This window comes from Ursus arctos, unplaced genomic scaffold, assembly GCF_023065955.2.
Source record: "Ursus arctos isolate Adak ecotype North America unplaced genomic scaffold, UrsArc2.0 scaffold_22, whole genome shotgun sequence".
NCBI classification, from domain to species: domain Eukaryota; kingdom Metazoa; phylum Chordata; class Mammalia; order Carnivora; family Ursidae; genus Ursus; species Ursus arctos.
Genome location: NW_026622897.1, coordinates 58241244 through 58312568, shown reverse-complemented (window position 1 = coordinate 58312568; position 71325 = coordinate 58241244). Strand labels below are relative to the sequence as shown.

The 71325-nt window shown below is 41.5% G+C and overlaps 3 protein-coding genes across 13 annotated transcripts; all 3 read right to left on the bottom strand.

Moving 5' to 3' along the window:
- Positions 1–9619: 9619 nt before the first annotated feature.
- On the bottom strand, positions 9620–20024 carry TRIM22 (tripartite motif containing 22). 3 transcript variants are annotated; one of them, XM_026489590.4, is made up of 8 exons: positions 19864–20024; positions 17503–17974; positions 16840–16935; positions 15967–16197; positions 13382–13404; positions 12080–12180; positions 11744–11770; positions 9620–11484 (listed from the first exon to the last, which is right to left on the bottom strand). In XM_026489590.4, the coding sequence occupies exons 2-8, from the start codon at positions 17911–17913 to the stop codon at positions 10889–10891; spliced, it is 1485 nt and encodes a 494-aa protein (XP_026345375.1). In that variant the 5' UTR covers positions 17914–17974; positions 19864–20024; the 3' UTR covers positions 9620–10888. The 3 variants fall into 3 exon arrangements, with proteins under 3 accessions (XP_026345375.1, XP_026345376.1, XP_044236411.1); XM_026489591.4 differs by having other exon boundaries at positions 19933–20003; XM_044380476.3 differs by lacking the exon at positions 16840–16935 and having other exon boundaries at positions 19864–19983.
- A 6156-nt stretch (positions 20025–26180) lies between these two features.
- Positions 26181–36224, bottom strand: LOC113248236 (E3 ubiquitin-protein ligase TRIM34-like). Of its 4 annotated transcripts, XM_048217285.2 has the most exons (6): positions 35799–36224; positions 34826–34921; positions 33963–34193; positions 29200–29222; positions 27893–27993; positions 26181–26403 (listed from the first exon to the last, which is right to left on the bottom strand). In XM_048217285.2, exons 1-6 carry the CDS (start codon positions 36222–36224, stop codon positions 26390–26392), a joined length of 891 nt encoding a protein of 296 aa, XP_048073242.1. In that variant the 3' UTR covers positions 26181–26389. The 4 variants fall into 4 exon arrangements, with proteins under 4 accessions (XP_048073242.1, XP_048073241.1, XP_044236412.1 ...); XM_048217284.2 differs by lacking the exon at positions 26181–26403 and having other exon boundaries at positions 26444–28866; XM_044380477.3 differs by lacking the exon at positions 26181–26403 and having other exon boundaries at positions 26444–27993.
- TRIM34 (tripartite motif containing 34) lies at positions 36200–64364 on the bottom strand. Of its 6 annotated transcripts, none has more exons than XM_048217287.2 (9): positions 64106–64364; positions 60801–60899; positions 58285–58773; positions 57627–57722; positions 56790–57020; positions 50520–50542; positions 49195–49295; positions 48863–48889; positions 45662–48564 (listed from the first exon to the last, which is right to left on the bottom strand). In XM_048217287.2, the coding sequence occupies exons 3-9, from the start codon at positions 58702–58704 to the stop codon at positions 47999–48001; spliced, it is 1464 nt and encodes a 487-aa protein (XP_048073244.2). In that variant the 5' UTR covers positions 58705–58773; positions 60801–60899; positions 64106–64364; the 3' UTR covers positions 45662–47998. The 6 variants fall into 6 exon arrangements, with proteins under 6 accessions (XP_057172714.1, XP_048073244.2, XP_057172712.1 ...); XM_057316729.1 differs by lacking the exon at positions 49195–49295 and adding an exon at positions 49333–49410 and having other exon boundaries at positions 60598–60899; positions 64106–64363; XM_026489592.4 differs by having other exon boundaries at positions 60598–60899; positions 64106–64363.
- Positions 64365–71325: the final 6961 nt, after the last annotated feature.

Here is a 71325-nt window from a genome sequence, read left to right as displayed (position 1 = left end):
TCATTTTTTTTCAACAAAGATGTTCTGAAAGGTAACCAGAAATAATAAACTTTTAGAAAATGATAAATTGCATAAGGAATATAGTTAATAATATTATAATAACTTTGTATGATGACAAAGGGTAGCTACACTTACGGTGAGCATTTTGTAACGTACGTACTTGTTGAATCACAGTGTTATACACCTGAAACTAATATAATATTACAGAGCAACTGTACTCTGATTCAAATTTTTTAATACTCCAATTCGAATTTTTTAAATGCTAAATTAAACTTCGAAAAATTTAAAGTTCTTCTCAACCAGAGAGAAAATAGTCCAATATTCACCAAACATATATTTGACAAAGGACTTGTATCCAGAATCTACATAGAACTCCACAAACCAATAATAATTTTAAAAAATTTAATTTTAAAATGGACAAATGATGTGAACAGACATGTCATTGTAATTTTAAAATTGAGGAAGATTTGGGGTGCCTGGGTGGCGCAGTCGTTAAGCGTCTGCCTTCGGCTCAGGGCGTGATCCCGGCGTTATGGGATCGAGCCCCACATCAGGCTCCTCCACTGGGAGCTTGCTTCTTCCTCTCCCACTCCCCCTGCCTGTGTTTCCTCTCTCACTGACTGTCTCTCTCTGTCAAATAAATAAATAAAATCTTTTTTAAAAATTGAGGTAGAATTGAACAGATATGAAGTAAAGTTATGAATAGCCAATTTGCACTTGAAAAAAATGTTTGCCTTATGAGTTCAGGAATATGCACATTAAAATCATAATGAAATAGCACTAAAAATCACTAAAGTGCTTAAAATTACAATTACTTACAGATTCATACGTTGGCAAGGAGATGTTGTTGTTGGGTGTGTAAGATGGTATGACAATCTTGTAAGAAAATCTAGCACTTGTCTTAAAGTGAAATATGTATCTACACTGTAACAAAGAAATTCAACTTTTAGTTATATTCTCAAGAAGAATTAAGCCCAAGTCCACCACAAGAAGACTTGCATAAAAATGCTCATAATACCTTGATTCATAATATCCAAAAATTGAAGACACTTCAAATATGTCTCAACAGAATGGATAAGTAGATTGTATATATTCATACCATCTTACGAATGTTAATCAGCAGAAGAGAACAAACCACTGATACATAAAACACTATGAATACAGAGCACAAGTGTTAAGTTAGGTGAAAGAAAGGTTTTACAATGAAGTTTATACTGTAGGATTCCATTCGTAGGAAGATTCAAACTGACGACATTGAGATTCAACGTCAAGTAGCTGAGGAATCGGTTCTATCAAAATAACCATCCCATAGATAACTTACAATCACGTGGGGGAGAGGGGAGGGAGAGGGAAAAGGAAAAGAATCTGAAGGCACTGTAAAATAATCAAAAACAGTCAGAAATCAAAAGGGAGTATGCTTTTAGTAAAAAGGAAATAACGTTGGGTGAGTTTCCTGTTTTTGTGTCTTTTCAACTGAGAGATACAAGGTAACACAATTCAAATTTGTAGAAAAGCTCAATTTGTTGACTAGAAAAGTAATTTAAAAAAGAAAATGCAAGTGTACCACATATGCTGAAAAGTGGAGAGAAATAGCCACAAAAGAAAGAGTTTGAAAATTCTACGTGTAAATGCCTCCCACATGTCTAAAGCACATGTTTGAGGACGACTCCATACAGTCTAAATAACTACAGGACCTGAAGAGGTATTTTAGGTGCTACCTACACAGGAAGGAAGACGGAATTTGAGATCAGCCTAGTAAACTGCCTGAAAAAAATAAATTTAATCCAGAAAACTATAAAGGAATCCAGATTTTTTTTTTTTGCAACATACCATTCACAATTTCTGGAATACAGTACGCAATCTAAAATTATCAGACATAAAAGACAAATAGAAAAACCATGACCCATGCTCAAAAAAAAAAAAAAAGACAATCAATGGAGGGTAACGCTGAGATGAGCCAGATGTTTAAATTAGTGGACAGAGATTTTTTTTTTTTAATTTTACTTATTTATTGGAGAGAGAGAGAGAATGAGCATGAGTGCAGAGGGGGGCAGAGGGAGAAGCAGGCTCCCTGCTGAGCAGGGAGTCAGAAGTGCGGCTCCATCCCAGGACCCTGAGCCAAAGGCAGATACTTAACTGAATAAGCCACCCAAGCGCCCCAGTGGACAGATTTTAAAGCAGCTACTTTAACTATAGTCAGGAACACAAGGGTAAATATGTTTCTAGTGCTCAATACCCAAGAAACAAATAATCAAATAAAAAAATAGGCAGAAAATATGAACAGACACTTTTCCAATGTGGTCCATATATACAATGGAATATTACTCAGCCAACAGAAAGAACGATTACCCAACATTTGCAGCAACATGGATGGGACTGGAGGAGATTATGCTAAGTGAAATAAGTCAAGCAGAGAAAGACAATTATCATATGGTTTCACTCATTCATGGAACATAAGAAATAGGAAGATTGGTAGGAGAAGGAAGGGAAGAATGAAGGGGGGTAAACAGAAGGGGGAATGAACCACGAGAGACTCTGGACTCTGGGAAACAAACTGAGGGCTTCAGAGGGGAGAGGGGTGGGGGACTGGGATAAGCCAGTGATGGGTAGTAAGGAGGGCACGTATTGCATGGTGCACTGGGTGTTGTAGGCAAACAATGAATCATGGAACATTACATCAAAAACTAAGGATGTACTGTATGGTGACTAACATAACATAATAAAAAAAATTTTTTTTTAATTCCTAAGGCCCCAGAAATACAAATGGTGTAATTGCCACTCAAAATTCAGAGGTGGTGAGAAGGGCAAAGCCCTAGATCAGACACCTGGACGCTGAGAGTGTCTGGAGCTCAGATGACCTGGAAAGGGCTAGGCAATCAAGCGTGAGAGGAGCTGAAACAATAAGCCAAAGTGAAAGTAATGGTGAAGACTTTAATCATTTACTAGAATAGCATCAGGAAGAGGCTAGAACAGGAGAAAGAGCTGTCGACGTTCAGAAATAACAGAAGTAAAACCAGTGAATCACTGAAGCAGTTATCAGGAGAAGTTCACCGTGCACACATCGGAAAGACACTTGGTAAACCAGGAGCGCTCAAACCAGAACATGGAAGGAGGCGTGGGAATGTATACAGCAGCTCGTACAGGGGGAAAGCTTTGACTGTTTATTCTTCACAACGATTAGTTATAATTTTAGAATTTCTTATAAATTATAGGGAATTGGTCAGTGTTTCCCTGATACCAACCTTGGGAAACGGTTCAAGTTTTGCTTGTGATTTCCAAAAGCATGAGCAAGAAATGACCCAGATCAAGGTGGCCTTGCCAAATAAGCTAAACTCAACTTTTCATGACTAAACTGGTTTGGTCTGCTTGACAAAGGCTGAGTCTGTTATTGACTTTAACAGTGCCAACTTCCTCGTTCCATCTCCCCCTCTGGAAAAGAGCACAAGCCGAGGGTCAGAGCCATCAGAGCACACTGCCAAGGGAACCCTGAATGAAAGGCTCCTGCCACTTGATGAAGCCGGTGCCTGAGGGACCTCGAAGAGGGACTGGCTAGGAGAGGAAAAGTACTGAGTATTGAGCCAGAGTAAAGTGTCCTCCCAGTTTCCCAATAAGGAGACAGCCAAGTGAAGGCTTCTGGGCCAACAGTGCAGACGTGCACAGGAGCGTGGCGTGCCAGGGGGCCCGGGTCCTTGACCACAGCTTCCTTCTGAGATGGCCATACGTGGCTGCACCAAGTCTGGTGTGCAGGGGGTTTTTGCCCTGTGAGGCCTGCCCTGCGAAGTAAAGCTTCTTCCATTGCCAATGGAGGGAACTGAGAAATTACACATAGGATTTCAGCCTGAGCTAAAATCCTTCATTTCACTCTTGAAATTTTCAGGACCCAACCTAGAAACAGATTACCCCATCATGAACCCTAAGGGGTGAGACTTTGAGCGGTTCTGTCAGGACCTGAGTAATTAGTCTGAGGCATCAGTGCACCCAATAATGATTAAGATCGCTGAGTAGGAGGAGACCTGTCTGAAGAACTGAATGCAGCCATGAGTCTCCGCAGTTACCAAGCCAGAAAAAGATGCCCCATAGCCAGTAGGGTTTACTTTACAGAGCCAGGAAGCTTTCTCCCTGTTTCTGTAGGAATCCCTTCTCATCTAGTCCAAGGCATCAAGTCAAGCACAGCGAGGCTTTGGGCACGGCACAGCTGAAGGGGGGCTGAGGGGATGTCGGGATAGTCAGCGTTCACATACAAGAAGAATAATCCCAGGAGGCATGTGTGGTTCCCCCAGAAACAGGGTTTACGGTGTGAGGGCACCCCAAGCAGGACATCTACTCATCCGGCAGCAGGGTGAGAGAGCTCCTGCCCTGGGGTTCCCAGTCCAGACCGAATAATTCCGTTGAGAACTGAATGGTTTCAGAACAACCACAGACAGACAGTTTCAGTCTGGTTTGTGTGTGATACCAGCTTATCAGCCTCGTGGTGTGACGACATCTGTGTGGCAGTCCGTCTGAATCCACAAGTCCTCACAGCAGCTCTGAAAGACAGGACCCCGAGGTTTCAATTCAGGAAAAGGGCAAAGCTTTCAGGCCCAGTTTTGAAAGATCGGAAAGACCACTGATGTCTTTTCCCCTCCACCATGCCTTCCTAGGTACCAGTGCTTGGATTCTTTTTGTTGTTTTTCGTTATTCATTTTCCTGTGTTGTTGCTATCAACGCGTCCCTTTTAAAAAGGAACTTTACATTTTTTTAAATTCCTTGTTTTCATCCAAACCTTTTAGTCCAGAAGAATTGTATGCAAGAGGGACAAAAGCATTTATACAGGAAAACATTTTTGTCCAACTTAATCAGCAAGACCCATCATGTTGAAGGATTGGTTAGCACAAAAGTCTTAATCTCTCATCCCTTGATGTCATGTTAATCTTTTATCGCTTTGAATCTTTAGAAAGGGATTAAAAGGATTCAATGGCCCGTGTAGGGTCCTCCACAAATGCTGAGATGTCGAAACTGTAAAAGAAGGATACACAATTGAAGGAAGGGAGCAGAAAGCCTGACCAAACCTGAGGTGTAAGTGAGAAGTGTCCTTTTGGGGAATTGCTGCTTTGAGAACCCAGATTGTTCATCTGAGATGTGTAGTCTAGGCTGGGGTTGTCTTATCTTTTACCATCAGCTGCAAAATTCCACCCACTAACTGTCCATCAAAATGTGCAGTTTCCCCTGTGGCTTGAGTGTGGCATGAAGCACGAAGAGTCCACTATACGTCCCATGATTAGGTCCACTGATTTGTAGCTTGGGCTGCAAACCCAGGGTCATTATCAGAGGTCAAGTGCTCGGGTAACCCGAACAGAATACAAATGTGACATCACAGGGTCTGGATAGAGGGGCTTGAGTCAGTGGAATGCTTGGGATGGCCAGGACACATGCGTGACAAGAGGTTTGGTGTGAGGCAGGGTGTTCGCCTGCCAACAATACACTCCGCCCCTTGGCCGGGGTAGTCTGTCCCTGGGCAGTGACGTAGCGTCCGAGAGGTGGGATGGGACAGGCTTCGTACTCTTTCAGCATCTTCTTCTCACAGGGCAGCCTGCGTGTGTAGGCCTGATGTAAGACGGTGTCTAGATTTTCACAGGCCATCCTCACCTGAATTCAGGAGGGGATTGGTCACACACCTGTTTGCTCTGGGGTAGAGGGCACTTTAGTCTCCATGTTTAGTGGACAATCAGGGTCTGCTCATTGATTGTCCCCCTGGCCAAGCACGGGGTCCTCCCTGCTGAGCATCCACATGGATCACAAAATCTTAGTAGGAGCAGAAGGGATTTTTCTCCAAAGGCCCCATCTCCATGGGGAGGTGTGTTTTATACGCCAGCCTAAGGTTCTCTAGAGGCCCAATCAAACAGCCAGGCCCTTTGCTACAGCCCAAAACTCAGGGAGGTTTACAGTCCTCCACATGCCCCACAAAAACGTCCCTATCATGGGTTGGGTGCAGAAACTAGTAAAGGTGTGCTCAGATGACTCATCAATCCCAGTCATACATTGAGCACTGGGGTCATCACAATAGAAGGCTGCAGTGGCCCAGAGACACCTGCCCGTTGTCAGGCTTGGGCAAAGGCCTGGGTGGTGGTGATTCTCTCCTTGACAGAACTCAGTCAGGCTCCCCCATCTGGGCCCTGACTTTCAGGCTTCTGGTATCCTTCTCTGCGACGTCCAGGATCCTGCTGAGTTTTCTGGAAATTTCCACCCCTGGTCTGAACACCTTCAGCATCTTATCACCCTGGCCTGCCTTCAGCAAAAATTCTGTTGGTCTTTTTAGCAATATTTACCCTTTTGGTGATTTTCTTAGTAATGTTAGTCATTTTCCATCTACTAATGTCTGACCCTGCTCCTTGGCTATAGAACCCCAGTTTCTCCTATTGTATTCAGAGTTGAGCCAATGTCTCTTTCCCACTACAAAGCCCCATTGTAGTAGCCCCCCTGGAATAAAGTCCTCCTTTTCCTTACATCTTTAACGAGGGTCCTGAATAGTTTATTTTCTTAAATGGTGGTGGCGTCAGACCCCAAATCAGAGAGTATTATCTGTTTTTCCTTCATTTTGGTGTCAGGGATTAAGGGGTCACAGTAACCAGTGCGTGGATGTATAAAATACCTAAAAAAGTGCAATTCTCTTGAATCTTCCTATTGAACTCTAACCTTGGCAAAGAGCATCTGGTCCTTACTAGAGACAGAAGGGCAACCACTTAACTTCTAGTCTTGTTTATATCTGAAAGCAGAAACATCCGGGCAAAAGTGGCAGGGCCCTCCCACCACCCCCGGGGCCCAAAGGAAGGCGTGGTGCCTGGATGAGTCACAGGGGTGGCCCTCAGGTTTGGGACACAGGGAGGGACTGCAGAGCAGGTGGCACAGGCAGACTGGTTTGAGCTGAGCCCAAGCTTGCCCCAGGCTTTCCTGGCCGAGCCCGGAAGCACGTGGCTGCTGCTGGTGTTCTGTGGGGCAGCAGCTGCTGTCAGGGTCTCCAATGCCCTCTCACGGAGGGGGTCTTGCACTCAGGCGGCCACACTGTGCCGTTCTTGCTTCCTAACTGGGGCAACATCATCTACCTCCAAAGAGGATCTAATTAAGGCTCTAACATCTCTAGGGCTGCTGGGCGAATGGATTCCAAAGGGCTCCACGCTCTTTTTTTTTTTTCTTGAAGTGTCAACGTCTGCCTGCACTGCAGAGTGTCTGTTGGGACCAGAGGCCTGTGTAGAGTCACTCAGCTCCCAGAAGCCCACTGGCTGTTCCCACCTGGCAGAGGGCCCTGGGCAGTGGCTGGGGAACGGCTTCCCTAGCTTTCTTCAAAGCCGGCTGGGTAAAGAGACCCCACGGTGAGCCCCACATCCTGGCGTTCGTGCCTTTGTGCAATCCCTCCCCTTAGAGAGAGCACAGAATTTGTGAATTCCTTGTGGCCAATGGAATGTGGCAAAGGTGATGGGCTGTCACTGCGGTGGGTAGGTGACATTATCCAAGGCTGTCTCCCTAGAAGTGCTGTCTTTCTCCTGCCGGCCTGGAAGAAGTAAGAGCCACATTCTGAGCTTCCTATGGACAGGCCCACAGAACGAAGAACTTTGGACAGTCTAGAATCTGAGGGTCGCAGTCCTGCAAGTGCAAGGAACCGAAGTCTCCAAAAACCTAAGTTAGTTTAGATACAGACCCTTCCCTGCTCTCACCTGTATCTCAGGCCACATGGTATGTGTGTCCCAGCGAGATGCTAAAGGAGAGAACCCAGCAACACTGTGCCCAGACCCCCGACCCACAGAAACTGCGGCATAATTGTACCTTCTTTTAAGCCTAAAATTTAAGCCTCCCACTAAATTTGTGGCAGTTTGTTGCACAGCAGGAGAACATGAATACAATTTTATCTAGTATGTTAAGTTGAAGAGGCTATTATGATTATAGGAGATGATGAGAATGAAGTTATCGTTACAAGAATCGAATATTTACTTTAGAACTGGATAGAAAGAAATTTTAAAGACTGTGATTCTTCACTCAAATTATTCTATTTCTTGAAATAAAGCAAAGTCAATTATTTTATTTTATTTTATTTTATTTTTTTTTTATTTTAATAATGATTTTTTATTATATTATGTTAGTCACCATACAGTACATCCCCGGTTTTCGATGTAAGGCTCGATGATTCATTAGTTGTGTATAACACCCAGTGCACCATGCAATATGTGCCCTCCTTACTACCCATCACCGGTCTATCCCATTCCCCCACCCCCCTCCCCTCTGAGGCCCTCAGTTTGTTTCTCATAGTCCATAGTCTCTCATGTTTCATTCCCCCTTCTGATTACCCCCCCTTTCTTTATCCCTTTCTTCCCCTACTGATCATTCTAGTTCTTATGTTCCATAGATGAGAGAAATCATATGATAGTTGTCTTTCTCTGCTTGACGCAAAGTCAATTATTTTAGAATGAATGAATGTGCTTTCTGAAAATCATTTATTTCAATTCAGAAAAGAAATCAATAAAAAAACACGAATTGGCACGACTCTGGGGCAGTGCTTATGTGCTAGAAAATAGGAGGTTATCGCAAATATCCTAGTATTTAATTCCCACAACATCCCCATCAGGTAAGTTTTATTATTTTTATTTATTTGTACATGAGAAATTGAATCCCATAGAACTAAGTTAATTTGATGAGGGCCACAGAGGAGCTATATCATCATTATACAAAATTTGATCTGTTTTCAGAGGCCAGTCTTATAACCTCCAATGCCAGAGTTCATCGTCTACACTAAAGGGCGGGGATATTTTCTTCCTGTCATCTACAATAGCACCCTGGCCACAAGGAAGTTCGGCGTAGTACTGCGTATGGTCATGACCTACTTCCATCTCATTTAGCCTAGATGGATTACTAGAAAATTCTAACGGTTTATAAACTCCTCTTTTTTTTTCAGTTTATAAATTTTGTAATCTCCAGTTATAAATTTCTCCCTCTTAGGATATTTGTGAAGACTAACCAGAATAATGTTAATATATGTACATGTATTTATACAAATGATTATATATATATACCCATATGTACCCATATGTGTACATATATGTGTGTGTGCATATAGATAGACGTGTAAAGATATATACACTGATCCCACATCAGACATTTTCATTTTCACCCAGTGTGGCCAAGATACTCATCTTTCTCTAATGTCCTGCAAATCTTGATTCAAATTTTGCATAGTGGCATAGCCTGCCCTAATTTATAGTGCATGCCTCTCAAAGAACAATCTGTGTCTTCACTATCCTAGGTAGTTCTAGCCTTCATTTCATATTCTTTAAAGAAAAAGAAGAAGGAGGAGAAGGAGGAGATGGAGAAAGATGGGAGGAGGGGGAGGAGAAATAGAGAAGGGGAAGAAGGAGAAGAGGGAAACGAGGGAGAAGGATAGGAGAGAAGAAGGAGAAGAAGGGGGAGAAAAGTGCAGAAGGTGGTAAATGCAGTGACGTACTCAGGTGTTCCACCGTAAGGAAAAGGACCAAGCACCAGAAGGCTGTCTCTCGTACGCACAGCCAAGCCTAGACCTGACCATCTCAACAGGACACATCATGAAACCTCACAGTGTCTGCAGTGGGATTTGGGGATCTGAAAAACGAGACTTCCATGGAGTCAATTATTATTTTATTAAAGCAAAACCAAACCAAACAAAACAAAAAAATTGTCATCGATACAGCCTAGATTTTTTCAGCAATAACGAATATTTATTCTTACATAGAAGACGCTTAGGTAAGTGCTTCACATCTAATAAAATTTGGCTTCTCAGTGTGACCCTAGGAAATAGGCACAATGTTAAACATCAATTTTTTTTTTAGGAAAATGAGACCAAGAGGTGCTAAGTAACTTGTTCAAGTTTCCACAGCTCGTAAGTAAAGAGACAAGACTTGACCTCAGAAACTCGGAGCACCAAAAATCTACCCTTTGTAAATATTTTACTTATGCACTTCTGCTTTAACTCTGTCATACATAAAGGAGTGCCATTGACAAAGCAAAGCACTCGGAAGGATTCACTACCTAGTGACAGATTCCTATGCCCTGTTCTATGTCCTCTGCACTTGGATAGAATCGCTAACTTTTCCTTTGTTGGTTCCATTAAACAGCAGAGGGAATGAGGACAAGAGATGTCAGAAGAGGTACAGCACTGCTGCTCGTTCTACAGAAGGGATTAGATGTGCTCTCTTTGCAAATAAGCATTCTCTCCTAATACTAAGCAAAAACTAAAACGAAAAAAAAAAGCATTCTCCCCTAATGAAAACAAAATATTAGGAAGAAAACTCTCAAGCATTCACTGCATGGTAGGGTTGTGTAAAAGACTGTTGAGTTGACTTGTGTTTCCCCCAAATTCATATGTTACGGTCTTAACCCCCAATACTTCCGAATGTGACCTTTTGGAGATAGGGTCTTTACGGGGTGATTAAGTTAAAATGATGTAACTAGGGTGCGCCCTGCTCCAATCTGACTGGTGTCCTCAGAAAAAGGGAGATTTAGACACAGAGAAATGCACAGTGGGAAGATGATATGAATAGACACAGAGAGAAGACAGCCATCTACAAGGCATGGAATAGACCCTTCCCTCACAGCCCTCAGGAAAAAACAAACAAACAAAAAAACCCACAAAACAACCAAAAAACAACTCTGCTGACACCTTGGTCTTAGACTTCCAGCCTACAGAGCTGTGAGACAAGAAATTTCTGTTGTTTGAGTCACGCATTCTGTGCTGCTTTTTTACAGCAGTCCTAGCAGAGTATTCCAAAAACATTCTAAAATGAAAGAGAAAAGATGGAAGGCGTGTTCAGAACAGTGCAGATAAGCTCAAGTGTAGATGAGCCCCAGGGCAAGGGGCCCGACACAGAAGTGGGTTAGGGACTAAGAAGGTTCAGGAGCTCGGTGGGCACAGGGTGATGGGGCGCTGACAGTTCCAAAGATTGAAATACGGGTAAGTAGTCTGAGAAAACTGACAATTAGAAAACTTGTAGATGAGTGACCCATGGTTTGTGACATTGAAAAATGAGACCATACGTGCCTCACAGTCTAGGAAAATCCCAACACGACAGGGAGGAACAGGCATGAAAAGAGTCAAGACCTTGGAATCAGAGATGGAAGACTCCTCAAAGACCTTATACTCCGATTCATTCTGTAACCCAATAACCCAGTAGCCATACTGAGGTTTGTATCTGGAGTAAACATTTGGGTGATTTACATTTGGATCAAAAACAAACCCAGAGCCCCCTTTTCTCTTGAGGTTTCTTGCTTTACTGTACACCCCGAGGATCCAGGCAGTCTTCTCAGACACATCGACTTCCCAGTAATACTTCCCTGAGGAGAAATGTTGGCAGCCCAAGATATCAAAAGCAGAGAAATCACACAGAAATGTATTTTTAAGTGAGAGGTTGTGCACAGCTGTCACTTGTCTTTTGTCAGCAGAAATGGCAACACTCGAAATAGCATTGACTGGCTTCAGCATCACGTCCACTGTAGGAAAAATGACAGAGTCAGGTGATGAATACAGAGTAGGTGTGTCTTATGCCATTGTGAGGTGGACTATCAGGAATTGACTGGGAGGAACTTATGTTGATGTGTCAGAGATGAGTAGAACACTTTAAGAACTGTTGTATGCATGCGTGCTTGGGGAAGAACACATGAAGCTAAGGTCATGGGACCTGATAGTAACCACAACACCAAAAAAGGGATCAGAATATGGTGATTTGAAGAACCTGTAATTCCTTCTTACCCCAGTAGCGTTGGACCTCCGTCAGCTCTGAAACGAAAAAAGTTTCGATGATGTTGTTAGAAGCAGAGGAGTAAATGCTGATACGTATCTTCTCACTAGAATGGGGGGCACGGAGGGGAGCCCTGTGAGGCTATGAACTGGTGAATGAGATGATGAACCTTGACTGTGTCTACCTTGAGCATTCCCCCTTAGGTCTGATCACACCTTCAGCATAAGAGATCTCTCTCTCCTTGTCAGGCCTACATCTTCTCTTGTCTAGAAACAACATCCTCTCCACCATTTTGCCCTGATACGATAAGAATTCCACACCCACAACCTTCCCCTGATTCTCCTTACCTTTAAACACTTGCAGCATCCCACTCAGATCTGGAATTCGGAATGTACTCTTCAGTTTCTTGGAAACAATGTTTGGCTTCTTCAAGGTCCAGCTCTCACTCCTAGAGAAGACAAAATTGATCACCCCACACATCTGACCTTGTGTCTCTACGAGACCACTGTTTCCCTTATTTTCACTCCTCTGATGCACTTGAATTCTCTCCATCTCCACTGAAGATCCTGGGTGGGGGGGGAACCCTGATGCTGCAACCAGAAGAAACATGTTCATGTCTACCCTTCCATTTACCTTCTGCGTGATCTTCAGAAGGTCTTCATCTCAAAGAAGCTCATGTTCCTCTTTCTATACTCTACCTCTTAAAAATAATAAAACTAGATGAAATAATGGTGCCTTTAAAAGGTATTTGATCCGTCTAAAAAAAAAAAGTATTTGATATATGAAGAAGTCACAGCTATCTTAGTGGTTCCACCAGGGACAGGCCAGAGATGTGAGTTCCCAAGCAGGTGATTAGTAAAGAAGCTCCAGAGCCTGGATATTGAAGGATAGGTGATCAAGTATGGAGGTCCTGTATTAAAAGTCTAGAGGGTCTCCAAAGCCTGTTATCCCAGTACAGATATGTCCAAATAATAATATTTAAGGTTATGTTCTCTGGGGAAACATTACATTACAAATGTCTGGAAAAGGAGAATTTATGACAACCAAATTAATACCGGTCTGAATTTCATGTGTTTAGGAAGACCTTGATGCTGCCACGTGGGTAGGCACCTTTAGGCACAAGAAGACTATATTTTCTACAAGATGCTAAAGTGTGTAAGCAAGAAGAGATTAATTATTGGCACCAGGAAGAAAGCCACTATTCCCCAAGACTGGAGCTTTTTTTTTTTTTTTTTTTTTGAAGTCCAAATAAAACCACTAGAAAGGCCTTGTTTCTTCTAACATCAGGAAGAAAAATAAATGCAAAGAAGCTGTCCTTGTGGAAGATTTGGGGGCCTGGCGAATGGAAGATAGAATCTTCTCTGAAATTAGATAGACACCTAAGAAATATAGAAATGAACTGAGGTAGAGACTGAGGTTTGACTAAAATGCCCAAAATCATGCTCTTATTGGTCCTAGCTCTGTGACCTCCCGCCACCCAAATTCCATTGAAAACCTTCACCTGTGATCAAAAATTTGAAATGATGTAATTCCCAAATTCCCCAGCTCTGTGATTTTTTTTTTTTAATTCTGGTTGATCCCAAGATAACTCTCGTGGCTATAATTCTGTCTTCACATAAAAAAGGACCATACCTGGTCTCCATACATACCTTTTCATGACATTAATCATATCCTGGGGAGAAGAGAGAAAACATGAGTCAAGTATAAGATTGCCATATTTAGAAAATAAAAGTGACTGGTTAAAATTTAACTTTATATAAATAACAAATATGCCTTAGTTTAAGCATGCCTCTTGCAATATTTAGGATACCCTCTACTAAACAAAAAATCATTTATCTGAAATTAAAATTTAATTATGCATCCTGTATTTTGCCTGGCAACCCTCCAAGGAGTTATAAGCCCTCCTACCTTAAAAAGTTTTATCCACCTTAGACCCCCTAAAGCCCCTTGGTATGATGTGAATGTACAGATAATCAGAGTACGAAGGACAAAATGTAGAGGAAGACTGAGATGGACCATCCCAAGGACTCATGTGAGGGTGTTAGAAGGATGATTCCCAGTACTTGGAGATGGGATATATTTAAAAAGAAGATAAAAGATTTGACATTTGAAAAAAATGAATTTATGAGGAGACCTCTTTCATTCATTATGCTTTTATTTATTCCAGAGACAGATAAAGGTGAAACCCATATGTGCCAGACGTCATTCCAGGCTCTGGAGAGTCAAATACAAGTAATCAATAATAATCATTCTCAAAAAGTGTACTTTCTTTTGCTGCAGGTACAAGTAAACAAGAACTTCAATCAAGTATTTCTCTGGCTTCCCTCTATTCATTCTACATTCCTCCTGTACACTGCCTATAGGTAAGCTCCCCAATTTTTAAGCATGAAATAAGCCACAAGAACCAGAACATGGGGAAGTCGAAAATGTAATTATTTCCCAACTATTTACATTCCATTGTCCAAAATGATACCAATATCTACTCAGCCACTCTTTTAGAAACTATAATATCTTACTCTGAATTCCAATATTGTATTAAACCAGTCCAATCTATATCCTCAAAATCTTTGAGCCATCTTTTTTTTCCCAGCATAGCCATTATTTGCCTTATTTTTTTAACAGAAATGTACTAACATATTTGGTTTCCCTCTCTCCAGCCTAACCCCTTTTATACCAACAAAGACTTGCCCTCCAGTTGGCTTTACATCCTCAGATAAAGTTTTATTTTCTCTATTAGGCTTTTTTGTTGTTATTGCATATGACTAAAACTGGTTTAAATATAAAAGACAGAAGAATAAATTCAGGAGCAGGTGTCATAGCTAGGTTTCCAAATGAAAATCTTGTCATCAGAATCTGTGCTTCTCAAAATTTTATTTTCCACCAGCAATACTGGGCTTATTTTTAGACTCTGTATGGCATCAGCTTGAATCTCCAGGTTTAAATGGTGGTCCCTGATACGTTATCTGGTGAAAAAGAGAACTTCTTTCTAGTCATGATAGTAAAATTCTAAGGCGTAAAAATCATTGACCTTAATTGGGTCAGGTATATATCTTAAAATAATTACTGCATCATTGGTAAACATAGAGGAATCTGATATTCTGATTTACCTAGACTTGAGAGACATACACATCCCTGATGCTACTGACTTTATCAACTCTAACCAATGCCATGGACTGAGGGTAAGGATGGTTCCTTAATGGGTAATTCAAGAGGTTGTTACCACAAAAAAAAAAAAAAAAAAAAAAGTAATTCAGTTGAGGTTGGACATACAAGTCTCTCATACAGCCCATCCCTTCACTGACTGCCATCCCCTCACCCTTTTTACCAAATTATTTCCCCCCAAAAAGCCTCAGTATAATACAATGGTTACAATAATATTAAACATGGATGACTTATATCACATATAAATTATAATTTAAGATCAACTAAAGATCTAAATTTAAGATCTGAAAGTATAACACTATTAAAAGAAAACAAAGAGAACGATTTTCACAATATTGGATTTGGTAATAATTTCTTGGGTATGACCAAAAAAAGCACAGGGAACACAAGAAAAATAACTAAGTAGGACCACACCAAAGTTAAAAATTTCTGTGCCTCAAAGGACACCAGGAAGAGAGCGAAGAGACAATGCACAAAAAGAGATAAGATATTTGCAAATCGTATATCTGATAAGGTATTACTATAGAGAATATACGCCAAACTCCTACAACTCAACAGCAAAAAGCAAACAACCCAGTTGGAAAACCAGGAAAAGAATTTGAATAGATATTTCTCCAAAGAAGACATACAAATGTCCAGTAAAGCACATGAAAAGATGCTCAACATTATTGGCCTACACTCAGGAAATGGAAATCAAAACCACAGGTATTGCACAGTCTGGACTCAACAATAACAAGAAAATCAAATGTAAACAGAGATCTGTGTTATTTGACTAAACTTAGTGAAAAGATGCCTTGCAAATGCAAGATGACACATCCTGGGAATTTATGAAGAATATCTCTCCAAATTTTTTGCACTGCCTTTTATAAATTACTAACAATGGCGATTTCCTTTGCAGTTCCTACTTTGAACTATCCCTATGACCCTTGAAATGACAGCGAAAGCGTACTGAGGGGCCCGAGGCTTGAATATCACCATGAGGAAGAAAGTTCGGGGACTCAGCAGAGAAGGAAATTTTGTCTCTGTGCTTCCCCTGAATCTCATCATGTAGGAGCCCCAACCCAAGGCTTACCTGCGCCGTGTCTACTGACGACCCCCATATCTGATGCTCGACAGCTGAGATGAGCTCTCTCAAGCACTGCTTCTGCCGGGCCAGCTGGTCTCTGGCCACTACCAAGTTATCCAACACATTCACTTCATCCTCCTCCAGCTTTTGCAGCACCCTCTTCTCCTCGCTGTCCAGGATGGCTTTCATTTCATTAAACCCTTTCAGAATCCTTTGTCTCTCAGTCTGCATATGATTCTTTGGGAATGAGAAGAGAAAGAGGTAGTCAGTCTGTCTGTCCAAGGGCCTACATTGTCTGGGCCTGGGAGCCAAGACAAGAACTATCTTTCTTAGGGATTTCTCAAAGAGAGAGCAGGGAACAGGCAGTGAGCAATGACTGAGAAAGCCATTTCCCCACTATTTTCTCTTGAGTTTTTCCCAAAGGAATGAATGTCTACTTTAACAAGGCCTACCCTGAAACACAAAGTGACACCTGGATGAGGCTTGGATTACAGCCACCTGTCCCGGATAATCATGCCACACTGCAGAGGAAGCCCTTCCACCCACACCTCCTAAATAGGGAACACTGGGCTTTTCTCAATGTGTTTTCTGGAAGTATTAGTGCCTCAAACTTGATGATGGATATGGGACATGGGATTCTTGAGTCATTTTTACATTGCTTTCCTCTATGTTTTCACTTCCAAATATTTGATTTCACTTGTGATATGTTTACTCTCTGGCACCCACCCCAACAGGGAAGAAATGAAATGAGGACTAATTGAGAAGCCCCTGAACTCATTAATTCTGAGGTAACAAAGAGGAAGGGGCCTCCTTGTGACTGGACTGAGGTGCTGCCCAGTTTTCTGTCTCAGAATTCCCTCAGGAAATATCTCTTCCTGCCTTCCAGGAAGCTTTCTCCTCTCTGATGTCAGCTTCCCACTCCTCCATTTTCGGCTCCTCCTTCCTCAGCTTCTTCAGAGCTGCCTGGAGCTTTTCCTGTGAGAAAGAATCATTAGAGTCAAGCTATGAGCTTTCTTAGCACCTGGACAGAGGGAAGACATCAGACTCATCTGAGACGAGACTACGTTACAGAAATGAAACTGGTGATTAGAATCTAGGATGTAGGCAAAAATCTGAAGAGGTTACGGTACTCTGTATCCCTGGGTGATGCAAGCTACCATCTCTTATCGAGAGTAACCTGATTTTCTCTTTTCCTAGAGGAAGAATTGATCCTGCAGCAAGGAAGTTCCTTTCGTCTCATTGACACGCTCCCCACATCCAACCAACCATGTTCCCCATAAACCCTTCTGGTCAAAGGGACAACCAGAATTTGTCTTGGGAAACATTTCTCCACTCATCCAACTTCTCTTTGTAGCCCAGATTATTTCTGATCAAATGAAAGAATGCACAGAAATATCCTTTTAATCTCAGAAACTGAGCAAAGGGTATGGAAAGAGATCGCAGAGTTCAGTTCTATGATGACAAAGGGAAGAAAGTAGTTTAAAAAAGTGAAGGATCACTGGAGGTACCATTCTGCCCCTCTACCTTCAGCCTTGGGCCTACCTGACAATCCTTGATCACCTTCTCCATGAAGAATAGTTGATGACCGTGGTGCTCCACAGACTGGGCACAGCGCTGGCAAATGGCCTTCCCATCTTCCTTACAGAAGATCACGAGTTTTTCTCCATGGGGCTGACAGAGCTTTTTCTGCTGTGGGCTCATGTTCTCCCTGACTTTCTTCACTATGTTGGCCAGAGGCTGATTAGGTCGGAGATTCCAAAACTGGTATTTGCACTGGCACACTGGGCAATTGCTTTCCCCTCCTTTGTGGGTCCCTGACTCCTTGCTCTTTGCAGTGATGCAAGCTTGGCAGAAGCTGTGGCCGCAGTCCAGGCTCAGGGGCATCGTCAGAAGCTCCAGGCAGATGGGGCAGGTCACATCCTTCTGTATGTTCACCTGTGCTGGAAAATCCATTGCAGAGCTCCCCTGGCTTCTTCCTGTCCTGACAACTGAGGCTGTTCTTGCTCACAGCCTCCTGCAGGGCCGGGAATGTTGAAGGGACCATGACAAGAAAGGCAGAAATAGAAAAAATACTGATTATGTAGAGATTTAGAACAGGGCAAAACATTAATATACAATAAAGAAAATAAACCCTACAAGAGGAGTAAGTCAGTAGCAAAATGAGAAGGGCTCTTTGCAATAATTGCAAACACTTTACTCTCAGTTTATGTTGCATGACAAATTTCACCCCATTAGGCAAGCTTGCTAGTTTCTCTCCTTCTACTGGTAGGACAAATTGAAGGCCTTCCTACCAAGAACTTTGTGCAACCCATTAATTTTTCCTGTCTTTATTCCCCACCGCAAACACATTCTCCATGTTAGATACACTAAACCCACTGTGGTTCTTGGGCTTTTGCACTCCTCTCTTCCTGTGTGGAGTGATCCTACCCCTGATTTTTGCATGACTCACTTTTTAAAAACAATTTTATCAAGTCATGTCTATATCAAATGCATTCATGTTAAGAGTACCATACAATGATTCTAGTAAACTTAGGGAACTATGTAACTATCCACACAGTCCAATTTAGAACATTTCCATCACTTGAAAGCAAACTGACTGCTATTAGCAGTCACGCCCATTCTGAACCTGAGCCTCAGGCAACCATTAATCTTATGTTTTTATAGACTGGCCTTTTCTGGTCAATTTATAAAGGTGGATTATAACATATGATCCTTGGAGGCTGAGTTCTTTCACTTAGGATACTGCTACTGAGCTTCTTCTATCCTGCCTTTCTCTCCAGTTTCTTAATGTCGAAAGCACATCTTGAATTTAATCAAAAATATTTAAAAAATTTTAAAACCCACTTTCTCCCATCTATTGGACCCTGTACTAGCCCCCTGAGTAAACAATATACACCAGATATGAACTTTGTCTAGGTATAAGACACAGACCAGTGACTTCTGCAAAGTGAGAGGAAAGGAAAGTACACATCAAAATACGATGTAACATAGAGATCAGGTACAAGGTATTCAGGGGTGAGATTAAGGTGGAGTTTTTTCTGAGAAATTACCAACTCCTTTCCTTAGCTCTATGCAGGGAAAATGGAGTAGGGAGTTGAGCTAAAAAGCAATGCAAAGGTGTGTCTACGATGATGGAAGACAAGTTCTGAATCAGGAGTGGACACCAGAGTGTCGTGGGGTGCTGTTGAGGTGAGAGTAAGCCATGCACACTCTGGAGAGAACAAATTCCCCATGGCTAGCGCTCCAGAGAAACAAGTGGCCATGGGGGAGCTGCAGAGATGGACAGCAGTCTGATCATCTAGCCTCTCTCATCAGGCTGGCCAAAAGTCTAATGATTTATCAGGAAGATTCTGGCAGCTTCCCAGAAGTTATCAGGACAAGAAGAGTTAAGGATGAGTTTCAAGAGTGTCTTCTCACTGGCATAGCCCCTAAGATCTCTTTCCCTCCCACAAGTCCAGATAAAGACTTGTCTCTACTGGCTCTCTCCAGGAGCTTGGGCTTTTATGAAGAGGGAAAACAGAGCTCCATCTCACAGGCTTCACTGGAGGAAAAGAGGAAGAGATTCTCTGTTTCTGGGGGGAAAAAAAAAAGTTGTTCTGGCTCACCTTGGCAAGGTAGAAAAGTCAAAACTACAGAACAGAAAGAAGATGAGAGTAATTCAGCCTGGAGAAATAATGATCCCTCCAAGAAACACAAGGCTCTCGGTGTTCTTAAGTCTCCCGTTTTCAGTGGTCATGCCACCCCCAGACTAAATGCACCTACCTCCGTCCGGCAGAAAACATACAAGCTGGCTCCTTGATGAAATCAGAGCAGCTTCAGAACCACAAATTAAACCCATCCAAGCACATTCAATCTGTTCCTCCCAAACTTCCTGCCCTTTGCCTTCACAACTACCCCACAAACCTTTAGACTGAAGTGGAGAAGTCTTGACTCAGTGGAGATCAGATGCAGGTATGGACAAGATTAACTCACCAAGCCAGAAAACTGGACTTCACAAGGGAGGTTAAATACAGGAACTGGGTAGAAATGAAACCTAAAATCTGAGAAGAGGAAACGAAAGAAAGGAAGCAGAATGGAAACTTACAAAACAATAACAGTGGGAGGGCACCACATAGGAGTGCCAGGGAAGGGTATGTTCTGGGACCTGCACCAGCTGGGCACCCAATCACTGCATTCTTATTCCTACCTCGACTTACTCCCGCAGGACTATTTGAGTAAGAAAAAATGTGGAGTACAATGATACAGCCTGAATACTCAGCATTTCAATTCAATCCCATAATTATTTGTTGAGTTTATGCTATATTCAAGCCCCAGGCAAGCCACAAAGGATAAAATAATGATCTAGAAAGGCTTGGCACCTGAACTCTTGCAATGCAGACTGTGATAGGAAAGATAGTCAGTTATAAAGGTCTGTAAAAATGAGCAGACGTAGTGACTATCAGCAGGCATCACTGTGTATAGTAAAATTAAAATTTAAAAGTTTCTTCAGGGGCGCCTGGGTGGCTCAGTCGTTAAGCGTCTGCCTTCGGCTCAGGGCGTGATCCCAGCATTCTGAGATCGAGCCCCACATCAGGCTTCTCCACCAGGAGCCTGCTTCTTCTTCTCCCACTCCCCCTGCTTGTGTTCCCTCTCTCGCTGGCTGTCTCTCTCTCTGTCAGATAAATAAAATCTTTAAAAAAATAAAATAAAAATAAAATAATAAAATTAAAATTAAAAAAATAAAAGTTTCTTCAGTGTGAGCCTATGGAGAAAATGTTTCCAAAATGTCACTGAATCTTAGGAGTATACCAGCTAATTACCAGTTTCCATTTCTTATGCAGGCAGCTCAGAAAAGGAAGGCTTGCAGAAATTAACCAGAGTAGAACCAAATCAGTGCCTTGTTACCCAACAACTAGGACGCAGGTGAGAACACGGAGGTTAATACATGGGAGTATTCAAGCATAATCTTTTACTGAGTAACACACCTCCATAATTTTTCTACCTTTCCCCATTTCCTTGGGGAAAAATTTGTCCTTTTTAATCTCAATCAAAGGCAGGACTGAAACATCTTGTATTTCCTACATACACTTTTGTGCCATGTATCTATCTTGTTCTTGTTCTGATGACATGTTCTAGATGGGGCAACTGAATGATGGTGGATCCCTGACTGGCAGAATTGCAGAGCATGGCGAACTTCACACATGAACCAATGTGAGACCCTGCGGGGCGACTGAGAGCCCGATGTTTGGTGAATTAAAGCAGAGATGTTTTGGTATTGTTTGTAACCCACAGAAATGTAAGGTAATCATGGCCTTGAAACTCCTTTTGAATCATATCTACGAGGCAGGAATTGAAGAACATGCGTGCATAATCACTGAGCCGTGCCGAAGTAAGTTTTTCCTAACAACGAAAAAACTCGTGATGCTTTTCAAGCGCATATCATAATCATCTAAATTTTGTACAAGTTACATTCTGAGAGCTGGCATTTTTTATCACCTTTGTTATCATATAATACTGTCATTGAGTATCCGTCCTCATGCAGCTTTGCACCAAACAACGGTAAGTTTGATGAACTTTTCATAAAGGGAAGGGAACTTTTCTATGTTGTTCCTTCATGTCTCAGATCTATTACAAGGTGTTGCCCGTAGGGAATGATATTTGAATAGAAAGACAGTTATACAGCTCTAATATCGTTTTAATTGCATTGAACATGCTAATGGTAATCACGGTTCTGTCCCTGGTTGCTCTTGCAGTCAGCATACTTTCTGTGGTGCATGTGAATTCTGGTATGAACTTTGCTATCAGCTCCTCTGAAGAGTGTTAACCAACAATTCTTCGTGTCTTCTCTGTTTTGTTCCTAAGGTTTACTCAGCTACTCATCTCAATGCCTGTCGTTGAATCATTCTGTATCAGCGCTATCGAACCACATTAACTTCCTGTGGCCTGTGGTTTGTTTTTTTCAGACTGAAAACAGTTAAAATTCATGGGCCCAAAGTGGGAGATCTTTCATTTAGATTCCTCCGCAGCAGGAGATATAGGAAATGGAGGGGGACACAAAGCCCTAAGGAGGACTTTTTTATTCGCTGATGGGCCGAAGCACAGTAAGCTGGAATCTGGGTCACAGCAATGTGGTGAGCTCCAGAGACAGACTTTGGGTGGTAGGAGAAGGAGCAAGCTTCATTCAGGTTTCCAACCAAAAGCCCATGTTTCCTTGTACTGACAAGCTCTGATTTCTTCACTGATTTCTCCCACCTTAAATCTGATGTCTCAGAGGTGGCTCCTGGGACATCAGCCAGCGCCATCCTCCTCCCCTCCCACCCTCCCACCCTCCCACCCTCTCACCCTCTCTTGGGTCTCTGATTCCCTCCCACCTTTTCCGGATGAATTTTTTGTTATCTCTTCTCGGCCAAGCTCAGAAACATAGAGGACCTGTCCTCTATGTAAGTGTAATTTTCAAATTATAGATTGATCCAAGGTTTTACAGCCCAAAGCTGCCTTATCTCAGCCTACTTAGAAATGCATATGGGGTACTGGGGTTTGAGTTTGGGAAGGAAGGGAGTTCTTGGGGGCTAAAGAGAAGGGAACCTGATTTAAAAGTCAGCTTCTACACCCCATACCGCTAAACGTGTCTTTCTTCACATTCCAGAAGCTCTTGCCCTCATACAAACTTCTCACGTGAAGTCTGGAGGGAAAGTTTAGGTGTCTGGGGCCCAGGATGTGAGGTCAAATCAGAGATTCAAAAGACGTAAAAGGATGGATATGGGATTTGTAGGAGGCACGAGAAAGGAGGAAGCATTAGGAATTCATCTCCTTTTGTTCTCACAATCAACTCACCGGCCCTGCCCTGTTCACAACCCATAAATACACACACACCTGGAGCCCTGCACTCCCCTCCAATTGTCAGCAAGATTTACAGAACAAAAATAGACTCTCCCAAAGTCACATCTACTATATACCTCTGCCTCCAGCACCGCACACCACATCACCCCTCTCCTCCTTTCTGACCTGTGACAATGAAAAATGGGGCAACCGCCTTGAAAAAACATCTGGCGGTTTATTATGACATAAAATATGCATTAATCCTAAAACCCAGTGAGTCAATTTACAGTATTCACTCAAAAGGGATGATGAGTTTGGATCTTGAGAGAAGTGGACAGGGAGATCTCACCAAGGCCTGCATGAGCAACCACGGCAGAAAGAATTCTGGGAGAAAGGAGGGGAGAACCGGCTTTTCTTCATTCCTGAGGACTGCCAGAGTCATCAGCTCGCTGGGAAGAATGAGGCAAACCAGAAGAAACCAAAGTTTGGCCTAGGACATTGTTGAGAAATCACACAAAGTACTCTGGACTCTTTCCATATTGCCATGGAGCATAATTGAGCAAAGCCAGGCAAACAGAAGGAGATTTCCAATGAAATAGAATTACTGCAGAAACAGGGGAAGATATTAACTTTTCATTAGTTTATTCAGTTAAAGAGGCTATTATAATTATAAAATAAGACCGGGCAGCTATGAAGGTGATAAGAAAAAACTCTTACAATGCTAAAATATTTTACAATCAGATAAAATTCTTTAAAAAATCTGTAATTATTTAAGCAAGCTATTCTATTAGTTAAAACAAAGCAAAGGCAATAATTTTGAAAGTAAACTAATAACCCGTTTTTTAAATAATTTATTTCAAACTCTCAGGTAAAGGGAACCAGAAAAACAACAGACATCATTCTAAATCACTGCTCATGTGTTAGGAAATAGTAGCAATTATTTAAAATATTCTGTTATTTAATTTTCACCATAACTCATCAAGTAATTTTCATACATTTTTTTTTTTATAAATGAGAAAGCGTATCTCATAAAATTTAGTTTTGATAGGGGCCAGTATGTGGCAACACCAGAATTATAATAAAAGTCCATCTGTAATACAGGAAGTGAAATACCACGTGATCTCTTCTATGCAGGGTCTGCAACAGTTACACCAGGAAGTAGAAATTAGGATGGTGGTTGTCAGGGGCTGGGGGGAGGAGGAAATGGGGAGAGCCACACACACATACTCACCACACAATGGTAACCATGTAGACGTGATGCATATGTTATTAGCCTGATTGTGGTGATCATTTCACAACATATACAGCATTCAACCATCAAGAAGTAGAACCAGGAAGTAGAAATTAGAATGGTGGCTGTCAGGGGCTGGGGGGAGGAGGAAATGGGGAGAGCCACACACACATACTCACCACACAATGGTAACCATGTAGACGTGATCCATATGTTATTAGCCTGATTGTGGTGATCATTTCACAACATATACAGCATTCAACCATCAAGTTGTACACCTTTAATATTTACACCTTTTATATGTCAATGATATATCAAATGATATTTCAGTTAAAAACCTGAAAACATGATTCATTGCATATAACATCAAAAACTAATGATGTACTGTATGGTGACTAACACAACAAAATTTTAAAAATAAAAATAAATCCAAAAATAAAAACTGAAAACCAGTCTGCCTATGAGGGGTCTGTGTGTGTGTGTGTGTGTGTATCAAAAAGAAAACTGGAATTGCCTTGACAGTGGTGGCAAGGATCTGAAAAACGGGGGAAATTGAGGAAAGCGTATAACGTGTGTCTCTGTATTATTTCTTACAAATGTATGTGAAGTTACAGTTATCTTTATGTTTTAAATATGTTGACAATTTTGGAAATTCTTCTCTAGGGTAAAAGTTTTCCTTTGGTTTTGCATCCTTGGCTGGGCTTTGCTTCCAGGTGGCAGACAGGGCCCAGGCAGAAGCATGAGTATTCAGAAACCTGTTGGTTTTTCCAGAGGACTGGGCACGGGCTCAAGAGAGACGAGTGAAGAGAGGAGAGATTGCAGAACTGGGCAGGGGCCCCGTCATCAGGCCTCCTTTATGTAGGTAAAGGGAGCACTGGGAATTTCTCCATAGGGTCCCAGACACTGTATGTTTACAAGTACAAGAACCAAATGGATCAGCTTTCCTAGATGCCTCTGGCTTTAAGATCATGAAGTCTCCTCATTTCCCTTTCCCTCCTGAAGCAGGGCAGACAGAGCTGTTATCTGCTGTCCCTGACTACGGAAGTGACCCAGATGCTGGGTTATCAAAAGGAGCATGCCTCATATACTTTGGACACCTATAATTTCATGATTTTGCACACTTCCATTATTATGATCCTATCACGTTTTTTGCTACTTCTAGAAGACATTTTTATATTCCTCAAATTATTCACTGTAGCAACGGGGTAACAGGAAGGCAGAGGTCAAAAGGAAAATTTAGAAGATCAATTTCCTCCAGTTTCCCTGGATGAATGCTGAGATATAGGTGTGTGTGTGTGTGTGCGCGTGTGCGTACGTGTGCGCACAGACACACACAGATTCTAGAAATATTCACCTTGGAATCCTTTGTGTCATCAAAGGTTATCCAAAGATGAGGCAGATGGGGTTCTGGAGACAAACAGGCATGAGAGCAGATACTGTTTAACCTGACAGCCCACTTTTTTCCTCCTAGCTCAACACAGCTAAAGAAGAGTTGGGAATAATAATGCTAAAAGACACCGGGATCCCACCAAGCCCCAAATGAACATCCATTGCAGAGATAACTCCCCTCCAATCTCACTGAAGGAGGAGAGCAGGATTTTCTTCTTCCTTCCTGAGATCTTTCAAGTCACTGCAAAAGGAAAGTTGATCAGGCAAGCAAAACACGTACCTTCACCATTGTTAAGAAATCCCATGATTGTACCTCTCTTACTGTATCACTGTGAATAATAACTTTTTAAAGTCGGGGAAATAGCCCAAACCGAAATTCAATATCAATGAAATAGAATAACTGCAGAAAAATGAAATTACAAAAAGACTAGGCAGCTATACAAAAACATTTATTAGCTAAAATTAAAAGAAAATCATAATTCTTTAATCAAGTTATTTTATTTCTTAACACAAAACAAGGGTACTAATGTTGAAAGTAAGCTAACATGTAGTCTTAAAATCATTTATTTTAGTCAGAATGAGAGGCAGCCAAAAACAAATAGACACCTACTAGATCCCTTCTTACCTGCTAGGAAACATCCTGTTGGTTAATTTTCACAATTCTACATCAGGTACATTTCTTTTTGTCGTTTCTTTTTTCTATTTATTATTTATTTATTTATTTATTTATTTATTTATTTATTTATTTATTTTACAAATGAGAAAACTGAATCCCATAGAATTTCATGAGACACTGAGACAGCTTACATTTTTTAGGAGCAAGTATTTATTCACAATTAAGACACTCAGGGGCGCATGAGTGGCTCAGTTGGTTAAGCATCTGCCTTCAGCTCAGGTCATGATCTCAGGGTCCTGGGATCGAGCCCCATGTCGGGATCCCTGCTCAGTGGGGAGTCTGGTTCTCTCTCTCCCTCTGCCCATCCTCCTGCTCTTTCTCGCACATGCTCTCGCTCAAAGAAATAAATCTTTAAAAAAAAAATAAAAAGTAAATCAAAGCACTTAATGTTTATACTTAATGACATTTATTTTATCACAGTGATCCTAAGTACAGTGCAGTTTTTACACCAAGATGATTTTAAGAAAATAAACACAGCATTTAAATACATTATTCAAGGTTACACTGCATTGTGTGGAGAGACAGGACAAGAACCCAGACACTCTGGACACAAAACTATCACTCTTAATTATTATATTTTCTCCTGAATGAAGGGTGTTCAAATGGAGAGAAGAAAGACAGCAAAAAAAAGATGGTGAGAATGGTGCAGATAAGCTCGGGGGGTGCATCAGCTGCACCCGGCAAGAGGCACTACAAAGAAATGAGTAGGCTTGTAAGAAGGTTCAAGAACGTGGTGAGCACAGAGTATGGGATCATTACATTTCATAGGGTTGAAATATGGAAAAACTGCCTGAGAAAAGGAACATGAAGAGAATTTATAGATGAGAAACCCATGGTTTGTGACATGGAAAAATGAAACAGGGCCAGCCTCATGGTCTAGGAAAACTCCAACACAGTGGGGAGGGACAGGTAGGGCCAAGATTAATATGAAGGGATCGGAGAGGGACGACTCCTTAAAAACATTATATTCAACTTGATGTGGCACCTTTTAATGCAGTAGTCATATTTGGTTGAAACCTAGGTAAACATGTTGATTTCAATCATGTATAACATGAAATTTCATATTGGGTTCTGGGCATTTTCCATCATATACCTCCAGGATCTACCTCCCAGTAATTTTTCTCCAGTCCAATAACCAGGGAGCCCAGGACACCATAATTGCTATCATATGTATTATTTGGTGTCCAACAGCACACACATCTCATTTGTCTTCGATCTGTAGAAATAGGCAGCATAGGCTGTATTTTGGAGATGTTTTGGAGTCATCTGAGCTGCAGAAAAATTGGGGCTGGGTGAGAGATATGACATGGCTTTATTTATGACACTGTGAGAGGGATCTTAGGAATAAATGGGAACTGGGAAAAATTCTGTTCTGTTCTTGGGGAGATGTAGAACACTGCAGAAGCAGAGTATGTATGTATGTGTTGGAAGGGAAAAGATGGGTGTTGGAACATAAGACATACCAGGAACGAAAAAATGAAAGGTGATGAGAACAGGTGGCTTGATAATACTGATTTCTCCTCACCTCAGGAGCACTATATGCGTCAACTCTCAAATAATAAAAAATTATAATCAACACAAGCGAAGGAGGCAACCCTGAAATCTCTTTCCCCTGAAGATTAGGGGAAGGATTGGGGACTATGGCAAGGTAGTGAACTGGTGAAGGAGAGTGTGCTCCAGGCACCTGGCCATTCCCCACTAAATATGACCATATCATCAGCATGTGATGTCCTTTGTCTTCTCTCTCCATACCTAGAAATTGTGCCCTTTTCCCCATTACAAGTGCCCCTGCCATTACAAGACTCCCACAGCCACCCACTTGCTCTCGTACTCCGCACCTCTAAAAGTTTGTGTTATCACTTTCAGATCAGGAATTCGGGACACTCTCTTTTGTTCCTTGAGAAAAGTTTTTGGTTTCTTCAGATTCAAGTTCTTACTCCTAAGGATGACAAAAATTAAACCCCACACTTCTGAATTTTTGTCCTTCCAAAATGACTGACTTCCTATTCACCCCATTGAAGAGCTTGAACCCTCCTCCCCAGAGACCCTGAGAAAGAGGAGAACAGACTCTTGACCTTGGAACCAGAAGAAATGTGTTCATGTCCACCTTCCCAGTTACCCTCTGTGTGACCTTGGGAAAGTCTTGACCTCTCAGAGGCAGTTTCTTCCTTCCAAAAGTAAACCATGAACCTCTCCCTTTCTATCTCCTAGAAATTATATGAAATAATGGGTATAACAAAACAAAACTTCAGTATCTTAAAAAAAACTTAATGTGTGGAAAAGTCACTGCATGGATGTGGGTTCCCAGGGCAGATGATCAGAAAGTGAGGCTGCAGAACCTGGCTCCTGGATGTTTGGAACATATCAGGTGTGGGAATACTGTCTGGGGAGGACCAAGATCTTTAAACTCCGCTCCCCAGTAGGGAAGCCCTCAGAATAACATCTGAGCTTTCAGGTTCTCTAGGAAAATTTGCAAACACTCAGAATAGAAGACACGAACACCAAACTAATGATAGCCTTAATTTCATGTGTTAGGAAAAAGCTTGATGCTGTCACGTAGGTGTGCAAATTTAGACACAAGAATGCTACCTTTCCGTTCTGGCTTCTAAAATATGTGACCGAGATGGATCACTAGTGTGTACTAGGGCCAAAATACTCCACGAGATTCAAGTTTGTTTTTGAAATCTATACAGAGCCATATAGAAGGTCTCTTCTATTCCCAGGGCAGAAGTTTAAATATAAGGGAACTGTTTCCAATTCCAGGTGCTTGGCAGGTAAAGAAGACACGAACTTCCCATGATAAGCCAGGCACCTATGAAATATAAGTACCTGGGTTAGATACAGGCATGCAAGGTGAATAGAATTTATGAAGTCACAGGGGTCTGCCCCCCTTATACCCAATACTGCTACTAACCCAAACTGTGTGACTTCCCACCACCCACATTCCCTCCCATAGAACCTGGTCCATTCTCAATAGTTACAGAACACCCAAACCACGATTTGTGAACAGAAATTTAGCATCTAACTACACCCAAATTTTCCTGCCCTGAGAGATGTTTTATTCTAATTGATCACCACAGAACTCTAATGACTTTAAACCTCTTTTCATTGCACAGAAGGACCATCTCTGGTCCCCCACACATACCTTTCCATGATGTGATTCACATCCTAGGGAGAAAAGGGAAGACATGAGTCAAGAGGAATAGAACCTCCCTACTTACAAAGCTCCATCACATCCCCACCAACCCCGTAGTAGGAGTAAAGATGGTCCCAATGTGAGAACAAATAAGTAAAAATAAGACCCAGGGTAATCATTCCAGAAGACTCATGTGAGGTTGTCAGATGTCCTAAAAGGTAGAAACAGCTTTGAGCCTTGTAGCATTATAGCATGAAGTTTCTAGCTCTGGAAATGAGACATACTTACGAGGAAAACAAAAGTTCCATAATTTTTTCCTAAACGCATGAGATGGTTTGAATAAGGCAATGATTCTTTCAATTATTAAATAGAAACATAAAGGGATACACTATTATTTGTCAAACAGCAGGACAGGTTCTGGAGAATCAAAGATGAGTAAATAATCATAATATCTCTCAAAAAGTTTACATGTCTTTGCAGAGGAGTCAAGCAAATATATTAAGATAGGTGTTCTCCTCGTTTTACACGCTATCTACAGTTGATCTCGCACACTCTCTTAAATTCAACACACACATATGTGAACCTGATTTCCAACTCTTTTTTTTTACTCAGCTTTGTCTCTTAGATGCACATTAACATATTCAGTAGTAAAGAAGCCACAGGAACTAGTAGGTTAGGACGTCTAATATGTAACTTACCATTCATGAACCAAACCGTCTCCTCTCTTATACTCCACTGTTCACAATGTTATGAATATCCACTCAGTCACGGTCCTAAAACCACAATTTTTACCTGCACTTCAGGCTCTACTGAGCAACTTAATCTACATTCTTGTTTTTGTTTTTATTTTTTTAAGTTTTTATTTAAAATTCTGGTTAGTTAACATACAGAGTAATATTAGCTCAGTTTAGGCCACATTCTTAACAGTGTTTAGTCATCTGATTTTCTCTATCATCTTAGGTATTGTTTTGGTTGTTTGAACAAATATCTACCAATATATTTGGTTTCCTTTACCTCAGCCTAACTTCTTTGATGTCACCGAAAACTAAGCCAACAGGTGGGTCGAAAAGGGCAGGGGGAAAAAAAGGCTTTGCTCTCTGTATTAGGGCTTTCATGTTGTATATGACAAAAAACAAAATAAGATTAGGTAGAGGAAAGGATGTGGGGGGCAGTTATAACTTTAATCAAAGCTGAATTTTGAAGTTCAAACCCTATCATCAGGATCTGGTCTGTGTCCTCCAAATTCTGTTTATTCCCTCTATATTGACTTTACTCTCAGTTCATGAAAGAAACATGAATCTCCTGATATAAACCCCAGAAGAAAAGAAAACTTCTCTTCCCAGTGAAAAAAACAATAACAACAACAACAACAGCAACAACAACAACAACAAACAACCAGAAAGCAAAAACCAAGAAACTCTTATGCCTGCATGTCCTTGCTGTGCATTGCATCAGGTGCCCATATTAAAGCATCCCTGTTTTGGAGCTGGAAGGAGATGAAGCAATGTTGGAGGCAAGTTTCTATATCTTACTGGAATTAACTTAATATTAATCTGAAGTAAACCATGATAGGGTAAGATGCATACTGTAATCACTAGAACAACCACTGGGGGAAAACAAACTAAAAAAACAAAAAACAACAAAAAACCCCACAGAAGTAGTAAAACTTCATATTTTATACTAGAAATATTTGTTTAACTCAAACAAAGCTAGTTAAGGAGAAAGGACAATGAAAACTACAAGCAACATATGGGGAAAAAAACAGCAATATGATAAATGTAAATACAGCTATATCAACAGTAGCACTAAATGTTGCTGTCTTAACACCCCCATTAAAAGGTTATAATTGTTGGACTGGATAAAAAGCAAGATTCAACTATTGTTATCTACAAGAGACATATTTTGGATCCAAAGACACAAATATGGCAAAAGTAAAAAGATAGAAAAATATATACCATCCAAGCAACAATCATAAAATAGCTCATGTCTATATTAATGTTACACAAAATAGACTTTAAGACAATAAATATTATGAGATAATGAGAGGGAAATTTCAGAATGATAAAAGGTTCAGTACATCAAGAAGGGCTATAACAATTACAAATGTAAATGTACCCAACAGCAGAGCTTCAAAATACACAAAGAAAGATTGAAAGGATTAAAAAGAAAAATAGACAATTCAGTAGTTGTAGATTTTGATAGCTCACCCTAAATAATTGATAGAATAGCCTGTATGGAAACCATCAAAGATACAGAAGACATAGATGATACTATTAACCAACTTGACCTAACAGACATCTATAGATTATTTTATCTAATAAATGCAGAATACACATTCTTCTCAAATTCACATAGAAAAATTTTCTGGACATACAATATTTTAGTCCATAAAACAAGTATCAATACAATTCAATAGTGAAATAATAAAATATGTGTTTTCTGATTACAAAGAAATTATATTTGAAATCCACACCAGAAGAAAAAGTAAGAAATCAAGTATTGTTGAATTAAACTGCACACTTTCTAGGTATTTACCCAAAGAATACAAAGATACAATTCAAAGGGATACATGCACCCCAATATTTCCAGCAGCATTATCTATAATGGGCAAATTATGGAAACGGCACAAGTGTCCATTAACTGATGACTGATATTATATATATATATATACACACACACACACACACACACACACGTGTGTATCTATTATAATATATAATAAATTATGTATGTCTTTATATATATAAAGATGTGGCATATATATGTGTGTGAGGTATAGATAGATAGATAGGGATCTATACACCATGGACTATTACTCAGCCATAAAAAAGAATGAAATCTTGACATTTGCAACAACATGGATAGAGGTAGAGACTATTATGCTAAGTGAGATAAGTCAGTCAGAGAAAGACAAATACCATAGGATTTCACTCATATGTAGAAAATTTAAGAAACACAACAAATGAGCAAAGGGAAAAGAGAGAGAGAGAGAGAGACAAACCAAGAAACAGACACTTAACTACAGAGAACAAACTGATGGTTACCAAGGGGAGGTGGGTGGGGGAATGGGTTAAATAGATGATGGAGATTAAGGAGCGTACTTGCTGTGATGAGCACAGGGTGTTGTATGGAAGTGTTGAATCACCATATTGTACACCTGACACCGATATTACAGTGTATGTTAATACAATAAACAGATAGATGTTGATAGATGATAGATGATAGATAGATAGATAGATAGATAGATAGATAGATGATAGATAGATAGATAGCACACTTTCAAATATCCCAAGGGTTAACAAAAAAATTCACAAAGGAAATTAGAAAATAAGTAGAACTGAATGAAAATAACAACTAAACAATCAAAATATATGGAATGGTATGTTGGCTACTGGAACATAAATAAATAAATAATAAATAATATATGGAATATACCTAAATCATTGCATTTATATCATTAAATTCTATACCAGAAATGATGGTCTCAAATAAGTAATCAAAGTTTTCACTTTAAGACACTAGAAAAGGAATGGCAAACTAAACCCAGTACACACACACACACTCATGTTCATGCATGTATATACACACACACTTGTGTTCATGTGTGTACACACTCATGTTCACGTGTGCATACATGCGTGTGTTCATGTGTGTACACACACACACTCGTGTTCGTGCATGCATATACACATACACACACAAAGGAAACAATAAAGACGAGACCAGACACAAATGACATAGAAATGTTAAAACAGGCAGGCTGTCTGGGTGGCTTAGTTGGTTAAGCGGCAGCCTTCAGCTCAGGTGGTGATCTCAGGGTTCTGGGATCAAGTCCCTGTTGGTCTCCCTGCTCAGTGGGGCGTCTGTTTCTCCCTCTCCCTCTGCCCCTCACCCCCACTCATGCTCTCTCTCCCTCTCAAATAAATAAAATCTTTAAGGAAATAAAAAAAAGAAAGGTTAAAAAAGTCAATGAAATAATGAAGTTTGTTCTTGAAGAAAATCAATAAAATTGACCAAAGACAACTAAACTGTCCAAGAAAAAAAGAGAAAAAACACACCACCAAAATCAGAAATAAAAAAGGGGACATTACTGTGTGTGCTGCGGAAACCAGAGAGATTATAAGGGATTATTATGACTACCTTTATATCTACAAATCAGGCAACTTTAGAGTGGACAAATCCCTACAAAGACATTTATCATCAAAATCTGACTTAAGAATGGTAAGTAAACCTAATACATATTTTTAAATATTATTTTTAGCCATTTGAAAAAGAAAAGCCCAGAATGGGATGGCTTCACTGGTGAATTCTATTGAATATTTAAAGAATAAATAATACTAGTCCTTCACAATTTGTTTTTTGTTTATTTGTTTTTCAGGAAACAGAAAAAGAGGGAGAAAAATCTTTATTCTATGAGGGAAAAGAAGTCTTAGAATGTGACGTTCCTTTGTTTGTGACCAGGCTGAATCATGAAGAGGTACCCAAGAAGTCCTTAGCACGGGATCACTGATCACAGAGGCTCTAGACTATCCCTGGGTACACTGCAAATCCTGCTACTTCAGATTTCTGCACTGTGCTTGATAAATAAATATGAGATTGTCCCTTGTTACTTATTCCTATAACCTCTGACACAGATACAGGAAAGGGGATATTGCAAGGCCAAAGGAATCTTCGTGTCACCACCAGAAAGAGCAAAGCAACATGGGACAGAAGGAAACTCTGTCTTAATTTTTCTCAAATCTCAGATGCTGGGGCTTCTTCCTGAGTCTTACCTGCAGCATGTCTATTGCCGACCCCTGCAGCCGATGCTCCAGTTCTGAGACCAGGTCTCTCACCAGCTGGCTTTGCTGGACAAGTTCATCCTCTGTCACAGCCAGGGTGTTGAGAACAGCTTTCTCCTCACTCTCCACCTTTTGCACCATCCTCAGCTCCTCACACTCCAGGATAGTCTTCAGTCTTTTAAACTGTGCCTGGACATGTCTTTTCTCATTTTGCATTTGATCCTTCAGGAATGAGAAAGAGAGAGAGGTACTCTGTCTATCAGGCAAAGACTGGGAGCCAGAAAGAGAACTATTGTTTTTGGAAAGTTCTCACTGGGAAATGAGAGAGAAGCAAAGGAGCCATTCTTGGGGAAGATGATTTTTCCTATTATTTTTTCTTCATCACATTCCAAAATAATGGCCTCAAGTTTGCATTATTGAGGCCAACCCTGAGCCCAAATAGGATCCTTGGGTGTGGCTCTGCTTTCACACAGCTGTCCAGGACAACCTTGCTTTACTCCTGACCCCCTTCCCCGCACCCGTGGCTGAAAGTTGAACAATGCAGACAGAACCATGAGTCATTGCTGTCTTCCCCCAGGAGGGTCAAAGATGCACGATCACAAGAGGAATGTAACCCAGAATTCACTAACCATCCTCGATGTGAATACCTCCCTCTAAGCATCTGTGTTCATTTATAACATGTCCACTTTTCAGCCTCCACCTTTATCAGGGAAAGGATAAAGAAGAGGACTAACTAAATGACTTTTGGACATATCAACTATCAGGGAACAAAAAGGAGGAGAGCTCCTTGTGACTAACACTCAAGGTCCTGTCGGTATTTTTTTCTAACTCCTTTTGGAAGTATCTCCTCCTACCTTCCAGGAAGTTCTCTCCTCTCTGAGGGTAGCTTCCAACATCTCCACTTCCTGCTGCTCCTCCCTCAGCTTCTGCAGAGCTGTCTGGAGCTTCTCCTATGAGAGAGGATCACAACAGAGTCAAGCTGTCAGATGTCTCAGCATTGGCATAGAGGATAAATGGAGAAAATATCAGGGCAATCTCCAAAGAGACTAGAGTTTACAGAATTGGGGAGAACAGCAATTAGAATCTATGACTTGAAACTTGACATGGTGGACATGTTCTTTAAGACCCAGGTGATGAGCACTGGGTGTTATATGCAACTAATGAATCATTGAACACTACACCAACACTAATGATGTACTGTATGTTGGCTAACTAAAAGTATTAATAAAATAATATCTTTTCAGCATCTACAGAAATAATCACTTTTTTATATATAAATATATCAATTATATTAACAAAATTGCATTCTATTCAGAAAATTCTATTAAGAGATTGCCCAGTATTTAACTATACTTGCGTTTTAAAAAATAAACCAAAAATTAAAAAGAAAAAGAAGACCCAGGTGATAGATGCCACCATCCCTTCATCAAAAAGAGGACTGATTCTCTTTGTAATATTAGAACAAACCAAACTCTGCAGCAAGAAAAGAACTTACATCTCCATCTATCCTCCTGTTCAATGGGGTGATGACGGCCTCTCTGGGGCACTAAATCTCCACCCGTCTAGCACAAGGTACAAAAGTATCCACTTGTGACTAAATCTGTACTGTAGGTTTATCTTTTTGTAATTTAATGGAATGCACAAAATTTCCCTCAGGCAAATTTTTTTTTTTTTTAATTCTTCAGGCCTTGGAAGGTGAGAATAGGAAGAAAAGACATCACGGGCCTCAGGTCTACAATCACAAGGTAACTAAAGTTGAATGCAAAGCGAAGATTTCTCATTAAGTTCTATTTTCTGCCCTGTATTCCCTCCATCCTGGTCTCTCACCTGGTACTCCTGGACAGCCTCCTCCATGGGGACCGTTTCATGACCACGATGCTCCTGAGACCGCTCGCAAACCCAGCAAATGACCTTCCCATCCTTCTTACAGAAGAGCAAGAGCTTCTCTTCATGGCGCTCACAGAGATTTCTCTTCTGCCCCGCCTCAGAGGTCACCTTGACCTCTCGGAACCTCTCCACTATGTTGGCCACATGCCGGTTAGGCCGCAGTTCCCCAGAGCAGTAAGCGATTTGGCACACAGGGCAACTGCTCTTCTTCCCTCCTTGGCTTGTCATGTACTCCTTGTTCTCTGCAGCGATGCAGGCTTTGCAGAAGCTGTGGCCACAGTCCAGGCTCAGTGGTTCCTTCAGGAGGTCCAGGCAGATGGGGCAGGTCACCTCCTCCTCTATGTTTGTCAGGAGTTTAGAAGCCATAGCAGCTGCTCCCTTGCTCCTGTCTGTCCTTATCTCTGTGGCTCCTCTTGCTCACAGATCCCTGCATGATTGGGAAGGTTAAAACGGGGCAGAGTTGGAAAGGTAAGAAAGGTTTTAGAAGCACAAAGGGTAAGGACACACCCGGGCCCCTGGGATGACCTCTGAGAGAGTCACTGTGGGTGCACACCCTGGGAGATTGCATACAAAAATGAGACTGTGTGTCCTGGCAGGGTTAGTGAAGAGAGCAGACGGCCATTTCTCTGCTTTCAGCCAGAGGTCTGGGTGCAGCCATTTTTGCTCTGACCCTCTGAAGAGGTGCAGAAAGCTGGCAGAGAACAAAGGCTCAAAAAACTGGTTTCCAATGAGCCCATTCCCCCCCCGCCCAACAGGAGGCAGGGCAACTCCACCCAAGCACGGTCACCTGAGAAACAGCACTGCAGGCCCCTCCCCCAGAAGACAGGTTGGAAGAACAAGAGGAGGACAACCCTATGGTCCCCATAAGACTGTAAAATCCCAGGGGCACCTGGGTGGCTCAGTCGTTAAGCGTCTGCCTTTGGCTCAGGGCGTGATCCCGGCGTTCTGGGATCGAGCCCCACATCAGGCTCCTCTGCTGGGAAGCCTGCTTTTTCCTCTCCCACTCCCCCTGCTTGTGTTCCCTCTCTCGCTGCCTCTCGCTCTCTGTCAAATAAATAAATAAAATCTTTAAAAAAAAAAAAAAAGACTGTAAAATCCCAAAACCAGGGGAAATAGTCCGTTGAGTCCCAGGCATTGCCTCACAGCTTGTTTATTTCTCAGACACAACTCTCTTTTTCTTGTTATTCTTTTTGTTATGCTTCTTCTCTGTTTTTTCCTTTTACCTTTTTCTCATTTCAACTAGATGTTTAATATACCAACTTATATTTCATAGTAGCTTTTTAACTTGTACTGTTTCACGCCTATATTTTTTATATATATATGCTTCATTGTAGTCCTTTTTTCCCTATTCAATATTACTTTTTTTATATATACAAGTTTTGCTTTCCCCATAATTTTGGGAAGTAGAGTCCTCTAACAAACATACCAAAATACATCCAGGAACAACTGAAACACACTACTTTGTCCACACCCCACTTTTCTTTTTAATTTTTAATTTTTTTAATTTTTTAATTTTATCAATTTTATTCTTGTGTTTCATTTTGGCTTTGTTTTTTTGGTGGTGGCTTCCACATGCTCTTGATTTTCCTAGGGTGCATCTTGCTTGGGTCATGGTTGATATTTTGGACTCTGTACATTCCGTCAACCATCCCTCAACAGAATGACTAGGAGGAGGAAATCCCAACAAAGAAAGAAACAGAGACAATGTCCTCTGCCACATAACTAATGGATATGGATACAAGCAAGATGTCAGACATAGACTTCAGGGTAGCAATATGATAGTGAAACTTGCAAATATTAGAGCCAAGGAAGCTATCCTGAGAGCAGCTGGGGGAAGAAATTTCGTACGTGTGAAAGGAGGAATGTCAGAATAATGTCATACCTGTCCACAGAGACCTGGCAAGCCAGAAAGGGCTAGCAAGACATATTCAGGGTACTAAATGAGAAGAATATGCAGCCAAGAATACATTATCCAGGAAGGCTGTCATTCAGAATGGACAGAGAGGCAAAGATCTTCCAGGACCAGCAGAAAATAAAAGAATATGTGACCACCAAGCCAACCTTACAAGAAATATTAAGGGGGGTTCTATAAAAGAAGAAAGACTCCAAGAGTAATATAGGCCAGAAATTTACAGAGACAATCTATAGAAACAAGGACTTCACAGGCAACATGATGGCACTGAACTCATATCTTTCAATAATCACTCTCAATGTGAACAGCATAAATGCTCCCATGAAACGGCACAGGGTTTCAGACTGGATAAAAAGACAGGACCCATCCATATGTGGTCTACAAGAGATTCATTTTGAACCTAAAGACATCTCCAGATTGAAAGTGAGGGGATGGAGAACAATTTATCATGCCAATGGACCTCAAAAGAAAGCAGCAGTAGCAATTCTCATGTCAGACAAATTAGATTTTAAACCAAAGGCTGTAGTAAGAGATGTAGAGGGACACTATCAATCATACTTAAAGGGTTTATCCAACAAGAAAATATAACAATTGTAAATATCTATGCCCCCAACATGGGAGCAGCCAACTACATAAACCAACTATTAGTAAAGAATCATATTGATAATAATACTTTAATAGTAGGAGACCTCAACACTCCATTCTCAGCAATCGACAGATCATCTAAGCAGATCAACTAAGAAACGAGCTTTGAATGACACATTGGACCAGATAGACTTTGTAGATATTTACAGAACATTCCACCCAAAACAACAGAATGCTCATTCTTCTCGAGTGCACATAGAAGTTTCTCCAGAATAGTACACTTACTGGGTCACACATCAGGTCTCAAACTGATACCAAAAGATTGAGATTATGCCCTGCATGTTATCAGATTACAGTGCTTTGAAACTGGAACTTGATCACAATAAAAAATTTGGAAGGAATTCAAACACTTGGAAGCCAAAGAGCAACCTGCTAAAGAATGATTGGGTCAACCAGGAAATTAAAGAAGAATTTGAACAATTCATAGAAACTAATGAGAATGAAAACAGATCAGTCCAAAACTTATGGGATACTGCAAAGGCAGTCCTAAGGGTGAAATACATAGCCATCCAAGCCTCTCTCAAAAAATTAGAGAAATCCCAAATGCACAAGCTAACCTTACACCTAAAGAAGCTGAAGAAAGAACAGCAAATAAAGCCTAAACCAAGCAGGAGAAGAGAAATAATAAAGATTAGAGCAGAGATCAATTAAATAGAAACCAGAAAAACAGTAGAATAGATCAACAAAACTAGAAGCTTGTTCTTTGAAAGAATTGATAAAATCGATAAACCACTGGCCAAACTTCTCCAAAAGAAAAAAGAAAGGACCCAAATTAATAAAATCATGAATGAAAAGGGAGAGATCACAACTAACACCAAAGAAATAGAAACAATTATTAGAAATTATTACCAGCAACTATAGGCCAACAAATTAAGCAACGTGGATGAAATGGATGCCTTCCTGGAAACTTATAAACTACCAAGACTGAAACTGGAAGAAATAGACAATCTGAATAGACCAGTAACCAGTAATGAAACTGAAGCAGTAATCAAAAACCTCCCAAAAAACAAAAGTCCAGGGCCAGATGGCTTCCCAGGAGAATTCTACCAAGCATTTAAAGAAGAAATAATACTTTTTCTACCGAAGCTGTTTCAAAAAATAGAAACAAAAGAAAAACTTCCAAACTCATTCTATGAGGCCACCATTACCCTGATCCCAAAACCAGGCAAAGACCCATCATAACAGAGAATTACAGACCAATACCCCTGATGAACATGGATGCCAAAATATTCAACAAGATCTTAGCCAATAGGATCTAACAGTACATTAAAAGGATTACTCACCAAGACCAGGTAGGATTTATTCCTGGGATGCAAGTTTGGTTCAACATTTGCAAATCAATTAACATGATAGAGCACATTAATAAAAGAAAAGAACAATATGATTCTCTCAGTTGATGCAGAAAAAGCATTTGACAGCATACAGCATTCTTTCCTGATTAAAACTCTTCAAAGTGTATGGACAGAGGGAACATACCTCAGGATCATAAAAATCATCTATGAAAAGCCCACAGCAAATATCATTATCAATGGGGAAAAGCTTAGAGCTTTTCTCTTAAAGTCAGGAACAAGACAGGGGTGCCCGCTCTCACCACTATTGTTCAACATAGTACTAGAAGTCCTAGCCTCAGCAATCAGACAATAAAAAGAAATAAAACCCATTCAAATTGGCAAAGAAGTCAAACTCTCTCTTTGCAGATGACATGATACTTTATGTGGTAAACCCAAAAGACTATACCCCCAAATTACTAGAACTCATACAGCAATTCAGCAATGTGGCAGGATACAAAATCAATGCACAGAGCACAGTTGCTTTTCTATACACTAACAATGCAACTGTAGAAAGAGAAATTAAGGAATCGATTCCATTTACAATAGCACCAAAAACCATAAGATTCCTAGGAATAAACCTAACCAAAGAGGTAAAGGATCTATACTCTAGAAACTACAGAACACTTATGAAAGAAATTGAAGAAGACACAAAAAGATGGAAAAACATTCCATGCCCATGGATTGGAAGAATAAACACTATTAAAATGTCTATCCTGCCCAGAGCAATCTACACTTTCAATGCCATCCCTATTAAAATACCATTGGCATTTTTCAAAGAGCTGGAACAAATAATCCTAAAATTTGTATGGAACCAGAAAAGACCTGAATCACCAAGGGAATGTTGAAAAAGAAAAACAAAGCTAGGGCATCACATTGCCTGATTTCAAGCTATATTACAATGCTATGATCACCAAGACAGCATGGTATTGGCACAAAAACAGACACATAGACCAATGGAATAGAACAGAGAACCCAGAAATGGACCCTAAATTCTAAGGTCAACTAATCTTTGAAAAATCAGAAAAAAATATCCAATGAGAAAAGACAGTCTCTTCAATAAGTGGTGCTGGGAAAATTAGATAGCTACATACAGAAGAATGAAACTGGACCATTCTCTTACACCATACACAAAGGTAAACTCAAAATGGGTGAAAGACCTCAATGTGAGACAGGAATCCATCAAAATCCTAGAGGAGAACATAGGCAGTAACCTCTTTGACATTGGCCACAGCAATTTATTTCAAGACATGTCTCCAAAGGCAAGGGACACAAAAGCAAAAATGAACTATTAGGACTTCATCAAGATAAAAGCTTCTGCACAGCAAAGGAAACAGTCAAGAAAACTAAGAAGCAACCCACAGAATGGGAGAAGACATTTGCAAATGACATATCAGATAAAGGGCTGATATCCAAGCTCTATAAAGAATTTCTCAAACTCAACACCCAAAAAAATGAATAATTAGTTAAAAAAAAAATGGGCAGAAGACATGAACAGACAATTCTCCAAAGAAGACATACAAATGGCTAACAGACACATGAAAAATGTTCAACATCATTAGCCATCAGGGAAATTCAAATCAAAACCACATTGAGATACCACCTGACATGAGTTAGAATTGCAAAAATTAACAAGGCAGGAAACAACAAATGTTGGCGAGGATATGGAGAAAGGGAAACCCTCTTATACTGTTGGTGGGAATGCAAGCTGGTACAGGCACTTTGGAAAACAGTCTGGAGGTTCCTCAAGACATGAAAAATAGAGCTACCCTATGACCCAGTGATTGTACTACTAGGTATTTACCCCAAAGATACAGATGTAGTGAAAAGAAGGAGCACATGCACCCCAATGTTCATAGCAGCATTGTCCACAACAGCCAGACTGTGGAATGGGCTGAGATGCCCTTCAACAGATGAATGGATAAAGATGTGGTCCATATATACAATGGAATATTACTCAGCCATCAGAAAGGATGAATATCCACCATTTGCATCGACATGGATGGAACTGGAGGGAATTTCCTAAGTGAAATAAGTCAAGCAGAGAAAGATAATTATCATATGGTTTCATGCATATGTTGAACATAAGGAATAGCACAGAGGACTACAGGGTAAGGAAGGGAAAACTGAAAGGGGAGAAATCAGAGAAGACGATGAACCAGGAGAGACTATGGACTCTGGGAAACAATCTGAGGGTTTCAGAAGGGAAGGGGGTGGAGGAGATGGAGTAGCCGGGTGATGGCAATTAAGGATGGCACATGTGGTGATGAGCACTGGGTATTAGACGCAACTAATGAATCATTGAACACTACATCAAAAACTAATGATGTGCTATAAAGTGGCTAAATAAACATAATAAAAAATAAATAATAAAATAAAATAAAATAAAATAAAAGTTAGAAAAGATACGTTTGGAAAGTGCTCCCCTTGCTCCTGATCTCTCAGGTGGCCTCTGTTTCTGGGTGGCAGATATGGCCCTGGGAGAGAGATGAGTAAGGTTAGTGATTTGGGCTTGCCAGCTATCACCCTATCAAGCTTCTAGGCACAGACAGACCAAGGTGATGAGAATTCACCTAGAGTCATGCAGAAATGCTACATTGTTACAGCGTGGGCATTAAAATGTTAGGATTCAAAGATCCCTCTGCCTTTGCTTTTGCTGTGGAGAGAAGGACCTTTCTACCTCCGAAAAATAGAGGATTCTGGCTTGTCCTTAGCAGGGTGCAATTTTATAGAATGGGAAGGAGAATCTCCAGGGTAGATTCAGCCTGTATAAATAATGGTCCCTCCATGAAAGAACAAAGCCTTTCAAGCCTTTAAAAAAACCTCCCTTCTTTGAGGACTGCCCCCCCAACCTCCCAGGCCCACCCCCATCCCCATCCCCCACCCCGCACTCTCAGCAGGAAGCTTGCAAGCTGGGCATTGTCCTCCCTCCACTGTTCACGGCAGCTGCCTGAACACACATTAAACTCACTCTAACATTCAGTTCTTCTCCCCACTTCTGCCCTCTGCAAACCACTCCGCACACCTTCAGACACCAAGTGAGGAGTCATGCCTCCTTGGAGAAGAGCAGAGGCAGGCCACAGGGAAATGTGGTCAGGATTCTGTCAGCAAACCAGGGGCCGATCTCCACCAAGCTCCGGAGGTGCTAAGTGAAAATGAAAGTTAAATTCTCCGGTATGGGCAGGAAAGGAGAGGGCCACAGACCAGTGGGAGGCCTGTGCATGGGGTCCCTAGGACGTGACAAGGCTTTGTGCCTGGGGCCAGATGAGCCAGTGGTTGCACTCATTCCTGTCTGTTCACTCCAAAACACTGCTCTCATGTCTTTTCAAGGTAATCAGTCCTTTGGAGCACTAGGCTTACCTGAGCAATGTAATTTCACGCAAATGTGCCTCGCCTTTTTTCCCTACAAATGAGCTGTCATGTGTAGGGAATAAAATTGCTCCTTTACGGTAAGAAGGGACCCACCCTGAAGACTGCGCTGAGACAGGCCTAGGGACATGCTCTCTACTGTTCTGTATCCACCTGCTAAGGTAAGTGAATCTGGCCAGGGTGTGTCCTATTAGGTGTGTGAGAGGGAAGGGCTATGCAAATCGTAAATTCCTGCAGTGGGACTGTCAGTGGCTATCACTGAGGGCAGCACAGTGAGGCTGACCTTCAGAATTTGGATTCAGTACGGCCAAAATGACACTCTGCTAAAGACGCTGGGAAGATGAACCCGTGGTCAGTGTCATTTGTTGGGCCATGCCATCTAATATTATTCAACATAAAATCTCTATAATCTTAGCATAATAAAAATGAAGCAGGAGAATCACTGTCAAGATTAATTTTGTGTCAGCTTGACTGGCCACGACGTGCCCACATTAAACTCTCCTGGATCTGTGAGGTGGTTGTTTCTAGGTGAGACTAGCATTTGAGTCTGTGGACTCAGAAGATTGTCTTCCCCAGTGCTGTCAGGCATCATCTGATTTGTTGAGGGCCTGGGAGGAAAGAGGAACTCATCCCTTTTGTTTCCTGCCTGCCTGCTTGAGCTGGGATGTACGTCCTCTCCTGTCCTTGGACTGGAATTTACACCATCACCCACCCTGGTTCTCCAGCCTTTGTCCTTGGACTGAATGACACCACCAGCTTTCCTGAGTCTCCACTTTACAGACACCAGCTCTTGGAACTTGTCAGCCCCCATATTCATGTGAGCCAATATAAATCCCCCTCTTGTAGGTTCTGTTTCTCTGGAGAGCACTAACAATTCTAAAGCTGTGTGTCCAGTGGCACAGGTGAACTGTGATAATGACAATGATGACAAGACAGGTGAACTGTGCACTTCCAAAGGACGCATGCCAAACAGTGACACAGGAGAGGTTAGGACACAAGGAGGTTGTAGAGGGGATAGTGTTTAAAAAGTCAACTATAATCTCATTAAGATCTAGTCAGATAAGAGGGAGTCATGGTTTTTAAAAAAAAAAAAAAAAGAGCTTTGAGTGGGATCTGCCATCTGAGTGAGTCAGTCTGGGGTGTGGCTTTCACAGGAAGAGAAGCAGTTAAATAAAGAAGTTCCCCTACTTTAAGTCCCTTTTCTCATGGGTCTTAGGATCTTGTTATCATGCCACTTCTTCTGATGTCTCTTCATATTAACAACAAGCAAGCATCTCATTTTGTTGTTGTTGTTGCTTGAATCCTGAGATCGAGACCTGAGCTGAAATCAAGAGTAGGGTGCTCAACCTGCTGAGCCACCCAGGTGCCCCTCGTTTTGTTTTATTAAAAGTTTTCAAGATGCTCCGTATGGAAATTCTTCCTACATGCTCTTCTGGCTGATCTCCCAGGTGAGCTCCATTTCTGGGTGGCAGGAATGGCCCAAGGAGAAGGATGAGCAAGGTTAGTGAGAGTGTGTGTGTGTGTGTGTGTGTGTGTGTGTGTGTGTTTGTGTGTGTGTGTAAACTGCTGTAGATCCCCAAGATTGAACCTGGAAATCCTGTGACTAGAAAACACCAATAAACTGCAGAGCAGAGCAACTATCATCCCATTAAGGCTCCCAAACCCAGGGAGGACAGGGTGCTAGGAAATTCTATGGAGAGTCATGCAGAAATCCTACATTATTATACTGAGGCATTAAATTGTTAAGCTTCAAAGAACTTGCTGACTTTCCCTTATTGTGTTCCTCAAAGTATCTTTTTCATCCCTGAGCAAAGCCACGCCTAGTTCTCTTCTCTGCTGCTCTCAGTGCAGACCTGGTCGAGAAGCCTGGGCTATAGCCCATGGAGACTCCACAGGCTCTTTGTTTAGGGCTTCCTTTGCTAGAATTTTTCTGGAAGTCATTGCTAAAACTAGGGTTACTCCTAGAGGTGAGGACTCAGTCACTATCCCTTGAATTGGAAAATGAAAATACATGAGTGGAAGGCCAGAGAGAGGAATGCAGCGGGAAACGTAGTGTTGCTACTGATCTTACCAGTGGTAACCACCCCCATCTCACACTGCACCCCCAACTGTAGGTTTCATGAAGTCAGGGAGGGACTGTCTCTATTCTGTTGCTTACTGCCTCAAATCTATTAGAAGTTATTACATATAAGGACTGATAGATATACAGATACATAACTATAAAAATATTTTTAATTGAATGGAACATCTTAATGATAAATCATACTTCTAGTCTACCATTCTTGCTATGAACACAGTTGCTGTCACATCATATAATTCAGTTACTGTTGGGACACCTGGGTGGCTCAGTCGGTTAAGCGTCTGCCTTCGGCTCAGGTCATGATCCCAGGGTCCTGAGATTGAGTCCCGCATTGGGCTCCCTGCTCCGCAGGGAGTCTGCTTCTCCCTCTCCCACTCCCCCTGCCTGTGCTATCTCTGTCAAATAAATAAATAAAATCTTTTAAAAAAAAAATTCAGTTATTCTTCTGGTATCAATAACATATATGTGATTCCCCTTTGATAATTTTTTATTGAAATATAATTAGCATACATTATATTAGTTTAGGTGTACAACATGATTCAACATCTGTATACATTGTGAAATGTTCAAGTCAAGTTACTATCTATCACCATAGGAAGTCATGAAAAAAATTTTTTTTCCTGTGATGAGAACATTCAAGATTTACTTTTGCAGCAAATTTCAAATCTGCAACACAATACTATTTACTATAGTCACCATGCTATACATTATATCCCCATGAATTATTTTATAACTGGAAGGCTTTACTTCTTGATCCTCTTCGCCCATTTTGCCCAACCCCAAACCCTGGCCTCTAACAACCACCAATCTGATCTCTGTATCAATGAGTTCTGTATCATTTGCTTCTTTTGTTTTTTAGATTATACATATGAGTGAAATCATATGGTATTTGTCTTTCTCTGACTTTTTTCACTTAGCATAATATCCTCAAGGTCCATCTGTGTCATTGAAGGGCAAGATTTCACTCTTTTTATGTCTGAGTAGTTTTCCACTGTGTGTGTGTGTGTGTGTGTGTGTGTGTGTACGGTGAGAGAAGTGTAAATGCAAGTATTCTGCTTGCTCAAGTTTTCAGGTATCTTGACAAGACCTGATTTCCACCACTGATTTCTCTCAGCTGCAAATCTAATTCTTCAAAAGAGATTGCCAGGATATTAACCATGGATGTTAACCATGGGTCAGTTAAGCGATTCAGAGGAAGAAGAGTAAAACAATGGATATTAGATTTGCAGAACGAATGGAAAAGGAAGAAGTACCAGAGAAGAGGTCTTTGGCTAAGGAATCTCTTTCCTTCTGAACACTGCAATCAATACCACTGTGCTGGACTCATCCCACAGTCTCACTCCGAGCTCCCCAATCCCCTCCAGTTTCATCTATTCTTAATATCTCTGCACTGACCGCCCAACTCTATACCATCATTGTTCCCTTTCTGAATTTGTGGGAATGCAAAATGGCATAATCACTTTGAATAAAATCTGGCAGTTTGTGTAACAAGAAAGGGGAAAAAAAACACTAAAATTCAGCGTTTAAACTTAGAATATACAGAGCAAGCAAAACTGAGGTTCTGTTTCCATAAATGGAGGTATTTATTCTAACAAAACAGAACCCATAGCCTATGGATCAACACTATAAACCTTGAACAATTGTAAAAATGAAGCAAAACAAACAAAAACATGAAGGCACTAGAGACTCACGAAACACTTAGAATCTAGACTGTAATAAACAATTGGAAGAAGGGAATACTATTGGAGGAGTTTTCTGGTTTTGTGGCTTTTTATTTGAAAGCAAAACTGAACTGGAAGTGAGTGGGACACTTAAAACTCAGCAGCATACAGACTTACTAGCTTGAAGAGCAAGAAGAATGATTTGGGGCTATCACAACAGCTGGAAAATGGTAGCAGAGTATCTGTAAAAGAGAGATCCAGAGGAGGAAATCTCAAATTGTACATACACATGTTTGAAGCAGATACCAAGCAGCCCAAATAGAGCTAAAGGAACCGACCAGAGATTTCAGCTTCTGCAAAATGCAGGGGAGAATTTCGAATTTGAGTTCAACCAAATTAACTGCCTGAAAAAATATATTCTTCAGAAAAATAAACAGAACCCAGACTCTTTACATCTCATTCACAATTCCCCTGGGGGAATATTTTAGATACATGTTAAAATTGTTTAACATACAAAGAAACTAACATGGTCCATACTCAAGAACTAAGTCAATCAATGGAGAGCACTCCAAGATAATGCAGATATCGTATTTACAACAAGGACTTACAACAAGAAATACAAGGACTTCACAGCAGCTATCGGATCTAGGGTAAAGGCTATGAAAGAAAATATGCTTATAATAATGAGAAAATAGGAAATGTCAAAAAACAAATAAAAATAGAAAGCTGCATCACTCAAAAAAATAATCTAAGACTGGCTTAAGAGAAATTCAGGATCACAAAAGAAAGGTTAAGTGAACTTAAAAGTAGATTATTGCAAATTATTCAATATGAAAATAGTGAACAGAATCTCAATAATCTGTGGGGGAAAAATCAAGGTACTCACAACAAAGGCTTAAACCACAGAATAATTACTAAAATACAATAATAACAAAACTACAAAGGTAGTTGAATTAAATGAAAAAAAAAGGTAAAAGTTGCATGTTCTTTTCAATACATGCAGAAAAGCATTGTACAAAGACATTCTATAATAAAAGAAGGAGAAAAAAAGGAAGAGGTGTTCAGAAGGGTGCAGGGAAGCTCAGGTATAGATGAGCCCCAGGACAAGAGGCTCTGCACAGAAGTGGGTAAGTGGCCAAGAAGGTTCAGGAGTGTGGTGGGCACAGGATGATGGGGCCTGGACAGTTCCAAGGATTGAAGTATGGATAAACAGTCTGAGAAAAGCAACATTTAGAAAATTTGTAGATGAGTGACCCATGGTTTGTGACATTGAAAAATGAGACGATGCCTGCCTCATAGTCTAGGAAAACCCCAATACGATGGGGAGGAACAGCCATGGAAATAGTTAAGACCATGGGATGAGATGTAGAAGACTCCTCAAAGGCCTTATACTCAAATTTATTCTGTAACCCAATAACCCAGTAGCCACATTGAGGTCTGTATCTGGAGTAAACATTTTGATGATTTGTGCCTTGTTTAACACCAAACTTTATATTACGGAAACGTGTTCTACAGTATACCCCCAGAATCCAGGCAGTCTTCTTGGACACATCTATTTCCCAGTAGTGTTTCCCTGAGGAGAAATACTGGGAGCCCAAGATACCATAATTAGTATACTTAACAGGCCAAATTGGCACAGACATCACTTGTCTCTGATCTTCCGAAAGGACAAGGTTTAAATTTAAGTTGATTGGATTCAGTGTGATGTCCACTGCAGAAAAAAAAAAAAATTGTAAGATAAGTGACAAATATGGGGTAGGTTTATCTGGTGACATTGTGAAGATGGAACGTGGGAAATGACTAGGTAGAGCTTGTATTGATGGATTGGGGAGGGGGTAAAACACTGGAGAAATGTATTTCATATATACATACTAAAATATATATAGAAATATGTAAGATTATATATATATAAACACATGGAGCTAAGATCATGAGATCACACTGAAATCACAAGTTTCTGAAAGGGGATTAGAACACAGGGATTTGAAGAACCAGTAATCTCTTCTTACCCCAGTAGCACTGGACATGTGTTAGCTCTGAAATGATAAGAGATTCAATGATGTTGATTGGAAGCAAACGATTAAGCACCAATACCTATCTCTCCTCTGGAGTAGAGCCAGCAGAGGGGAGCCCTGTGAGCCTATGAACTAGTGAATGAGATGATGAACTAGGCACCTCCCCATCCCCCCTTAGATATAACCACATCTCTCTCAGCAATATCCCTCCTTCTCTGAAGACCCTCCTCCTTTCTATCCTCTCTTTGAAACTGTACCAGCTCCCCAATTTAGCCGCTGACACCACAGGAGTCCCACATCCGCCCTCCTGTCCTGGCTCTCCTCACCTCTACACATGCGCAGCACTGTGCTCAGATCTGGAGCATGGAATATACTCTTTAGTCTCTTGGAAACAGGTTTTGGCTTCTTCAGGGTCCAGATCTCACTCCTAGGCATGACAAAAACATTGACCCTACATGTCTTACCTTGTGTCCTTCCAATACGACTGCCTTTCTCTCTCCTTCCATGCCACTGATGCACTTGAACCCTCCTCCCTGAGAAGCCTGAGTCGGGGAGAAGGGAGAGTCTTGATGCTGGAGCCAGAAAAAAATGTGCTCATGTCTGCCTTCTCATTTACTATCTGTGTAACTTGGGAAGGTCTTCACCTCAAAGCAACAGTTTCTTCTTTGAAAAATGAAATAATTAACCTTTTTCTTGATACCTCATGGACATAATAGAAAAATTCGATGAAATAACATGTAGAAAAAGCCTTGCTACCTCCAAAAAAGGTATGCAGTATGTGGGAAAGTCATCACGGTGGATCTTTCATGGAGGCCATAGATGTGTCTTTCCTGGCAGATAGATCAGTAGTGAGGCTGCAGATCCTAGCTATAATGTGAGATCCGTAAGTCTCTTTTTGAAAGCCTATGAGCTTGTGCCCTAGTCCAAAGCCAGAACCCCAGTGATGTGAACCACAAGTAACATTTGAGATTTCGGGTGCTCTGTAAAAGTTACAAACATTTGGCAAAAAAGAAGTTATGACCACCAAACTACACATGGTTAGACTTTCATGTATTTGTAAGGAATTTAATCCTGTCACGTAGGTTGGCAACTTAAGCCACAAGAACTACACTTTCCTATGTAAATTTCTAACACGTGTGACTAGGAAGAGATTAGTTATGGCACCAAGGTCAATGTCACTAACCCTGAGGCTCAGGTTTGTTTTTGAAAATCTAAAGAGAGCCTTGTAGAATGACCTGGTCTTTTATATTTCCAGGTAATCAAAGTAAATACAAAGGAACTGCCCCATAACCTATTTTAGGGCTTGATGAAGCCCTCCATGTGATAGGATAAGCACCTATGGAATACAGGAATGAAAGCAAGGACAAAGTGAAGTCACAAGACTCTGATAGTGAAATCCCTGATCCTTATTACCCTTACTGTCCCCAATTCTGTGAACTCTGACCACTGAATTCACTACCATAGAATCTGGTCTATTCTCCATAGATAGGGAACACTTAAATCCTTGTCAATGACCAGCAATTTAAAATAATACTACATTCAAATTTCCCTGATTTGGAATATTTCATTCTAATTGACCATCAGAACACTCTAATGGTTACAAACCTTTCTTCGTAACACAGAAGCACCACTCCTGGTCACCCATACGTACCATTTCATGATTCCACTCATGTCCTAGGAAGAAGAGAGAAAACACGAGTCAAGGAGTATATAAAGATTAGAGCAGGATTAATGAAAGAAAGAACAGAAAGACACTAGAGAAAATCAGAGAAATCAAAAGTGAACTATTTGAAAATATCAACAAAATTGGCAAGTTTTTATGCAGACATACCATGAAAAAACAGAAGACAAATTATTAAAATTAGGAATGAGGGCACCTGTGTGTCTCAGTCGGTTAAGCACCTGCCTTTGGCTCAGGTCATGATCCCAGGGTCCTGGGATGGAGTCCCGCCTCACGCTCCTTGCTCAACAGGGAGTCTGCTTCTATCCTGTCCCTCCCACTGCTTGTGCTCTCTCGTGCGCATGCTCTCTCTTTCTTTTTCCCTCTCAAAAATAAATTTTCAAAAATCTTAAAATCAGGAATGAAGGGGAAGACACTACTGCTGACTTTTACAAAAATTAATAGGAATATAAAGACTATGAACAATTGTATGCCAACAAATAAGATAATCCACACGAAACAGACAAATCCCTAGAAACACAGAAACTACCAGTACTAACTCAAGAAGTAATAGAAAATCTGAATAGTCCTAAAACATGTAGTGATTAGATTGGAAATCAAGAACTTCCTGCAAAGAAGTCAGGCCCAGATGGCTTCACTGGTGAATTCTGCTAAAATTTTAGAGAGGAAAAAAGAGAAATACTTTACAAATTCTTCCAAAAAATAGAAAAGGAGGTTGTAGTACCCAACTCATTCTATAAGGCCAGTACTACTCTGATGCGAAAACGAGACAAAGGTATCACAAAAGAAGTCAACTACAGGTCAGCATTTCTTATGAATGTAGATGCAAATTTCTTCAATAAAATACTAAAAAACTAAATCCAGCAAAATATGAAAGAGTATACATACACCATGGTCAAGTGGGACTTATCTCAGAAATGTAGGTTGGTTTAACATAAGAAAAGCAATTAATGTAATTCATTGTATTAATAGAATAAAGATAAAAACCACATGATGATTTTAATAGACACAGGGGGGGAAACTGACAAAATTCAACATCCCTTCATGATCAAACAGAAACAAAAACAAAAAAGGAATAACAACAGCCCACTAGGAACAGAGGGGAACTTCGTCAGCCTGATAAAGGGCATCTATGAAAAACTCATAGCTAATATCATCCTTATGATGAAAAACTGAATGATTTTTCCCTGAGATTAGGTAAAAGACAAGAATGTCTACTCTTCCTACTTCTATTTAAAGTGGTACTGGAGGTTCTAATCAAGGCAATTAGGCAAGAAAAAGAAATAAAAAGCATTTATACTGGAAAGAAGTAAAACTATCTCTATTTGCAGAATACATAGTTTATATATAGCAAAGCTCTGCTCCATACACTGCCTTTAGGTAACCTCCTCCACTCCTTACTTTTCAGCTCACATGCAGGTGCTATGGATCCCAAACTTCATATAATCTAATCATGGTCTATTGTCTCTAATCATGTATACAGGCTAGTACAATACACAGTGAAGAAGAAACAGGTTCCAAAAGCTCAGAATATTGAATATAAAACCTACTACTCACCAACTATATTGTGTCCTCTCTTATGCCCACCTGTCAAATATGGTACCAATATTCACTTAGTACCCGTTCCAAACACTAAAACACCCTGCCAAGCCAGTCCACTCAGTATCCTTAACTTCTTTTGGCTAATCTGCATTTCCACATCATCACCACGTGTGGATTTATTTGTTTTCAACAATATATACCAATATATTTGGCCTTAGTCTTAAATGCCACCAGCTGGGTTTACAACCAAAACAAAGGAATGATTTTGCTTCTCTGTATTACTATCTCTGTATTAGTATAGTTTGGTTGTGTATGACAAAGAAACCAACTAACATTGCCTTAAGCTACCCACCCCCCAAAAAAACCGTGTGGCCAGAGAAATACTATTTCATCACATAAGTCAAGCAGAGAAAGACAACTATCATATGATTTCTCTCATCTATGGAACATAAGAACTAGAATGATAAGTAGGGGAAGAAAGGGATAAAGAAAGGGGGGGTAATCAGAAGGGGGAATGAAACATGAGAGACTATGGACTATGAGAAACAAACTGAGGGCTACAGAGGGGAGGGGGGTGGGGGAATGGGATAGGCCGGTGATGGGTAGTAAGGAGGGCACATATTGCATGGTGCACTGGGTGTTATACACAACTAATGAATCATCAAGCCTTGCATCGAAAACCGGGGATGTACTGTATGGTGACTAACATAATATAATAAAAAATCATTATAAAAAAAAAAAGAAATACTATTTCATCACAGATGTATCTGGAAGCTCAAATGCCATCATATATCTGGCTTTTCTGTGTCTGATAATTCTCTTTCCTTCCCTGTCAACTTTATTCTCAGACTTAATTGACAGCAACCTGAAAATCTCCTGGTTTAAATTATTTTCACTGACATAATTCACATGCAAAGGGACAATTTTCTTCAGTGTAGTAACAATAAAATTCTGAGGCCTCAAGCCACTGACGAAAACTGGGTCATATGCCCAACTTGTAATGCCCAACTGTGTATTTTGTGGGAATACAGGAATTAGATAACCTAATTTATATAAGATTAACCTATCCATCCTCCATGATGCTGATTATCTCAGCCCCAAACAAGAACATGGATAAAAATAGACATGCTGTGTTTCATCAGAAAGAAATCCCAGGTGTTGTTACCAGGAAAAGGGGGAATGGATATTCTACAGATAAAAGTAATAGGTACCATCTTCACTCCATCATTTAACTGCCTGTTGTCATTCACTCATAGGTCATGCTACAAAATTTGAAAAACAAAAATGGCCCAATGTAATAATACTATTACAAAAGCATGAAGAACAGAAGTGCCTCCTGCCTAAGGTAAATAACTTAAAATCTCATCTAAGTTTTCATCCATTTTCAAGTTTGGCATTTCCCTACTAGCTCATTCTTCCCGCTGTTGAGTATAGCCCTCATGCAAACAACAGCCCCTCTAGCAAACAATAGGCATACAATCAAATGACCCATCCCAATCACTACAATGAAGATCCAGATAAAAGGAAAGCTGTTACAAGACTTTCAGGACACAGGGTTATGAAGGGACAGCACCACAATCAATAGCATACATCTTAATATGTTGGAAAGGAACACCCAAACTCCCTAATGTAGCAGAAGAGTAGATCCCTTGGTTAGCCCATGTGTCGTTCTTTGAAGCCGTTATCTAAATGTGGGAAGCTAATCCCAGAAAATGTATAACATTTATCTACCGAGCACTGTTTTTATTACAAATGACCAGTTACCAACTTAAGCTGGCTTAAGTGGAACAGATGCATGGAAAAGTCGCATAAACACAAGTCTTCATTAAGCTGGCGATTGAAAGAGTTGTGAAGAGATTGTGGATGAACTATAGACAAAGGAAAGGAAGAACCCTGCAAAGTGTTTGTTTTTACTCAGATATATAATACCAAAAAAAAAAAAAAAATCACCTATCACTATAAAGTGCACAATTTAGTAGGTTTTGGTGTATTTACAATTTATATTTACCATCACCACTATTTAATTCCAGAACATTTTCATTATTGCAAAAAGAAACCTTACTCTCAGTAGCAGTCATTTCCTGTTGCCTCCTCTCCAGTCCCTGGCAACTACTAATCTAATGTCTGTGTCTATGGATGTATCAATTACAGACTTCATATAAATGGAATCCTACAATAAGGGCCCTTTGTGTCTGCCTTCCATCACTTGTATTTTCAAGATTCATCCATGCGGTAGCATCTATTAGTGCTAATTTCTTTTTAGAGCCAAATAATATTACATTGTTTGGGTATAACATGTTTTGTTTATTCATTCTTCACTTGATGGACAATTGGGTTGTTTCCACTTTTGAGCTACTAGGGACAATGCTGCCATGAACTTTTGTGAACAAGTTTACTTGTAGACATGTTTTCATTTCCAGGAATGGAATTGCTGGGCCATATGGTAACTCTATCTTCAACTTTTTGAGGAACTGCCAAGCAGTTTTCCAAAATAGCTTCAGCATTTTACAACTTCGCTAGCAATATATGAAAGTTCTAATTTCTGCATATCTTTGTCAACTCTTGGTATTGTCCATTTTTTCGGTGATATTATCATTGTGGTTTTGATTTTACATTTCCCTGACGGTTAATGGTATCAGTCATCTTTTCATGTGCTTATTTACTATTTATATATCTTCTCTGGAGACATATCTATTCAAGTCCTTTTTTTAAAAAAAAAGATCGATTTATTTATTTGAGACAGAGAGAGCAGGTGAGTGGGGACAGGGGCACAGGGAGAGAATCCCAAGCAGAATCCATGCTGAGTGTGAAGCCTGACTCAGGGCTTAATCCTTTGACTTATGAGACCATGATCTGAGCCCAAATCACAAATGGATGCTTAACCAACTGAGTCACCCAGGCACCCCTCAGGTCCTTTATCCATTTTTAAATTAGGTTGTCTTTTTATTGTTTTTTTTAAAAGATTGATTTATTTTTTTGAGAGAGCGTGTGCACACACAAGCCAGAAGGAGGGGTAGGGGGAGGATCAGAGGGAGAGGGACAAGCCAACTCTGTGCTGAGCACAGAGCCAGATGAGGGGCTGGATCCCAGGACCCTGAGATCATGACCTGAGCCAAAATCAAGAGTCAGATGCTTAACTGACTGAGCCACCAGGTGTCCCAGGTTGTCTTTTTATTGTTGAGTCGTGAGAGTTTTTCTATATATCATGAATACTAAACCTTATCAGATGTATGATTTGAAAATATTTTCTCCCATTCTGTGAGATGTTTTTTCACTTATTATATGGTGTTCTTTGAAGCACAACAGTTTTTAATTTTGATGAGCTCCAATTTGTTTTATTTTTGGTTGCTTCTGTTTTTGGTGCCGTATCTGTGAAGCTATTGCCTAATGCCAAGTCAAAAAGATTTATACCTATGGTTTCTCCTAAGAGTCTTGTAATTTTTGTCCTTTAACTTACATTTAGATTTTTTATGTACTTTGAGTTAATTTTTGCATATGGTGTGAAGTAGGAGTCTACCTTCATTTTTTGGCATGTGGATATTCTGTTTTTCCAGCCCAATTTGTTGAAAAGACCTATTGTAGTTTTTATTAAAATTTGTTCAGTGTTATAATCACTTAGAGATCCTGGTTTTAAAAAAATGCAAAAGTTATGTTACTACAATGAGTCTGAGGACCTAAGGTTTTTATAGCACTCCAGGTGATTCCGATACAAAAAAAAAAAAAAAAGATTCTGTGACCTCTATCCCAGGATAATCTGAAATCAAAAGAGAAGAAAAGCATCAAGGGGACTGAAAAAAAAAAAAGGAAAAAGGAAAAAACTAAGATACAAGCATGAGACACAAAGACAAAGCCAACATGTGAAAATCAATTATCCTTCTGCTTGATATCAAGAATTAAAAAAAAAAAAAGTGTTTGGAAATCCAGAAAAGAGAGGGAAGAAGATAGACAGGAAATCAAGCAAAAAATATGAAAAGTCTGGAATTCCCTGAATGACCATCATACATCATGGCTCAGGATCATATTCACACTATTAATGCTTAAAGAAAAAAAAACTTTAAATTTTAACATTAGTTCAAATTGTTCCCTCAAGTGTCTACAGATTTGCACCAGCATGCTTTCCTGACACCAGCAACATTTCTGGCACACACATACTCACATACACACTTGCACACAGATTCTCACTACTCAAGTATAATATCTCCTATCCATATATTTGCCCATCCTCCTATGAAAAGGCTCAATGTTCTATCTCTTCATGTTTTTTTTTCTAAAAAAAAGCTAACAAGAGAAGTTTGCAATCATAAATACAGATTTTTTTTTTTAATTTAAAAAAAGGGGGGATACATTTCTTACACCTGAAACTGCATGTATTTGCCTGTGGCTAAGATGAATGAAAAGAACTTGAGAATTGTCCACACTGGATTACAGAAAATAGGGGTCTAGAGAATACCACTGGATTCCATGGATCTTCTCTCCAGGTCAAATGTATTCCCTGACTTCATAAAATAATAAAGTAGGACACTCCCCTGGAATGCTTATATTCAATGGTCCATAATATCTTGAATGGATGGCAAAGAAGGGCTCCACAAAGCCAAAGGAACCTCTTAGTGTCAACACCAAGATTAGAGTCCAAGGACACAGAAAAGAAGGTAGCTTAGATTGTGTTTCAAGAATTCCAAATTGGGGCATTCCTCTTACCTGCAGCAGGTCCACTGTTGGCCATTTCCGGCGATGTTCCAGATCTGAGATGAGCTCTTTCACCAGTTGGTTCTGCTGAGCCAGCTCAGTCTCAGCCTCAGCCAAGCTATCCAGTATCCTCTTCTCCTCTTCTTCCAATTTTTGCAGTTCTCTCTGCTCTTCACTGTCCAGGATGCTTCTAAGCTGACTGAATTCTGTCCATATCCTTTGTCTCTCAGTCTGTACCTGGTACTTCAAGGTTGGGCAAACAAAAGAGGTAAAGAGTCTATCTGCCTGAAAACCTACTGTAGAAGGGATTAGGAGCCAGAAAAAGAAATATTTTTTCACTGAGTTGTAATCAAGAGGGAAATGGAGGCATGGGGTAATTTTGGGGAAAGCTGGGTATTTTTCCTATTTTCCCTTCAGTACCCACCAAAACAGGCCTTGGACTGTCTTAAATGGGCCAACTCTGGAATGAAATGTAAAATCTAAGTGAGGTTTAGGTTGTAGAAGCCTGTACCAGACACCCCTGCCTCCCTGCATTACCACACTTCCAAGTCTGAACCGTGGGCAAAATCTTGGTCCTTTGCCCAGTGTCTTTCACTTGAGGTGTCAGAGCCTCATTGGAAAAGAGGAATGGAAGACATTCTCCATCCCAAATACCTGTGTGTACCTGTAACATGTCCACTCTCCAGCCCTCAACGTAACAGAGACAGGACAAAGAGGAGAACTAATCAAATGGCTTCTAATGCATTCTGTGTCAGGGAACAAAGAGGAATGGGCTTCCTTGTGATTTGGACTGAAAAGTCCTGCCAAGATTCCTGTGTCAAAAACCTCTTAGAAAGAGTCTCTTCCTACCTTCCAGGAAGTCCTCTCTTCTCTGATGGCAGCTTCCAACTTCTCAGCTTCCTGCTGCTCCTTCCTCAGCCTCTCCAGAGCTGCGTGAAGCTTCTCCTGTGAAAAAGCAGTCACATCAGATCACTCATATCAGAAAATCGTCATCAACCTATGAGCTTTCTCAGCGAAGAACAAATAGGGAAGAAATCAGGCTGGTCCCTGAAGAGACCAGTTTACAGAAATTGTGATTAGAATCTATGATACAGGAGAAAAGCAAAGGAGAATAAGATTGATTTATTTATTTTAGAGAGAGGGTGAGTGGGGGAGAGGGGGCAGAGGAAGAGAAAAAGGGAAGCAGACTCCCCACTAAGCACAGAGCCCCATGTGGGGCTGGATCTCATGACCCTGAGATCACAAGCCAAGCTGAAACCAAGAGTCGGAGGCTGAACTGACTGAGCCATACAAGCACCCCAAGGCTCATCCTTTATGTTAGTGGGAGGAATACACAGAAATGTCCTTCAGACATTGGAAGATGAACATAGTTTAAGAGACATACATGGAAGGAGAGTGATTACGGGGCTCAGGACCATGGTGTCAAGGTGTGTACAGAAGGATGGAAAGTTGAGATTTCCCACCAAGTACCATCTTCCTCCCTCTCTCCCTCCATCCTGGTCCCTACCTGACATTCCTTGACTACTTCCTCCACAAGGAATGTGTGGTGACCACGGTGCTCCTGAGACCGCTCACAAAGCCAACAAATGACCTTCCTATCCTCCTTACAGAAGAGCCGGAGTTTCTCTTCATGGCGCACACAGAGGTCTCTCTTCAGCTCTTCCTCTGCATTCAACTTGAATTCTCTGATTCTCTCCATTATGTTGACCAGATGCTGATTAGGCCATAGGTTTCCAAGTGAGAATCTGACGCCGCACACAGGACAGCTGCTTTCCTCTCCTGGGCTGATCTCTACCTCCTTGGTGTTCATAGTGATGCAAGCTTGACAGAAGCTGTGACCACAGTCTAGAGTCAGGGATTCTGTCAAAAGCTCCAGGCAGATGGGACAGGAAACCTCGTCTTGTATGTTCAGGATTTTTAAAGCCATAGTACGTCTCCCCGAGCTTCTTCCTGTCCTTACTCCTGGAGCTCTTCTTGCTTAAAGGTTGCTGGATGGCTGGGCAGATTGGGAGGGGAAGAGGTCAGAATGGCAGGAATAAAAAGGATTCTAATTGGGCAGATATTAAGGATTGGCCAAAACTGAAATGTTGAAGGACAAAAAAAGGGCGGGGGAGCAGAAATGAAATTCAGTAGCCTGGGTAAACTGCGGATGCCTCGGGCTTCCGCATTCGCTCTTTTCTAAGCCTGGAATGATCCAACGTTTGACATTTGCATGACTTCCTCTTACATGTCATCCAACTCTCTCCTTAAATATCATTTCATCAGAAGGACCTAGTGATACTTTGTCGACAGCACAATTACCAATACATCATTCACTATACATTGCCATCCTTTTCTTATTATCACTACGTAATATACAATATACTTTCCTTAAGTACCATACTCCTACACATAGATCAGGCACTTTGTTTTTATTCACTCTATATCCCTAGTGCTAGAATGCACAGGAACATGACCTTTGATGAATATATAAAGAAACTCCTCATTTCTCCATAGGTGATTAGACCTCTTTTTTTTCAATCAGCATTTCATCTTTTTGTTCCATTAATTATCTGTTCTCCAATAAGCAAACGTTGGGACCACAGATATAGTTTCGGCATAAGAAATGCTTACCTGCACAAATACCTGTCCTACACAGAACCATTCCATTCCCTCATATTCACTCCCGGAGACACTCACAGAAACAGCAAGGGCCACAATAGGGAAGGAATTTTACCACTAAGAACTGTGGAACCAGTTACAATTTGTAAATCACTTTGACCTATTTATTCATACAAAAGTCCTTGAGACATAGAGTACTTTATTGAAATGTGTAAATTTGAATGAAGTGGCTTACAAAGATGATTTCATTCAGTAAGTTGTCAGCGTGAATACAGTGTCCTCAGAATCCTTTTTCAGGGTCTCGTAGGTGTGATAAACACTACCAAATAGAGGTCCCTGTTTTGGGGGAACTAATAATTTGCTGAATAGGAGAATATCAACGATATCCCCCTTGAATACATAAGGATTGAACTAAAAGTTGTGAGAAGGGATATGGAATGAGAAAGAAGAAAAATATATTTTAGAGAGAAGTCATCACAGATCTGAATACCCTGTTGATAGAAGAGACAGCATCTTCTACACGTTTTAAAATGCCCATATGGCTGGTGCGCAGAGAGCTGCTAGGCTTTTGGCATTAACGTGCCAGCAAGGACCAAAAATGTGACACATCCTAAATGATGTGAAAGAGACAGTCTCTCTCCAAACAGCAGGGATCAGTGATGGGAGTCTGTAAGACAGGCTGCTAGAGGGAATGGAGAGAAGCAGACGAGGCTGAGAGAAACAGTAAGACAAAAGGGACAGGACTGGGGCGCCTGGTGGCTCAGTCGTTGAGCCTCTGCCTTTGGCTCAGGGCGTGTGATCCCGGCGTTCTGGGATCGGCCCCGCATCAGGCTCCTCCGCTGGGAGCCTGCTTCTTCCTCTCCCACTCCCCCTGCTTGTGTTCCCTCTGTCCCTGGCTGTCTCTCTGTCAAATAAATAAATAAAATCTTTAAGAAAAAAAAAAAGGCGACAGGATTGGGAGTTTGGTTGGATGTATGGGAACTAAGTGTCATCATCAGGCTTAAGTCCTTTCTTCCCATAAAAAGGACACTGACATTACCTTCTCCTAGCACTTCGTTTTATTTGTATTATTTTCGGTAAGCACAGACCACTTCCACAAGTGGGTTGTGACTGGTGTAATACTCGCCGTCAGGGTCCTGGAAGCTATGCTCACGGCTCTTACAAGGTCATCAGTCTATCGGCCCAAGACTACCCTAAGCTATGTTAGTTTCATACATACCATGTGGTCTTGTTCTCTCACAAGTGATCTCATGAAGGGGATAAAGTATCTCCTATACCACTGTATGGACCCTCGCCGAGAGCTCACGTGACGCAGCCACGCTGCTATGCTGTGTCTCCTGTCCTGTATGCCCCAGCTAAGCTATATGAACGTGACTGGTTTCTGTCCTGCTAAGTCACATGAGTGGGAACGGCAAACCAAACCTAAAACCACTGCTGGTGGTCAGTCAGAAGGCCTATCGCAGAGTGGTGGCATGGGGACGCTGCTGATTCTCAGAACCTGGACTCGTTACAGACAAGGAACTGCAAAGCAAAAAGAAAGGAAGATCTCAGTAGATATTCATCATGATATTTGTTTTAAATGATTGAACTCTATCCCTACATCGACATCACCTGTGTGAATGTGACCTTGTTTGGAAATAAGGTCTTTGCAGATGTAATCAAGTTAAGATGAGGTAATACTGCAATAGGTGGTCTCTAAATCCAATGACCTTCTAAGAAGAGAGGGCATGCCGCATACAGGGAAGAAGGCCACGTGGCAATGGTGGCAGGGACTGGAGCAGTGCAGCAGCAATGCCAGGAATGCCCAGAAGCCAGGAGAGAAACATGGAACAGATTCCCCCCCAATACCTACAGAAGAAACCAATTCTGCCAATACCTTGAGTTTGGACTTCTGGCCTCCTGAACTATGGGAGAATAAATTCCTGTGGTTTTAAGCCATAATTTATTCTAAAACCTTAGGAAAGTAACACAGCCGAAAAGGTCTTATAACGAAAGAAAGAACTGAGGTTTGTAACAAACTATAATCTTCCCTTTGCTCTACAAACAGAAAATAGGGGCACGATGAAAGCTGTACAGAGATAAATTTAGGTCTAGAAATACGTTCAGTTCTCCAATCACCCATGAAATGAACCTGGTGAAAAATAAAGCTGAATGTGGGCTGGTCGATGTGACCTAGCCAATGGTACAGATATTGAAAATTGTCCAAAGGCCATATGCTGTTAGCTCCTGCCTGCAGTGACTATGGTCGGATCAGGCTTTAAGGACTGGCAAGACCAGGGGTTTACACAACATGGTAATATCCACCCCTGCTTACAACTGAAGCTATGAGCCAACCATAGGCGTGGGGTTCTCTGTTTTCTTTCATTCTCTTCAGTATCCAACCAATGCTGAGAAACATCTGAAGTCTACAGGGGAGTGGGGCATGCATTCTACTGTGGGTTATAAACCTCACGTTCACAGTGGGGCTACAAGAAGTTGCTGTTAAAGCTGCTGCCACCACACTGGCCACAGAAAGAGGAAGGCACGAAGGAGCCACAGCCCCACACACGGGCAGTGACCCCACCCGTGCCCAAGAGTGACCTGAGAGCAATGATCAGGTTTCCTGGGCCAGGAACTGCCCATGGGGGAAGTCAGACCTGTTTTTGACATGGGAGACATGTGGGGACCTCAGGAAGACGGCAATTCCGCCTCCCCATAACTCTATATTGAATAGAGTTCCAGCTTCCGCAACTCTTTAGAATCCAGGACTAAATCTGTGCCCCCCGCCCCCACGATCCCCCATTCGTGACCCTCTCTCTCTCTCCTAGAGCTCTAGCTCTCTGGTAAATACGTTTTTAGAAAGTAGTATTTTTAAAAAGTCATTTAAAAAAAAAAGGTTATTTTGTAACATAGGATCACTTTTCTTAAATTGCTCCTGGTATCATTAGTCATCAGAAGACACTAAGAGTGTTTTCTTCGAATTAGTTCCAACCATTTCCACTGTCGTCTCCTGCATAGGTTCCGGGAAATGGTTCTCCCTAAAACTATCATTGCCCTTCCTCAGTGTGTGGCCATCGCTGTTCCCACATCGCGGACTAGAGTACTCCTCAGAGCAGACACGAGTCCTGTCACCCTTGTGTCCAAATACATGCTGTCCAGGGGGAGCCAGTCTTCATCACCATTAGTCAGGGCCACATGACACCCCTCCTCCTCCTGCCTCTAACCCCTGAGCCCTCCTCCTCCTCCCAGCCTACTCCACCCCAGCCCACACTGGCCTCCTTTCCATCTCGGGAGGAAACCCATGCTCAGCCTTTAAATCCCTCACATTCTTCAGATTCTACTCAAATATCTCCTCACACGGAGGCCTTCAGGAAAACCACTTACAGTTGCAAGGCCTTTCCCCGGTCACTACATTTGATGCTTAAAAATTGCAACCCCGGGATATTAGTCACCTTCCTGTATACATGTCAATTATTCGTTTGTTTACAATCTCTCCCCATCTCAACTGCAAGCTCTACCGTGTATTTAACATTTTCTCCATGTTGATGCATATTCGTTGCACTTTTTTTTCTACACCAGCAGCTTTAGTTCCTATGAATCAATTGTTTAAATAAATAAATAAATAAATCTATTTCATCCTTCATATTGGGCCTTGTTTTGGACCCTGGGGGACAATCAGTATCTGGGCAGAAATGGACCCCATCCAGGAGTAAAGCCTAGACCGCCAGGAAGACAGGAGCAGGGCTTCTGAAAAGTAGGCATACAGGATGTATGTGCGTCAGAAGGTATGTAACAAACCCATCAATGTGAAAATTGCCCACAAATGAGCTTAAGATAGGACATCATCACTGTCGGTCATAGAGCAAATGTCTTAGCAAGACCCCTGGATCTCCTTCTGAGCAATTATCAGCTCCTGTTAACTGGCTCCAAAGATAATAAGGAATTGTAACCTTGCAACGGTGTGTCTACAGAGGAGGAATGATGGAGAAAGAGCCCTAGGGCAGGTGAGGATGCAGGTGTCAGTGGGCTCCCGGAAGCAAGAGGACAGGGGCCTATGCAGGGCAGTGCAGGGAGACCCCTGAGACCGGCACTCAGAAGGACCCAGGGTGCAAGGGAGCCACGGAGGCAGGTGGCAGGCACATCACCCCGCAGGCCAGCCGCTGGGGAGACGTCAGGAAGGCCACAGACAGCCCCTTGTTGGTTCCCCGGGGGGGAGGAATGAGAGAATCAGCCTCAGCACGAGCCGGCTATGCCCCCCAAACTCCATTTGGTCTGGTGCTCCACCCCAGGAGCCTGGGCTTTCAAACATCGGGGACACAGGGACCTCTTCTGCCAGCTTTCCTTCAAGCGGGCAGAGGTCGGCAGAAGAGAAAATACTTTCTGTTCATCTTTGAGAAAGAGAGACAGAGAGTGAGAGACGGAAAGGACTCCAGTTCTCCTCAACGAGGTAGACAATTCAAACTACAGAACAGGAAGCGCATGAGGATGGACACAGCCTGGAGAAAGAAGGGCCCCTCCGGAGAAGAACAATGGCCCCATCTCTTGGGCTCTCCTTTCTCTGCAGGCCATCCGTGCCCAAAATCAAGGCCGTCTCTGCCTTCTGTCAGCACTCAGAGCAGGAAGTCTGCAAACTGGCTTTTCTTCCCTTCAGAGCAAGTCTGGGCCACACGCTAACCTCACCTACCTTCCCGTGGGACCTTTCTCCTGGTGTCCCCCACCCTCTGTCCCCCACTAACTTCCCCACGCACCTTGAAGCCCCAGCAGAGAAGTCTTGGCTCCTGACTGAGGTGGTGAAGAAAAGCCAGGGCTGGCGTGGTCAGCATTTCCTCACCACACAGGGCTGGGCCTGCCTGAAGCCACTCCTCCCGAGCAGCCAGCCGGCAGGGAAGCGAAAGTGAAAATCTCGGGGCGGCAGGAAGATGAAAGGGGAAGGAGCTTCGGGGCCCAATGGGCCGTGGTCCCATGGGGCCACTGGAACAGAAATGCTGCAACTCAGAGGTTCGAAGCGAGGGAGGGGGGGCTTGCCCCAAGGGACTTTGGGCGAAGTTTGAGGACACATTTGGTTGTCCTACCTGGGGGATGCCACTGCCATCTAGTGGGAACCGCTCTGCGGCGCACAGGACAGCTCCCACAGCAAAGAATGATCCAGCCCAAAATGTCCAGAGCGCTGAGGTGGAGAGAGGCTGATTTAACCCTCTCCGCTTCCTGGGCCAACTAGGCACCCAGCGTCTCCTACCATTTTATGGTTGTGCACAGGCCATCAGTTCAGCCTACCAATTTTAAATTATCCCCTCAGGTCCCACCTTCCAAATTTGCCCCCAAAGAGCACACCATCACCTCCTAGGAAATAGCCAGGAGTTGGGCAGACAAGGGATGGAGGGTTCTGGAAGAGTTGGCTGCAAAGGATCAGGAGAATTTTTTGAACTATCATTTTCTAAATCCGATTTGTGCAGTAGTCACACAGATGTAAAACTTCAGCTTTTTAAGTTTTTATTTGAATTCAGTTAGTTAACATACAGTAAGCTCCTTTGCTTTGCTTCTCAAATTCCACATATGAGCAAAATCAAACAGTTTTTGTCTTTCCCTGACTTATTTTGCTTAGCATAATACTCTCCAGCTCCATCCGCATCATTGCAAATGGCAAGATTTTATTATTTTTATGGCTGAATGATATCCCATTGTAGATATATGCCACCTCTTCTTCATGCATTCGTCAGCTGATGTCATGGACCCTTGGCCTGCTTCCATAATTTGGCTATTGTAAATAATGTCACTGCAAACATAGAAGGGCATGTATCCCTTTGAATTCGCATTTTTGTATTCTTTGGGCAAATATCCAATACTGCGATTCCTCCATCATAGGGTAGTTTTATTTTAAACTTTCTGAGGAAGCTCCGTACTGTTTTCTACAGAGACTGCACCAGTTTGCACTCCCACCAACAGTGCACAAGTGTTCCTTTTTTCCCTCATCCTCACCAACACCTATTGTTTCTTGTTGATTTTAGCCAGTCTCACAGGGGTGAGGTGATATCTCATTGTAGCTGTGATTTGCATTTCCCCGACAGTAAATTGATGAACATGTTTTCATGTGTCTTTTGGTCATCTGTAGGTCTTCTTTGGAGAAATGTCCGTTCATGTCTCTGTCCATTTTTTAGTTGGATTATCTGTTTTTCGGATGTTGAGTTGTATAAGTTCTTTTTTTATATAATAATATTTTTTATTATATTATGTTAGTCACCATACAGTACATCCCTGGTTTTTGATGTGAAGTTCCATGATTCAGTAGTTGCGTATAACACCCAGTGCACCATGCAATACGTGCCCTCCTTACTACCCATCACCAGTCTATCCCATCCCGCACCCCCCTCCCCTCTGAAGCCCTCAGTTTGTTTCTCAGAGTCCATAGTCTCTCATGCTTCATTCCCCCTTCCGATTACCCCCCCTTTCTTTATCCCTTTCTTCTCCTACCGATCTTCCTAGTTCTTATGTATAAGTTCTTTACAGGTTTCGGATAGTAACCCTTTATCAGATATGTCATTTGCAAATATCTTCTCCCACCTTAGGTGGCCTTTTAGTTTTGTTGTTCGTTTCCTTCACTGTGCAGAAGTTTTTATTTTGATGTAGTCTTTCCAGGTGATTCTTACGTGAGTCTGAGGTTGAGAACCACTGGCCTCAAATGGTGAGTTGGGCCTTTGGGGGCCTTGGACAGGAAGGACTGCTTTGAAATTGAGCTAACCTTGACACCACACCTGATAGGAAGTTGTCTTGAACAGGGGTGTCCCTATCAGGAGTCACCGCCCTTTCTGGTCACGGGATGGTCAGGCTGACCCCAGCACGTTGTGCCTCCATGAAGAGCCCATGAGGAGAATACATGGATGGATTAACTTTCTGTGTGTATTCATCAAGGAAGTCCTAGTCTCCTAAGCTCCTGGAGAGCACGTGACCTAAAAAGTTCCACCTCTGGAATTGCCTTCCAAGGTACCGTTCTTTCTGTCCTCCCTCATCATCTGACTCATGCTTGGGGCCCAAGGACAAGCCCCAAGCAGGAAGACAATTAAAAAATTCTTTGAAGTTTTAACAACTTTCCCACTAAAATATCTGTATCTATTACATTTAGATATCTGCTCTGACCACTTTTAAGGAGTCAATAAGTACCCATTGAAGCTTGGTTATCCTTAAGTCAATATTGATAATTTACATCATTCAGATAACAAATCACTAGACAGATTTGTTAGTTTAGGTGTGTAAATCATTAGTTTGGGTGTGTAAATTACCTCAGCACTGTCCATAACTTCTGTGTGAGTAACACCCAATTTTCATCACTAATGTTATTCACTTGGGGTTTTTTTCCCCTCTATTTTCCTTATACCTGATTTCTCTATGAATTCAATGGGCTTGCAACCATGCTATAACTTTGCCTTTTTTTATTATTTCCTTAACAACCATCTATCAACATGTAATATATTAAAGATAGGAAAAAATGGCATTTTTTGGAAACTCCTCTTAGGGGATCAGGAGTTTCTCTGGCATGTCACTGTCAGCTAAGCTATGCTTCCAGGAGACAGGAGTGGCCTGGAAGGAAGGATAAGCAAGTCTGGTGTATTCAAGAATCTGCAAATAGTTCCATGGGACTGTACTTGGAGCTCTGGATAAACAGAAGAGAGGCCACAAGAGGTGGACAAGCGTCACATCATTAAGACTCATTTACACAGGCCAGGAGAGAGCTAGGGAGTTGTCTGGAGGAGGATGACAACGACTACATACGTCCCCGTATGTAGGAGTCAAGTGTCAGCTTTCCCAGATTCCTGACTTAACTCCCATCATCCCCATGGTACCCACACTCTCGCATGCAGGGCCCAGCAGGGCTCTCTGCTCTGGGAGCCTCCATTTGCAGAAGTAACTCTGAACCCCGGGTCTCTGCAAATGCATCAGTATGCATAAGGCCCTCTGCACATGGAAGATAATTGTGTACATCTTTTAGTTTTTATTTCATTATGAAGCTTTTCTGGTTGTTTTTTGAATATTGGACTTTTTGTATTTTTCGCAGAATTCTAAAGCTTATGAGCAGAGAACCGTGTAATTCTTTTGACTATTTTTAATTATCTGTAATGAACTACTTCCATTCACAATTTCGTTAGTTTGTGCTACTTTTTTGCCTTGTTTGTTTGTGTAAAAGGATCACCGAATTCTTTCTCCTGAAATTTAGTGTCATGTATTTTATATGCTAGTATATTCCTTCCACAAGCAAATTTCCCTGTATGAGGGAAGATGGCAGTTTGGGGACAGGAGGAGGCTGGGGTGGCTTTCCAAAACTGAAATCCTTGGCCCAGCTCTGCAGAAGACTGGGTGCTGCAGTGGCTGCCTCCACTTGTGACACCGGCCAAAGGAGTGAATGACTCAGAAGGGCTGGAGCAGGAGGAAGGACAGTGCTTTCGGGCAGACGAGCACAGCCCAGTGCAGACTCACAGACTCTCAGACCCCAAGCGCTGTGGAGGCAGCTCCAGCCCGTCAGTCCGTGGAAGAGACACGTCAAACCTTTTGTACTCATCAGTGCCAAGTGGCATGGTCACTGAATGAAGAGGAAAATCTGAGGCCTCTGAGAACCTGTGAGGGGCCACAGATGCCCCCTGCAAGGCATGATCTCTTTGCTTTCCTACAGCTCAATAACAATGCACTCATACCCCACATTAAATATAAATATTCTAAAGTCTTTAGAGTGTGTTAAAGATGACCACTTGGCATAACTGCATTTCTGGGAGAAAGGTAATTAACACTTACTTATGGACCATGAGGTGCCCCCCAAGCACCAAACACCTTGAAGACAATTAGGACCTTTGTTCTTAAGTCTCCAGTATTCTCAAGAATAACTTAGAGCACTTAGGAAATAGTACTTTGCCTGTAGGGTCTCAGTGGCAAAACAACCCTTAGGAGAAAAGCAATTATTCTCCTCCCACCCCGGGGAGACAAGATGAGCCACCCACTCTGGGTAGGGGCACAGCCTGGGAGAAGCCCTGCAGGGGGGAAAGGTTGAAGGTCCTGAGATTAACAAAAACAAAACAGATCTGGGGTGGAGGCAGGATCAAAAGATCACTCAGCATCGTCCTCAGACTAAAGGGAAGAGCGTTAGAATTTCACACAAATGAGCGCAAATCCTGGTCTATTCCAGGGAGTATCTCAGGTTCCCAGGGTTGAGAAACTTCTGATCGCCCTCTGGTGATGGCTCTAGTTACTGCTGCTTGCTCGCTGTCCACGGACAGTCCTGCAGACTGAAGGCTCCTTATGCCCTGAGATTCTCCTGAGCCCCCCAAACTTTCATGGTGGACACGTCATCTCTAATTATGGCCCAGCGTCGTCCTAAGGCCCCAGAAATACCAGATGGCATTACCGCCACATCCACTTTCAGAGTTGATGGGAAGGAGAAAGTTCTAGAACTAATTCCTGGGTGGTGAGAATCCACACTTGGCACCCACAGGATTTTTTTTTACTTTGAATTCAGAGCCTTTCTCTGGTCTTTCTCTGAAAACGGAAAAATTAGAAGCAGCTCACAGGCTTCACGGTCTTGTCAGCAGAGGGCGCCATTTCCAGGGCCAGAGGGTTCTGTGCAAACGATCATGACCCTTAGCTTGCAGATCTTTTTGTTCGCGTTTGCTATTTCAAGTCTTTTTTTTTTTTTTTTTTTTTTTTCTCTGTAACCACTTTCTCATCTTGAACTGGGGGATTGGGAGCTTCAGAGAATGAAAGACCTGAATATCCCTGGAGAGTTATCTGTCAATAATCCAAGAGCCAGAGCCGCATTGTAGTAATAAACTGACTGGTATGCAGGGGTCTAAAGGAAAATAGATCCAAGCTGATTTCTGTCCGTCTGTCCGTCTCCATGGACGAGTGCTGGAGATAAGGGTTGTGTCTACACACAGAGAGATTGGATGTGTCTGATTTGATATCCCCCTCCCTCACCAAAGGTCACCAGGAGCTGGGGGACTGAAAAATTCCTGACAAGACAGGGCCCAGAGCAAAAACGACTTGGTCAAGCGGCTCGTTACTTGTATTTGTTTCAGGGCAGAAGTTGGTAAGGGATAATCGGCAGTGAAAATGCCAGAAGACCTGGGGATATTACCAAGTATGGAGACACCATTTGACCTCTCTCGCTGGAGGCACAGAACAGGCCTTACCTCATTCCTGACCTGGAGGGTGAGACTCGCCGGGAGGAAAGCAACACTGACCCACCTACCCCACTGCTGAGGGCGTCCCAGCAGCGCTCCGGAGCCTGCCTCTGTTACCGTCAGTCATAATGTGAACAAGCGAACTGGAAATGCACACTGAGCTGGGCAAAGAGGGTAAGAGTTTCTAGTGAAAGAGAATTACTGCGAATTAGAAAAGAATATCAGAGACTTGAAGTTTTAGTTCCAACACGTAAAGAACATGAAAGCCATTACTTCTAACTTCATAGTAAGAAAAACGCTGAACAGAATGACTAAAATCAAGAAGACAAAAAAAAAAAAAAATGCGTTGGTGAGGATGGGAAGAAAAAGGAACCCTGCTGCACTGTTGGTGGGAATGCAAACTGGTGCAGCCGCTCTGGAAAACAGTACGGAGGTTCCTCAAAAAGTGGAAAATAGAACTACCCTATGACCCCACAATTCCACTACTGGGTATTTACCCAAAGAAAATAAAAATACTGTCAGAAAGATATATGCGCCCTTATGTTTAGTGCAGCACTTGGGAACGCAGCATAACGTATAGACTTGTGCAATCACTGTGTTGTACACCTGAAACTAATGTAACATCGTGTGTCAACTACACTCCAATTAAAAAAAAATGTAAAGAAAGGAAAGCTGAACAAACTGAACAGCCATGACTTTTTTGGATGCAACAGAGACTTGAGGCCACGAGATAAGCCACCACCCTGGAAACTAGAGAGAGATGATAGGTTAGCACGGAGAGTAACAGCCTCCCTCTGCCTACCTAGAGAAGTTGCATGAAAGCATAAACTAACAGGCGCATTGCAAATGGTAATTCTAAGGAATAGCCGGAGGCCGGCTACGGATTGCTGGAGAGCGAGAAATTCCTGAGAGAAACCGCCTTGGAGGACCACCTCACAGTCCTGGAATTTATTTCCAAGAAACCCAAGTCAGCTCTTCTAGTGAAGAGCCAAGGGGGAAAAAAATTCCTCTTTTCTCTGGCAGAAGGGAGGTAAAAGAACCATTATGAAATATGCCCAAAGAGTTCCCCATAACAAAATGAAATGCAAGAGAAAAAGGAATGATAAGGGGGAAAAAAGAGAAAATACCCAAGAATTGTGGGGCAATTTCTTAATACGGAATATATGTATAATTGGAATACTAGAAGGAGAAAAGAGAGAATGAAGCAAGACCACAAGAAATATTTGAAGGAAAAATGGCCAAGAATTTTCCAAAAAATAACAACAAACACCAAATCCAAGATCTAAGAAACGCAGAGAACACCAAACAGGACAATGTTTTGTTTTTTGTTTGTTTATTTGTTTTAATTCTACACCTAGAAAAAGAATATCAAATCAATTTTTAACTACTACTTAACTATTAATAATATTGAACTTTTTTTTTTTTTTTTTAAAGATTTTATTTATTTATGTGACAGAGAGACAGCCAGCGAGAGAGGGAACACAGCAGGGGGAGTGGGAGAGGAAGAAGCAGGCTCATAGCGGAAGAGCCTGATGTGGGACTCGATCCCGGATCGCCAGGATCACGCCCTGAGCCGAAGGCAGACGCTTTTTAACGACTGCGCTACCCAGGCGCCCCAATATTGAACTATTTTTAAGCAAACTGATTTGCTTAAAAAGGCAGCGAGGAATAAGATGAGAATAAAGTTGTGGTTTTAGAATAAAGGTTTTTGGGTTTTTTTTTTTTTTACAGTGATGAATTCTTTACAATCAGATGAAATTTTAGAATTATCTGTGATTTTTAAATCAACTTTCTCTATTTCTTTAAAT

Excerpts from the sequence above, each read along its gene's own strand:
- TRIM22 (XM_026489590.4), bottom strand. The coding sequence starts at position 17,913 with ATGGATTTTCCAGCACAGGTGAACATACAGAAGGATGTGACCTGCCCC. Across the intron at positions 16,936-17,502 it reads AGGTGATCAAGGATTGTCAG|GAAAAGCTCCAGGCAGCTCT; the intron begins GTAGGCCCAAGG and ends TCTTTCTCACAG. Across the intron at positions 11,771-12,079 it reads GATGCTGCAAGTGTTTAAAG|AGCTGACGGAGGTCCAACGC; the intron begins GTAAGGAGAATC and ends TTTTCGTTTCAG.
- LOC113248236 (XM_044380477.3), bottom strand. The coding sequence starts at position 36,224 with ATGGCTTCTAAACTCCTGACAAACATAGAGGAGGAGGTGACCTGCCCC. Across the intron at positions 34,922-35,798 it reads AGGCTGTCCAGGAGTACCAG|GAGAAGCTCCAGACAGCTCT; the intron begins GTGAGAGACCAG and ends CCTCTCTCATAG. Across the intron at positions 29,223-33,962 it reads CGGCAATAGACATGCTGCAG|GATGTGAATCACATCATGGA; the intron begins GTAAGACTCAGG and ends TTTTCTCCCTAG.
- TRIM34 (XM_048217287.2), bottom strand. The coding sequence starts at position 58,704 with ATGGCTTTAAAAATCCTGAACATACAAGACGAGGTTTCCTGTCCCATC. Across the intron at positions 57,723-58,284 it reads AAGTAGTCAAGGAATGTCAG|GAGAAGCTTCACGCAGCTCT; the intron begins GTAGGGACCAGG and ends GCTTTTTCACAG. Across the intron at positions 50,543-56,789 it reads CAACAGTGGACCTGCTGCAG|GACATGAGTGGAATCATGAA; the intron begins GTAAGAGGAATG and ends TCTTCTTCCTAG.